Source organism: Cupressus sempervirens, chromosome 9, assembly GCF_028749045.1.
Source record: "Cupressus sempervirens isolate cs-2001-9-10 chromosome 9, ASM2874904v1, whole genome shotgun sequence".
Classification (NCBI taxonomy): domain Eukaryota; kingdom Viridiplantae; phylum Streptophyta; class Pinopsida; order Cupressales; family Cupressaceae; genus Cupressus; species Cupressus sempervirens.
In genome coordinates, this window is record NC_143126.1 from 256,586,100 (window position 1) to 256,658,188 (window position 72,089).

Here is a 72,089-nt window from a genome sequence, read left to right on the forward strand (position 1 = left end):
GAAGACTGGGTGTATTATAGTTGGAACCTAAGGAGTTTGGGTATGGATATTTAGCTACCTAATCCAAGGGATAATGCCAGATGGGACTATCCTCTGATGAATTGGTTCAAGATAAACTTTGATGGGGCCTTGAAAGGGAACCCATGCAAAGCAAGGTGTGGAGTTATTATTAGAAAATCTAATGGTGACAATGTGGGATGCATGGCTATTCCAATTGGGGATCAAACCAATCATGTGGTAGAAGCTTGTGCTGCTCTTCATGGTCTTCTCTATGCTAAGAGTATGAATTTGAGGAAGATATGGGTTGAAGGTGACTCCCTCAACATTATTAATTGTCTATATAAAATTACTAAACCATCATGGAAAATTAGGAATATTATCCTCAAGGCTATTCACCTTATAAATTCTTTTGAAACGTGCATTATTACTCATAATTTTAGAGAAGTCAATTGTACCACTGATTGGGCTGTGAATGTGGCCTACTTTAGTGATCATAAAATCATTTGGGATTTTTATGAGTCTTTACCTTTGGATGGTTACCAATTTATTGATTATGATAAATGGAGGCCTATGCAAATTTTTTTTAAATATGATGGTGTCAGTAATTTGTAATTATGTGGTGAACTCTTTCAGAGTGTGTTGGGTAATGATTTTTAAAAAGTCGAGTATTTATTCACATGGATTTTGGGTAGTTTTGACCATTTTTCTCTTCAAATGTGGTGTTGACTTCTATTATAGAGAAAATTGGGGGTTATAGAGAAAGAAAACCAGCAATATTGGTGAAGGGAATATGGGAGGAAAAAGGAAAAGGGTGGAGCCAACAAGCTGCTCGGAGTGGATGAACAAGATAGAGGTCTAGGATATCTTAAGGCGCAAAAAATTTATAGGGTACATGGAAAGGCTTAAAGGTAACAATCCTACCATTATGCATCAATTTATTAAATCTTGGAAGGATGGCTTTGTTGTGGTTGGTAACCAACGAATGGAAGTTACTGAAGAAGTGATTGCAGAGGCCACAGGGTTGGAAATGGACAGGATTAACTTTTATAGGGATAGGAAGCTGTCAAATGGGGCCATAGATGATTTTTTGGAGTTAGAGCATGAGAAAAGCCTCTTGGTGCAAATAGGTAATTCTTACATCAACTTGGCCTCTATTTCTTGACCATGGTGATTTGTGCTTTTTGGTATAATGGAATACCTCACTTTAGAGGGCAGATTCACTAAGTTGTATGGGTACCATTTCATGTTGTCCAATCACTTCAGGCATGATGTTAGGATTAATTTTCCTTTTTATTTAAGGAAGTCTCTTAGCACTTCCATTTAGGCTATTTAGAAAGACCCAAATGGTGAGCATGTTTGTCATGAGGGTCTTATGGTCCTTATAATGAATGTGTTAAAATCTAAGAAGATTGTGAAACACAGGGGTAGTTTGAAAGGGGTAGACTATGATATGGAAGGGAGTCTCCTAGAAAAGGGTTATGATTCGAATACCCAAGGTGAAGCTGAGGGGGGTTTGGGGAGTTTAAAAAAGAGCTCTGGTTGTAGCTCTAGAAAGAAGAAAAAGATGGTTGTTGATTGTGATTCTGATAGGGAAAGTGATTTTATGGAGGAATTGGTGAGAGATCACTATAAAAAGAGGAGTGGGGGTAAAGGAAAGGGTATTAAGGGTTTTCAAGATGATTGGGCCTCTTCCCCTTCTAAAAATGAGCCTTTGGCTCACCGGTTGGAAAGGAAGAGAAAATATTAAGGTGATAGGAGGAGAAGTTATAGACTAAGAAGAATGAGGATTTATAAAATGAGGATGATGGGGAATAGGGGCATCTTCCAAATTTTGATGATAATTCTGATCATGGGCCTGGGTCATCCAAAGGTCTATTTGGTAACCCTGGTATAATCATGAAGGAGATTAGCTTCCTAAAGCAAAAAATGTTGGTGTTTGGCAAGGAAGTGGAGCAGGTTAGTAAAATTGCCAGAGGTGAGAGTACACTTGGCCAACACATAGATAGGCTTTTGGAGGTTATTAGTAATGCAAAAAAAGTTAAAAACCTTATGCATAAGATACCACAGCTCAAGGCCAAACACAAGGTGCTAGATAAAGTGATTAGTGCTAATCAGGGGAAGGTGTTTAAAATGGAAGCTAAGCTAGGTAATCTAGAAAAGTTTTTCAAACAAATGGTTGATATTGTGGGTAACATCTTGAAGTTGCTTGAGCATGAAAAAGGGCAGGACTCCCCTTCAGTGGTTGAGAATCAGGGTCTTGACAAATGCATCCAAGCTCATTCTAAGAAGAATGAGGAAGTGAGTAAAATGGACGAGGTGAAGGCCGTTGCTAAAAATATGCAGATTCTGGCAAATCAGGCTATTGACCTGATAAAGATTTCTTAGTTGGTCAGTTGCTTTTTTTTTGCTATTGTTTTGCTATCTTTTCTAGCTTTGTCTCTGGTGACCTCAAGGCTGTTCTTTTTGGAGGTCTATCTCATGTTGTACTATGCTACTTTTCTATGCTATTTACTTCTCTTGTTTCTTGCTAGACTTCTAATTTTATGTAAAAGGTTTTGGGTCCTTTAAAACCTATTTTTACTTAATCAAAACAACAAGGGATTTTGAACTAATACAACTCACCACTTAACTTGTAGATTTTAGATCTCAGTTTAACTCTTCAATTTTCCTAGCTTTTAGTCTTTGCAGCACTGACAACTTGTCCTCCTTTCAAGCTTTGTCTCCTTGACTCTCCATGCTCAATGTACCAATGCAATCTCCTATATGGCCACTTATCAAAGTAGAGTCTCTATACTCTATTCCTTCCTCCTCGATGCCTTTTCCTTGACACCCTTAAACAAATTCTACATAGTAACTCTTGCTTCTTGGCATGTGACTCCTTAAATAGAAGTTTGGAATACTTTTCCCTCTCAAATCTTTCCACTTTTAAATTTTAGTTCGAAAGGATTAGGTAGGATTCAATGAATCCAACCCATATCTTGTTCCTTCTAGAAACATCATGAAGAATCCTCCTAAATTCAACAAAAAATGGTTTATCTAAAATTTTGTGCCACCAACTCATCATCCTTATCCTCCATCTAGTTCACAAAATTTAAGGTAAAAAACTTGTCAGCTTAGATCTAGAAAATCTTTGACTTTTCAAATAATGAAGCAACTTGGCACTATTAAAATTTTGGTGCTTGGCACATACTATGTTACTTAGCACCAACTATGTTTTATCGATGCTCGGCACCTACTGTTGATTCACTTGGTATCCACTAAGTTTTTTGATGCTCGACACCTATTACTTTGCTTGGCATCTTCTGTATCACTTGGCACATACTAGATTTTGCATTTGCTCGACACTAACTGAAAATCTTCTTGGCATTAACTAGCTTGCTCGGCCCACTAATGAACTTAGTCGAGCTTTGTAGACAAATTTTTTACTTATCCTTCTAGAGTTTCTAAGTGTAGCCAACATCTGTATCTCCAAGTATACTATCAATACATCATTTTATCATTGTCTTAACTGATCCTTGTACTTCATTACAAAACCATAACTCAACCTTTCCCTTAGGTGCTTTTGTTACATCTTGTTGATTAAATCCTCTTCATCAATCAACTAAGTGATAGGACTTGGATCTTATAAGTAATTGTCATTCCAGAAAATAGCAGGTTTGACATTAGTGACAAAATAATTATTGAAAACAATCTTTAGATCAACAATCTCCCTCTTTGCAACAATCTCTCTTCTTCAATAATGATCTTTTAAATAAAATTACCAACATTTTCATCTTGGTTTAGAATGGAAATGGATGTTTTCAACACTATAAGATGGAAAACTTAGCACAAGAAGAAAAATGCCAATGAAGATGGAACATAGGAATAGTTTCAAATTCAATAATGCTAGAAAGGGGACATTCAATTTAGATTGATAGAAAGTTATATAAAAAGATAATACTTGAATCTAGTTCATTGTAAGAGGAAGATGATATTTGAATCTTATTTACTTAAATTGGAGAAAAATTAAAACCTCTTACCTGATTTGAATCCATGGAATTATGCTCATTCCATACAGAAACTATAGGTTGAACCGAGGTAGTCAAATGGGAAACTTTCTCAGTGAGACTATGTAAGAAATCCATTATATATTGTAGCCCTTCACTTGTGTTGACATGACTTGAAGAGGCTCTTACTAGGCATTGAACTGATGGTTGTGAAATCTCTATTGATGAACTAGCTTTCCACTTGTTATTGCTACTAGATTTAGTAGGATCTAGTGCTGTCATATAGTTTACAACGTCTTCAAAATCTATTTCTTTATTAGTGTTCTCCACCTAATAGAGAATGTCAATGTCAAAAAATATCTAATTCATAAAAAAAAAGAAAAAAAGCTAAATGTAAATTTAAAAAAAATTACACATACTCCAATTTATCCATTTTAGTCTGCAACCCACCTCTACCATATGTATATTCAGCCCTCACAATATCTCTTTCTCTCTTGCCTCTATTACTCTTAGTCAATTATTCCTCACAACACATACTTTCTTTTAATTCTTCCCACTTCTTTAGAGATAGAGTGGAGTCTAACTTCTCTTTTCCCTCTATGATTAGTTTTTGGCAATGGTATCTAAAATTGTTCATGAGAAGTCTCATCTTGTTCTTGAAGTGTCTCCTAGAGATTTTTCTACCAATTATGTCAAAGGCATTTTCCATTTTCTATATTAAAAAATTTCACATTTCGTGGATCTTTCTTTGTAAAGTTTGATTTGCAAATATCTAAATGAGCTCTACATCTTATGCCCAGCTTAGTAGCCCATCTTGCAACATTATACCCAATATGTTCACCATCTCTTGATACCTCAACCACAAATGACTTCTTACCTTCTAATAATCTTTATTTTTCTTTCTTCTCTATAGATCTACATAGAGTTTGGCTCAATATTTTTCTTTTAATAGTGGTAGGAACATCTTATTTTGAACCATCGTCAATACTTTTTGTTGATCCACCAATTTCATCCAAAACTATAGGTGCAACAAATGTAGTATGAGGTGGCACAATAGATTCAAGTGGATTCTCTTTGTGATGTTCATCAGGTTGCTCATCAGGATGTCCTATATCAGGAAACACATCTATAGGTGTTACATCAATCTTTGCATTATCATCTATTGTAGTCATTTGCACATTATCATGTGCTATATCCATCTCCTCATTAGCATTTTCTATATCAACAAACTCTTGGCTTCTAAAAACTAGAAACATTGTATGTTTTTGTTCATTTGTTTTTTAATCTATATTTTTTTGTGCTTTTCGACTTGCTTGTAATACAAAAATAGATGGATCAAATTAAATTAATAGTGATTTTATGTTTCTTGACATCTACAAAGAAAATTTACTATCAAGTCACGGAAAAAGACAATTCATTGAATAAAAAAATGGCTAAGGAGATTTGAAATATGTATTAGAAACACACACACACAAAAATAAGAAGTTGGCACACATAATCCTGTAGGCGTGTGAGAATAGTCAAGATTGATAGAAGATGAAGATTAATACAAACTATGACATCATATATTAAAACTCAAGAAAAACTTACTCATCAACAAAGCTCCAACATATGATGTAAACTCCTCAAATATTGCAATGACATAAATATAATACCAAAACTTTTATAGTCATAGGACTTCAACCTTTTAAGAAGTTGTACATTTTTTTTAGATTGTATGGCAAAAAATTGAACTATGATATCCTTGAAAAGAACCTCAAATAAGTAATGAAGCTAAAGATAAATTTTATTAATTTTTAAAAATTAACCACCTAAAGGTCAATGGGACTGAAGATAGAACTTCTTTAATGTGTGTAGTAATCCAAAACATATGGGTAAATCAAAAAATAAAGGTTTAGCTGGTACCAACAATAGTATGATAGGAAAAATGAAATAGTCTGGCTAGCAAGGTTATGGCCAACACAACAATATTAAATGATTTACCTCTAAGCGTCAATATTTTATCACATTTTCAATACATAGTACATATACATACTAAACATTCTAATTCAATCTAATAATTTCCAATCAAATTATAATGCATGAGGGTCGCTATGGAGCTCTGACATCAACCAATTGTGTAAGTGAAGGATATTTACTATTATTTGATATTTAGTGATGGTGGCTACATATTTTATGTTTGTCAAGAACTCACCCAAAAGGGCTTATTCCAAAAAATTATAATAATATATTACCAAAGTCCATATCATTACCCTATTATACACAATGCAAGTGCCAAGAAATAACAATTAAATAAAATTATTTTCACTTTTGGAAAAGTGCCAATATAATGTTTAATCTAGTTGGGAAGAGGTCAAAATGATGTCTATGAGCATGGAAAGACATTTATTACCTTGTGTTGTAAAGAGACATGAGGAATTATGTCTAAGGGTTGTGATATGACAGTAATTCATCAAGAATTTATTACTAGTGGCCCATGTTTAAATCTTGAGGTTGCTTGAATGATGTGATCCTCCAAGTCACACAACGCCCTAGATTTTTAAAGCATCAAAAGGAGAGATTATCTTAGTAGTAAAAATGAGGTTTGACAAACTAATAAATTATGGTGAGACATTTTGAGCCTACACTTCAAAAATCAATAGGTGGAATCACAGAAATCATCTAGCAGTAACTAGCACACAAGTAATAACAAAATGATGTTGAGCATCAAAGAAGATTGTTTCCAGGACATTTAGTCAACTATATAGAATTCCCTTTGAGCACAAAGTGCATCCACCTTGTAATGTTGAAGTTAATAAAAATGCATCATTGGTGCTCAAGTAGGCTTTCACACTCACTAACTCAACAACTCTAGTTTTTCTGCATTGTATTTGGTTTCCAAATGTGGAAGAACAATCAAACAATAGAATAGTCAACACATACATAGGATTTCACTAGAAGGAGACACATACTGAGAACATGGGAAAAGACTATTGATTGGCAACTAGACACCTAGACATCTGAGGAATAGTTTTAGACTGGCGAGGGAATATAAGGCACCCTAATAATAGGACATAGCTATCTCCCAAATTGATAGCATTATCAATCATAAACAGATTTCTTCACCTCTCATCACATGAGAATATTAGGGATAGGAAGATGTAATAAAAACTAAGTCTTTCACCAGTAGTCCATTAATAGTGGGAAGGATTATTGGTTAGATTCCAAGATACAAACACTTCACAAAACAAATATTTGTAGAATGAAAGTCATTCCTCCTATATTCATGAGTTAATGATTATTTTGTATGAAGCATTGTAGATACATCTATATGTTGTTAATTAAAGAGAATATGATTCAAGATTACTTATTTGGGAAGTCACAATATATCATATTTTTCATCCTCATCATTCAAAAGGGCCCTGATGGAATCAAACATATCTACAGTGAATACTCAAGGTATCTATGCAAAGATATAAATTCAACATAACTATCAATGACATATCAAAAGATATCAATATTATACAAGGTAGAAAATACAACAAAAAATTACTTATCATTTGAAAATTATAGAGAATTGGTCCTTCTTTGAAAAGAATTGATGATATCCATTACAATATCCAGACTACTTTGGGAGACAACCTTATATAGGAAATCATTTATAGAAATATCGATAATAATGGATGCATATAATGGTATTCAGAAGTTCTAGATTTACAAATGTACATAGACTCATCAAGTGAAAAAAAAGGTATGATATCCAATGATAGCTTGGAATGGAATAACAATGTCAATGCCAATAGTTCATGATTTGAAGTATATAAAGAGGAAAAGAACCACACCACAGAAACTAGGAACTAACTATTTTAGGCTTAGCTAGAACATGAACCCATATGAATAAAGGGAGATTGAAAAAGTGGAAAGAAAAGTATATAAAAAGACAATCAATTGTAAGATATTTTAGTAGCAACACCACATTTTGGAAGCTTGTGAGCAACACACATTTGATACATTAAAACTGTGATAATCTCGATAGAAGCAATATCAAAAATGAAATAGTAGTCGTGATTGGTATTGGAAGCTTACATCAAGAATATCATTAATAATCAATGTTAAAACATTAAGATCAATTAATAAATACAATGAAATAGAGATAGTGCTATATATTATATGTTGTGAATAATTGGATGTATTCTACACCAAAATGATACATTGCAACCATATCCCATATTTGTACCAAAATTAAGATGTATTGAAACAACTAGGTGATGTCTTATTATATGAGTCACTTGATAAGAAAAATATCTCATAGTGTTAAGAGAACTAAATTCATATCTTTGAAGGCTTAATGGGGAAAAGTATCTTTCACTTTGAAGTTCAGAGAACATTGTCTCTATATTTCAAGCAATCTGACAAGGGACATTACATTGCTATATGACATGGTTGTTAGTTTTGAGTGTTTTCGAGTGTAAGAACTAAAACTAAAATTTTTTAAACCTTAAATATGGCTTTCCCACTATTCCTAAAGTTTTGGGATCATTTGGTAACAATTAGGAGCATAAATGTAAAAGGTTTACATATTTGGCAACAAATGGTAAAATTGCTAAATGTAACTTTTTGAAAAGTTTTCATGAAAAGTCAATTTAACTTCCCAACATTCATAACCATCAAGAGTTGGTTTGAATAGGTTGGTTCAAGGTATTTAAGAGATAATACATCTTTCCCGTATTAGATCATCAAGTTGTACAGATGGTAACAACATTTTATGAAGAAAAAACCCTATTTTCTAGAACAATTTTATTTTGTACAATTCTGTATAGATTGGTGGGAACAAATAATGCATGTGTAAATTTAGTTCTTTGAGTTAGCTTTCATTTTCACTTGGTTTGGTTGAATTTGATTAAGTTTGAAAGGTGTTACAACATTTTTACTAAGTATAGGTCTGAAACCCTCAATTTAAGGGTTTGGAGCAAAGAAATAGCCCTGACTTACAATTTCACCATTGGAAATTGATGCCATTTAGTGAAATGGAAGTTAATATGTTTTATTTTATGATTTCAAAAGCTCAGGATAGGAAAAGCCAATTTTCTATTTTCAATTTGATGCCCTAGGCTAAATATAACCATGTATTTAGCCTTAAAAAGTGCTATTTGAGCATGTGATCAGCAAACGAAGGTTGTGGGTCAATTTTTTTTAATGAAGTAGTTCAAAATCTATCTATACGAGGTTAAAAAATCAATGGATTGGTTTCATGCACCCAACTGAGGCAATTCTATTAAGCCCTAACCTAACTTTATCAATTAGGTTAAAGTGTTTTTTGTAGTTGTTTTGAGTTGAAGGAATGGAATTGATAATTGGTGTTTGGGGGAGTGAAAGGGTTGTGTTTGAGCCTATTGAATCCATTCCAAGAAGTCCTAAATCTATATCCTTAACCTCATTTTAAGGGAAAGTTGTCAAGAGGGGCCTAGTTTACAAGAAGGTCAAAAAGCCACAAAATCACAATATAGGTAATCGATTCTTTTGTGAGATGTTTGGTGGTTGGAACTAAGAATAAAATCCATCATTTGAACTAGTGTATGATACTCTAGGAATTGGATCAGCATATTGAATTTTGTAGTTCCTTTTTAAGGAAGTTGGATCTTGGGAGTGAAGTGGGAACCTAGGAAAGGGAGAGTAAAAGTTTGGATAAATATTACATTAGAATATTGGTCCATATTGAAGGATTAGGTTAGAGAGAAGTTAAAGTTATACAATCTGCATCAAGGGTCTTGTATACAAAATTCAATACAAGTGGCTTACATATAACCACATTAGTGGCTAACAGGAGTGGTAGAAGGCAAGGCTAGTTAGTAGTAGTGGTAGTAGTAGTAATAGTACTAACTAACTATACCATATTATACTGTGTAGAGATAGATTATACTATAATCATAAATAATAACTATGCCTAGGCATGTTCATGCCTATCATATGATCATGCAACTTGTAATCAATTGATAAAGTTAGTAGTTTACTATTCAGTATTAAATTGCTAATCAATTGACAATATTGAATCAAAGTCAAACTAATTATATATTAAATTAAGCTTGATAAACAACAAGTTGTAATGCAAACAAAAAATAATGACTAAAATAGAAATCCAATAGTGAAAACATCTAATCAAATTAAAATTCTTAACTATAGCAATTGACATGAAGTGATGGATTAAAAACTACCACTTGACAGACTTTAAAGATGTCAAATAGAAAAAGAGACTAAAGAGTAGAACATTGAGTCAAATATCATTTACCTAGAACTTCTATTTGGTGATCAACTTTTTCCAAATTAAATCATGCTAGTATAATATAGAGTAGATTTGAAACTTACCTATTTTTCAAGCCAAGACGTGACAACAAGTCATTATTCTTTCCCAATTGTTCTTCATGAAGACACTCATAATTTGTTATTGGAATTGTATGATTTTGGTCACTATCATCTAGTGTATGCCTTGTATTCTTTTTCCTCATTTTTGATGAGGAAAAACATATTAATTTATAGATTAGAAACATGATAAAAAGACAATCCTCATGATAGAAATGGAGCAAGTATCATGAAAATTAGGGAAAAAATAGTTATAAAATAATATTTTTCACACATATGAAATTTAGCAAATAGTTATAGAAAATTTTCTTACTTTATGCTAAAGGTATTATATGATTGATCTGCAATTTTTTATTGACCAAGGAATATTAAAAATGGTAAGGTGTAAACATCTTTGCAAGGGAAAGAATATATATAATATAATTCAACCAAAAAATTTAGATGGTGCAGAAGCATTAATTATGTGTTATAAATGATCAAACAAATCAAGAAGATGAAGATTCCAAGATAATTTCAAATGCCACTAATATAGGGAAAGATTTGAAAATATTTTCAAATACCACCAAAATATTAAATAAACATAATTTTTTCTATTTTATTACATTTATATTCCACAATAGTTTAAGATGAAAGTCAACATGAATTTTTTTGACTCATAACATGTGAAACATTAATGCCATATATCTATATAAAAATCATTTAAATTATAAAGATATGTAACCTCAAAATATAGCAGGCATTAGACAACATAAAGGATTCACATAGAACAATCATAAAAAGTGGGGATTTTCAATATTCATTAGCATTTCCAAGAAGACCAAATAACCCATTACTCATGTCTATATCTTCTTGATTTTCTTCATCATCCTCATCTATGACATGTAGTACATTCTCTCTCCCAATTTTTTCATTGGTAATCAAAATATCTTCTTCAATAACTCTCTCATCATCTCCATCCACTTCTTCAATGTTTCTTGTAAATTAACATATTTCCCATCAAGCAATACATTGGAAGCTTCCATGAATTTTTCTTTTCAATGAGACTCTATTTGAATGACATATGACCAACCTGGGCTTCTGCAATCATGAATCAAGAAAGATTGGTTAATTTTAAGAGGGGAAACATATGGCTTATTTGTCTTTGATAAAATTGTCGTGTATGTGCACGTACAAATCCATACTCATCAAATTGTATTGAGGATGGTCGAATCCACTTAAATTTTAATAATATTGGGCTATTTTCACCAAAATCAACTTGAATAATATCTTGAATGAATCTGACATAAAATTTCTTCTAATTATTGTGAAAAAAATCAGCACTAACAACACAATCACAATTTATCTTCCCTTTGTCTTTTTCTTCAACTCTTAAATGATTGTCATAGGCCCACATTCCACCAACATGCATAGCCCATATATTGTCACTTTCCTCTATTGTTATATCTTCACCTTCTTCTTTTGTATCATTGATTGCATTAGCAATCCATTCTTCAAAGTTTGGAAAAGAATCACCTCTAATCAAAGTATGACATTTGCACTTTTGAGGTCAATATTGCATCCAAATTTCATGATCTTCTTCATATTTTCTACATAGAATATGTAATGAAAATAGTAAGATAAATAACATAAATATGTAAATACAATTGAGAAAATAAATTATTGTTAATTTTTTTCTACCTGCACCACTTATCGATCGAAGATGTGTTCTGAAGAACAAAGGCATGCATTGCACTTCTTTCTTGATATGATAACTTGAAGTGAAATCCATTGCCTTCTAATACTTCACCTACAACTCTCTCATCTTCATCATCATCCCATACATGTCAATTGACATTTTTAAAATTCTTCAAATATTTTGTACAAAATCCCATGGCCTCTTGCATTGAATATCCCTCAGACATGTTGTCTTCTAGTTTTTCCCTAGTATGATTTTTTTTTCCAAAAATTTCATATATAGTTCTATAGGATACATCCATATCATTCTTATTGGGCCACTATAATCTAGTTCATATTCTAGATGTATCAAAAGATGAATAGAAATGTAAAAGATTGTTGGTGGAAATTCTTGTTCCAATAGATAAAGAACTTCAACAACCTCCTCCCTCAAACTATCAAAGTTTGAAGAATATAATACATGTGAACTCATTTTCTTTAGTATAAGCCCTAACCTTATAATTTCCAATCTTGGTCCCTTTTCCATTCTTGATATAATTACCACAATAGGTAAAATATTTTCAATTATGACATGATAGTCATGAGTTTTGAGGCCTCTAAAGCTATTAATGTCATTTTGAATTTTGATGCTACTACTTACATATCCTATAGGAAATTGAATCTCAGACATTAACTATAAAAATTCTACACATTGTTCCCTTGTCCAGACATAAGGTGCATTGGGCTTTCTATATTTTTCATTATCATATTTCTCAACCCAAAGATTTTGATGAATCTTTATTTCTCAAAAGTCTTCACATGATGAAATAGTATCAAGAGCACCAAAAAGAGTCTCTATAATAACATAAACTATATTTTTCTCGGTATGCATAAATTCAACAGTGTGCCTAATAGATATGTCCTTGAAGTATGGTAACTTGTACAATATGCACAATCATTTTACACCACTTTCATTACATGGATCATACATGCTGCCAATAATCCCATCATTCTCAATAAATGACATTCTTTTTTGTCCATTCTCAATAATATAATCACTTGTTATTGATAATGGTGCTCTGTGATTCTCTTCTTGACCATTGAAACATATTTTTTTACGGTATGGATGGTTCATTTTAAGGTAAGCATGATGTCCACAATAAATACACTTGCACAAACTTCTTGAGTGCCTCAAAAAATCCTTAAAATTACAAGCTAGACATTTATGGTATCCATGAATAGAGAGACCAAATAATGAGCCATATGTTGGAAGGTCATGAATTGTAAATAATAAGGAAGCTCTTAAAGTGAATTTAATTGAGTGACCATCTACTAAAGATTTAATTGCTTCAATTCCTTTCCACAATTCCAATAGCTCATCATATAGTGGCTCTAAATAAGCATCTATTATTTCTAAAATCATGCTTTTCTTTCCTGGTATAATTAATGTTAACATTAAGAAAAATTGCTTGGTTGTTAACCATGGATGCAAGCTATAATTTATTAGAAACATTGGCCAAGTTGACCATTTAGTACTTTGATTTGAAAATGGGTTCACCACATCTAGAGCCAAATGCAACCTTATATTACAAGGATCTTAAGAAAAATTAGGCCACCTATTATCAAATTACATCCAAGTCTTAGAATCGAGCGCATGTCATTGTTTTCCATTAGTGCTCTTATTTTTATCATGTCATTGCATAAGTTTAGCTATGTCTTTGCACCTATACATTCTAAGTAATCGTGGTATTATTGGGAAGTGTTGAAGAACCTTTCTAGGAACCATAGCTAATTTCAACCCTTGTCTATACCTGGCTTCATGACATCTTGGAAACTCACTCTCATTTTCAAGAGTTTTGTGAAATAATACACAACCATTCACACATGTGTGGATGTTCTTGTATGCCAAGCCAAGCTTGCTGATTTTATTTTTACATTGACTTCATTTTTTTGGCAATGTAGAGTCATTTAGTAGTAATGACCTTACTAATGCCAATAATTGATCTACACTCTCATTTGTCCAACCATGCACCACTTGGAACTTAATAATTTGAAGGATTTTTGTCACATGACTTAACCCACAATTAGCATACATAGGCTTTAAAATATCCTCCATTGACTTAGCCCAATCATCATTTAGACTCTCTTTGAAAATTCTAGCCACTTCAATCCCTTTGTCAAATATTTATTTCTCTTCATCTATGTTTGTTACCTCTTCATCTATGTTTTGTGCCACTTTTTCTATGTTTGTTACATCTTTATCTCTCATTGGCTACAGATCTATCATATCTTCATAGTAATTATCAATACAAGGGCTTATACCACCATACCCATACCTAATCATATGATTGTAAATCACTGTCATTTTTTCACCTTTCCACCAAGACATATTTTGCATGGACATGAATATTTGTCCATGTTCCCCTTATTGGCTATTCTTTCATCATATGCATGATATTGACCTATAATCAACCTTTGATGCTGATCCATCTGTAATGTTATGAATTCCAGAGTTAATTTAGTTTTTGATTTAAAGAAAAGATAGATGAATCTTAGAATAAAGCTGCAAAATTATTGTTGAAAGTGCTCGATTTTAGAAGAGACCATAATAAAAAGAAGAAAAAATTATGATTTTTCCTAAAGATACATCTTACATTTATTTGACATTAACCTAATTAGAATGAAATATCCATGGTTTGGATTTCAAATCACCTCTGATTTTTCTGCAGAGGGCCTGACTGAATTCAAATTCTTTACAACACACTATGAATTCTTTGCCTGCCTTTTCAAAAATCTCCAAATCCTATCCAAAAAGGATTTATCACCCATACAATTACTTCAATAATTATCCATAAGAATAAAAAATGTTAATAACTATGATGAGGGTAAGAAGACCAAGCATTTAGAAGAAAATAATGTGTAATTTACAATAGCACTAGAAACAAATTTATTATAATATTATCAAAACTAGTAACAAGATAGTCATCAAAAGTTCTCATTGTTGGTTTTGGGAAGAGTTCGGTTTAAGGTTGTTAAGATTATTAAGGTGTCTCTTTTATCATTGTGATTATCTAAGTGGTTTGTAAATAGACATAAAGAAGTTTGCTGTAAATTTCCCTTTCAATCTCTATTCGTAAGAGAATAGTAGAGTAAAGAACAAACATCCACTGATCCATTGGCATCAACAAAAGATCCAACATGAAATAATACTATTAGAATTCATAGGTTCCCAATGGAAGTAAATTTACACACAATAAAGATGACAAAGGAAATAACAATTAATCAAGTACCAAACTGGAAGAAATGAACACTACAAAAAAAAATGCTGGTAACTTTTACCAAGAGAATAAAAACCCAAAAAAATAATTAAACAAGGGAATGACAATATAATATCTATGAAGAAAAATTCTCCTCAAGAAATGCAATTGTCAACAACCAGACTATTTAATCATCTATCATAACCAAAAAGGATCTGTGTAGGGAATAAGAACTTGAATCATCTCCCAAAATAGTTTGTAACTCTGCATTATAAAGAACACTATTGTGATCACTAGTGGTTGGGATGATAAAAACCTAGGAAACTAGTTCTTGAAGTAAAAGAGTACTCATTGTTTTCCTTGAATTTAGGATTAGAAGCCTCTTGGAAGAGGTATTTATTGCTATAGGAACTGGAATCAGGACATAGGTGTCCAACTGTCAACCTCTTCCAGTTAAGTATTTTGATGGTGCAAGTTGGTCCTTGATTAGAACAAACGAAATTGATAGGTACTAGAATGTTTTTTTTCATGTGCTAAGGGAGGTTGTGCAATGCTCTAGACAACTATGAAATAGGAATTGAATAGATGAAGAAATAAACTAGTAGGCTAGGCCAAGAAGAATCTTCTTGTACTAGTGTCAATGGGATCAGCTGCACTAATAGTATTCTTGCTTGCCAAGTCCTTAAATGCTTATTATTCTTCACAATATAGAGATCTTGTTTGTTGCAATTAACATGCTACTTGAAAAAAATTATAAAAGTAGCTTGCAACTCCCTTCACCTATAAAAGATATTTTTCAATGTTTAAAATATGATTTATCACTATATAGTGTAAAGAGTGTCAAATTAATAGGATGGGTCATTATCAACAATTAGATATAAGGAGAAAACTCATGTCTTGGCCAACTTCAAATTGGACATGGTGGACCTCACTATTAACAAGGGCACTGAGAATCTCATTGACACCTCCCCTATGTCTACCACCTCTCCCTTGTATAGACTTCTAAAGACACCTCCACCTCATCCCCCAATAACCCCACTATTGAAGGAAAAAATACCTTGAAGACCTCCCTAGTCCCCCATTTGTGTAGGAGGTTCCCACTAGTAGGGATACTATCAATTGTGAGAGTTGCGGTCAACTTGAGGAAGATTTGAAGGGCCTTAGGAAGGATGTTGAAAAAATGAATGGCATGATCTTAGAGCTAGATGAGAAATTCACCACTCTCATAGACTTCTTTGCCAAGTTGGTACATCTGGAAGCCATAGCCATTCATCTCTTGTAGTAGGAGAAGGAGAAAGGCATAAATAATGGAGACGAGGGAAACTCCAAGCATCTTTACAAATTCCTTTCTAATAATTGGTTGTGGATGATGTTATCAAATTTTCTGATCTTGTTTTTTTGTTATGTTATGTTATGATGATCTATTGGCCTTGTGTGGCCTTTAAAAAAAATTTAAATATTTTTATTATGATAAATACTAATATTAGTAGTTTTCAAACTTTAAGTAGTTTGCTGAACATTAGGACTTTTTGGTTCCACTGGTCTTTTATGTTTATTAGCTCTATTTGGCTAGGTATGATCTTTTGGCTGATTTTTTTTAATGTTGAAGAAGGGTATAGGCTAATGTGTTGGTTCTTCTTGCTCTTAATCCAATGACAAAGGCTCTACCTCTTTATATTTCTTAGGCTAGATACCCTATTTTTGGTTGCTTTTAATAAAAATAATAATTGGATATAAAAAAATTATGAGAAGAAATCTCACGGGATAGTTTAATTTGATGTAATAAATATCTGAACTTCCAAAAATTATGCTTTTTAATGTTAAAATTTTTAATTTAAACTCTCTAGAATGCCTCTTAGTAAAACTATACCTAGTTTGTACTTGGTCTATCTTAGTCTTCCCTGGTTTGACCTAGAGGAACTAGCTTGCTAGGTATGTAACCTAGGTGGAACCCATTTGCAAACCAAGACTAGGGCCAAGGACTACTTTGAAATTAGCGTAGTTTGGAAGGTTAGGGGGAGAACTAGGTAACTTAAATTTGGATGAAGTATCCTAGAAATAGAATTCAAAATATTGGAGTGAAATATTACTCAAGATGCATATTTGTTTTGGAGGGCTAGGGGAAGAACTAGGTAACTTACATTTGGATGAAGTATCCTAGAAATAGAATTCAAAGTACTAGAGTGCAAGATTACTCAAGATGCATATTTGTTACATAACTAAGAAATCGCCTTCAACATGAACATAAGGGTCAATCAAACTACAACCTAAAAGCTCTAGCAACATCAACTGGATCCTACCAAAGGATTAAGTGAACCTTATGAAGCATCTATAGATCAACTAAATACTATTTAAGGTGAAACATCAATTGTAAAAAACTACAATCATGAAAACTAGAGGACCACTTCTAAAAAGTTGATAGCTAATAGCTAGTAATATGATATTATCATACCATGTTGTACATAAAATGGAGAGTGACCATCATCAATATGTGGAATACATATGCAAAAATTGACCTAAGGAACTATTCAATTTCATTAATGCATAAGCAAAAAAGCTGAATTGTATGACACCAGTATGTATATAAATCTGATGAAGGTTTTTTGAAGAAAATAATTCATACTAGAGCATTTTATAGTAGTAACTTAAAATAGAAGACATAAATATCTTACAACACAATCATGATAACTATCTTTGTAAGTTATAACCCTAATTAGATGGAAAATTTTAAAGGATAAAATACACAATATGTAGAGTTGAAACACTTCAAGATACTTATTGATAATAATTAGAAATTCCATCAAAGTTATAGTGACATAAAACAATCTTATTAGATCCAATTAAACATTACATTGAAACTAGCCACATGATTAGAAATTCCATCAAAACTATGGTGATGTAAAAAAAACATTATCAAATTTACTCCAAAATGGCATTAGAATTTGACCACACACTAGCTTTTCTAGTGGCCCCCTTATTTCCTTTTTGAGACTAGAGTCAACATCCTTATGGAGCCAGTTGTTATAAAAGTGTCTTTTTCTTGAAGTCTGTATATTGATGTGGAAACTTGTCAAATTTTCATATAAAGAGTATTTCCTTCCTTTGGGTATTGCCTAAAGGCCAAAAATACAACCTAACACTTATGTTTTTGTTTTGTGCACTAGAAATAAGATTCAAGGTCATATAAGATACTACTTGTTGTAGTGATTTTTTAATATTTTACATGTTTTTGGTATGCCAAGTTTTTCTGAGAATATTTCATTTGCTAATTGATTTTCCCTTAGGCTTCCATAGACATTTTAGACTTCAACTAATCTAGCCTTGTGACATATGAACTAATTCTATTATGTGTAATAGATGAAAATTCATAACTCTATAATTTTTTGATGTATGGATGGTGGACATATGTTTAGATATCAAGAAATAAAAATAGGTATCTAATTTATTAGTACTCTATATATAAATATGTTTCTTCTATCAAAATGTTTCAGTCAATTTCCCATTTCTTGTTTTTGCCATAGAGCAAAGGCATGTATATTGCCTTTGGTGAAAACCTAGGTCATCCAATGAACTTTTTGTCTTCTAGCTCTATAATAAATTTGCTAATTTATCTCTAATTGGGGACAACATGACTTTTGCAGTCATCCTATCTATACTAGGGCTTTATAAGGGTGTAAAGAGAAGGTTTCACTTCCTCTAATGAGAAGGGCTCCATGAACATCAAGTTTTCTTCAGGGAAGTTCTCAATGGTAACATTTCCTATCTCTTTCTCTGTTAGTCTCCATTAGCCTTCCCCATATTTAATTGCAGTGATTTTGTTGGAAGATCTCCAAGCTTTGGTTCAAGCATGAAAGAGTTTTGCATTAGAGTCCACATTTGTAATTCACATTTCTCTATATTTGTCTCTCCAATATAGTTCCTCCCTTTTCAAGATTTCCAACTTTTAGAGAGTTCTCTTTGGAAAATTCTTTGTGTGTCATACTGAACAACATCACTTTTTGCATTAATGGACTCCAAATCTTCTTCTAGACTAAGTTTCATGTGAAGATATTTTTGAAAGATTTCTTATTCCAAACATTGATTTTTCTTTTCAGATAGTGAATATTTTTATGAATGTGAAACTAGGAGATCTAGAAAATTTTCTTTCCTCCCACCAAGTTTTGAATAGTCTAGTGAAATCAAGATCTCTACACTACATGCTCAAAAAATTGAAGTAGTTTTTACAGATTGAAAGTTCCTACTTCAAGTTGAGAAGAATATGAAGATGACCTAAAACCACCTATAGAATAATGGTAGATGTTAAAGATAAAAGACTAGTCGTCTAGTGTTCACCCACAAAGCCTCTATCCAGTCTCTCTAAAATCTCTGAGATGTTTAATCTTATGTTTGTCCAGGTAAATTGTCTATATTTTGGAATAACATCTACTGCTCCATTAGAAGGGATGAATTCTTTGAAATCCTCCATGATTTTAGAGCTTTTTTTGGCCACCCACTTTCTTGTCAATATCCAGAAGAGCATTTGAGTCTCCCCCAAAAAAATTCTCTATTTATTGAAGCAATATGATCCATGATCTCTTTCCAAGCCCTTTCTTTATCATCAGTCTTTGTAGGCCCATACACATTGAAAAGTCATAAATCTAATTAAGTGCCCAAAATTGTAATATGGCAAGCCATCTAATGATCATTCGAAGCTATTGGGTGAATTTCTATAGTGTTAGGATTCCATGAGACTCTTGAAGAACCTCTTGCATCCTAAAAGACTCCTTCCAATATGGAGAAAAATTTAATGAGTCTAATGCTCTGTAGCTACAAAGCTTGGTCTCTTGGAATAAAATAATGTCAAGTGAGAGTTTACCAATAACCCTTTTAACCAAGTGTCTTTTGTCTCTTAACATTCCGAGAAAGAATCTTCATTGCTTCCTAAGGGAGAAGCCACATCCCTTAGTCTTCTTGAGGAAATCCATAACACTAACAATGCCTTTTTTTGTGGCTCTTTCTTCCCTAACTTGTTTATTGCTACTTTTATCTCTAGTTCCTTTTGCTCTTCCTAGCAGGCTATTAGTAGATTGGCTGATGCATCTTGGATCCAAATTATCTAATATCTCTCCTTTCCCATCTATATCAACTGAACCATATTGAAACTATCATCAACATCCAAGGAGGCTTTTCCTTCCTCTTCTAACGATGTGGCATTACAATCCACCATTACACTAGACTCTATCATCTCTACTCCTTGTACAGATTGTGTTATTGGATTTCCATTATTTTGGAGGAGGGGGTACATTAACATTTTATACTTTCTCTTTGATAGAGGGTAGACAGAGAAGATTGGTGGAAGCCTTTTCCTTTGACGCCCATTTTGAGGGAGTTTTCTAAAGGATTTTCCTTGCACTCTTCTAACAAATATTTTGCAATTAGGACAAGAATGAAGTTTTCTTCCACATCTTTGATAGTGCATAATTTCCCTTTCGACCTTGATCTGTTGCCTCCATTTGCTATTTGAAGTGATGAGTAGAATGTGCTCTGGACCTTAGTTCACTACCACAATTTTGATCCTTGCAAAGGAGTAAGTGTTTTTTTTTGATGATTTCTTCAACAATTTCTAGCCCAGTACCTAGCATTCTACCAATTTTTTCAAGACAATTGTCTTCGTAGTATTCAATAGGTAGATTGTACAATTTGATCCAAATCAATCTATCACTTTTAGAGAAAATGACAATGAAGAAGCCCTTTGGAAAGAATTTTGCAACCAAGTTAATCCCCCAATTCTTTGTAATCCAAGCTTTTATTTGGCATCTCAACATTCTTGGACCAACAACTCAATTGATGAGAGCATGCTCTTCCCAAAGGGATCTTTCTTCTTTTATATCACTTGTAAGGTCAATTTTTGCATCCACCAATCTTTCTATCATCGAGATGTGTTACACATACCTCCTTGCTATTTTGTTGGCTATTAATGCCTAACTGATTTTGCAAAGGACATTTTCCCTTTTTTATATAAATTCATTCTTTTATGCTATGGTTTATGTGTTGGAAGTCATTTGATAATCCTTTTGATGATTGATGAATCATGAACTACATTTTGTAATTGTAATGATTTTCTGATTTTCATTGGAATAGTGAACATCTACATATATATCATATATGATAAATGAATGTCTTGAATATTTGCAAAACTGTTAGTTAGCATTTATGATTTAAAATTTATCTTTGGAATTTTCCACTGACCAATGATAAAGTATCATACAAACAAATGATCTAATTATGTACATTTTTAAATCTTTATTTACAATTTTTAATCTTTATTTATTTTTCATATATATACATATATATAGATATGTATATGTATATATGTGTATATATATATTTGTGTATGTATGTACATATGTGTGTGTGTGGGTGTATACACAAACATTTATAATATATATTTCTCAATACATATACCAAAATGCATCCAAAACCTCCACAAAAAAATCATGTATCTATGTACTAGGTTCTCGTATCTGCATCCATGTTCAAATTCAAATTGGTAACTTAGCATAAATAGAAAACTATCTTGTAATTCTTTCTTGAAATTAATAGTTATAGGGAATAGAGATAAGTAGGCACCCTACATATTAACAATTATAAGAAGTGGAGATAAGTAGGCTATGGAAATTAACCTACATATTATTTAGAGGGCCCATATTCACCCTATATTGATAAAGTAACAGACTATGCATATATGTATATATAGAAATATTAATGTAACTAGTAATATGTCCAATATCCATTAGACCGAGATGATTCTATGTCAACCTCATCATTGAAATTTGATCTTTATGGAGCATCACATTCATAACAAATTTTTCAAAGAATTTAATCTTTGATTTGGGCACTTTCATGTGAAAATTTGTGGACCACTCAAAGAACTCAACTGCCAATAACACACCCCACTTCTGATCATCTATAATTTATGTACTTCAAATTCTCATAATAATGAATATATTTTTCTGGTCATGAACAAGATTATAGGCCCTAGTAACAACTATCTTTAATTATAAAAATATCAATGTTATTTAATACATGCTATCTCCTTGTTAATTATGACTTTACTTCCATGGTAGATACTAGTCTCTTGTATGTGTTTTAGTTACCTACATTAAACCTAATTATAATATTTATTTTTATCTTATATTTATATTGTGTCTTGATCTCATTCATTGCAACAAATAAAGATTAATTTTTCTTGTGAATTAATTCACTCACCTCACATGATACATGTGTTTAAGGTGTTATGTCAATTGTACATTTGAGGTGCCAAGTAGGCATGTGGTAGCATAAAATGCCAAAATGCAAAAAAAAGTTGTAAATTGTTGCTATGTTGTGAAAAATGTTGCTAAAAACATTTTGGCACATGAAATTATTTAGAAGATGGAAGGTCAACCATCTTGGATGAACTTTTTGAGCTAGTCAACCAACTCTAAATAAGGGTGGGGCTACAACTTGCCAAAATTATCCATGCTTAACCAACAATTATTAGTAGATACATTGATGAAAATGTATATATTCAATGCAGTAGCTAAAGTTTTAACCTATAGCCAAAAAACTAAACTCATAGAGTGCCGAATTGTATGTAACTTAGGATCTTACTAGGTTGATGATAAGCATTAATATTGACAAGACTGGCATAAATTTGCACAACACGCTCATAGAGGCCAATTAAAGCTCCAATTGATTGAGGAGTTTCTTCTTCCACAATTACTATAAGAGATTCTAGGTTCTTTTCATAAATAGAAGATGTTGTCCCCTAGTGAAAAGGAAAGTATCATATTAACATCACCTAGAAGAATGTTAAAAACAAATAGAGAAAGGAATAATTACAAAAATACCCAAAGAAACAATTTTCTAATACTCCAATTAACTCTATGAAGTGTGGAATATTTCTTTAAAGTTCAATCTACTTTTAAGCTATAATGGAAAGAAGTTAAAAAATACATAGAATGGTATCCATGTTGCTTATGAATATATTGATATAAAAAGGTGTTGAATGCCTTGTGGAATCTTTCCTTAAAATTCAATCTTCTTGTAAGCTTTAAGGAGAACTAGACTTGATATATAGTAAAAGTTATTGAGATCTTAAAATTTTAGAAGATTAATTATAAATAATCTAGTATTATAAGGGAAAATTGGAATATGTATTTACATCAGCCTATGATCATTTGAAGGTTTTAATTAGAATATTAACCATGTGAGTGTACATCTATATATGTATACACACATAAATATATACATAGATAAACACACACATATACTCTATTACCGATTTGGAGGAGTCTCACTCTTACGCAGTCTAGTTCACTATTGGTGTAGTGTCCGTAGACAGAGATCTAAATTTACATATTAACAATATATAGAAATACAAAAACACATATATATATACTCTATTGCTATTTTTTAAAGTTTATGTGTTGGATTCAGGTCCTACTCTAACTTGATCTAATTTTTTGGGGATGTAGGCATGAAACCTACAGAGCTAGATACAACCAGTAGCTATCAAGAGCCACTTTTTTTTACTTCTATTAGATGTGATCTTTGTCAAACAAAACCATCATAGTTTGGAAGCTATGGAAAATGTGGTGGAAGGACATAAATTCCATCTACTATCTACATATGTCTAGATCAGTTTCATTGACCATATTTAGATTTGTCATCATATTTGAAATGTCAATAAAAGCCATTACAATGAGATTTCATAGGAGTTTATTCTCTTAACACACTTGATGAAATGTCACTATTGGTAGCTCAATCATGCATTCATGTAGCTCAAGCAGCTCAAATAAATAACCAAGCAGCTCAAGCATGCAACAAGAAGCTCAAATAGCTCAATTAGACAACCATGTAGCTCAACAAAACAAGCAAGCATCTAATGAAGATTTAATGAATAATCAGCAGATTGATAACCATTTCATTCCAATTTACAATTTCTTTGAGTAATCCCTCAATTTTTAACTTTATACAACCTTAATAATCAACCTTTGATACCAATGACAAAATATTCAACAAGTGTTTGTGTGTTTTTCTATCTATCTATATAATGGGACGCAATTTATTAGGCACCTACATACATAAAACCTAACAAAAATAATTATTTCCCCATTATCCACCATCAAGAGAGTGTGAAGGAGAACATACAAATATTCATAGTTTCACTACAAAAAAATGTATCCTTTAGCTATAACCCATTACTCGATAGGAAAAGATGTAACATATATGGGAAGAAATTTGAAGTATCTCCATCATGAAAATGAATAAAATTAATCCAAGTGAAAAAATATTATAAAATAAATCATAACATTGAATGAAACTTTGATATGCAAATATATTTATAAAAATAAATAGCCTATTGTGATCATAGCAGACAAAACGAGCAAAAATGAACAATTGATCATTTACCTTTCCCACAGGGCCAAATTGGGAAGTAAATTTGAGAGGAAATAATAATTTTGTAAAGATGTAAGTTGTTCTAGTCATAGAGAGACAATATCCAAGGGGAAAATGATGAAAAACCATACTATGCAATGAACTTTGTGAATCTAATACATTGTAACTTGAAATTGGACTATGCAAGAACAATTGATCAAACAACAATTCTCCAAACACATTGTATCTTAGCAATTGGGTTCAAGTCAAACATATAAGTTTACAACACTAGAATTTTCCCCTTGTTAAGAAGCTAGAGGTCATTGCATCTCACAAAATTTCATGTGAACTGAAACATACTTATTCACAATCTACTACAACTATAAACCTCATTTTGAGCATGGTCATTTTGAAGCAATCCAACATTTGATTCAAAGAAATTTGGATTTCAATTTAGGGCTCAAACACAACCAAATCCATACACATAGACGAGGCAACATGCATGGTAGAAATTTTTTTGGTGCTTGGTGTAGGAAATGACATTGTGGAATTATAATTTTTTGTTGGGAGAGGCTAGCAAGTAGCAGGTCAGTTTTGGACAAACAAGATCAACTCCTGAAAATCGCAAAATAATTCTCCTTTAGGTTTTATTTGTTAGTGGTTTTTTTATGTTTTATAGGTAATTTTTAGTTAGATTTGAGTTTCTTATTATTATTATTATTAAGGTATTTTGATCACTTCATTTATATAAGTATTATCTAAAAGAAAGAGATCTAAGTGTTCTATTAAATTTTTTAAGATATGGGTTTATATGAAATAATATGCATGAATTATTGGCTAATAAGTTTGAATTAAAAAAAACTACATAGTTGAATTTTAAAAGAAATATCACAACAAAAGTTAAAATAACATTTTGTTCTTCTGCAACAATCACAATGTTGGAGTTGTCACAACACTTCCCTTGCAATTTTCTCTTTATTAGAAATAGAAACATGGAAGATTCAAGATTTCATATTTTTAAATCAATTATGAATTCTCAATTCACAAAATAAACCAAATAAAATAAACATCATATATATATAGTGGCACGTCCACCTTTGCCTAAAAAAAATAAAAATTACTAGTATAGATATCTTAAATATATCTATCTAGAGAATTGTAGATAGCTATTGAAATGTCCCTTTTCTAATTTTATATGATATTTCCAACCTCTAATCAGATCTTTAAGATCAAACAACTAATATCACAAAGATCCTCCAAATTTCTCAAGAAACCCCAAATCGGGTATGCTGAAAATAATGCCAAAAGCTTCACAACTTCACAAATTATTAATAAATTTGAAAATGGAAATTTTTACAGAAATTTCAGCAGCATAAAAGCATACAAAATTAAATTTTCAGATCCGTATAGCCTTTACACAACAGTTCACAAATGTAGGACAAAAACTATGCTCATCGGGCCCCCGAAATTAACACAAAAATGCCCGAAAACACCACAAAAACACTAATAATCTATATAAGAAGTTTAATCACGTCCCAATACATATATTCAGCTCTATTTTAACACCTAAAAGTCTTAAATACAGCAGCAACCCAAACTGATATGAAATACTCAACTGTAAACACCAAACTCATACAAAAAACACACCCAAAAACCCACAAATCTGCACTGTTTAGCACAAAGGCAAACTCTGTATGAGCATGCACATGGAATGGCTTCAAAATATTGTCCTTAGCCTTCTTGGAAACCTGCAAACTCCCATTCTTGGGTCTCCCTGGAAACCTGCAAACTCCCGTTCTTGGGTCTCCTTCTCCACAGGTTTGGCAGCCTCTGAAAAATAACAAAGAATGAGCAAAAATCAAGTTCTGGAATCTGCCCAAAATGCCTCCAAACCCATTAAAAGAGGGCATAACCATAACTCACGTCCAAGAGAGGTTAATGAAACATATTTTAATAATAATTTTCATTTATTAGTCCAACGGTTTCCAAAGATTAAGCCCCTTTTTCCGAAACTTCACTTTCTTGGGCCTGCCTGCCTTAGCAAAGATTTTTTTTTTTTTAATTATTTGAAAAGGGGACATGACAGCTATCCATTATAAAGTGATCAAAATTTGATTTACCAAAGAAACACGCATTTTTTTTGAGTAAAATATTATAGAAAATGCACATGACAAAGGAAGACAATAATTAAACCACTTAAAAAATAAGATCATCTAGAAGTAATTAATATATAGTGACTCCTTTCATAATTTCCAAATGAGGTTACATCTCCTAAAATGGTGAATATAATCTCTCAAGCCATTCAACAAAGTGTGATGTAGCCTAGTAGATTCAAAGTGAAACCACAATGAGTATCAGAAAGAGAAGATCCAAGGGCCATGAATGAATTATGGAAAATAAAATCAACCTAATCCATTGATAAATAAACCATAGAAAAAATGAAGAGAGGAATTAAATTAAATGACTAATTATCTAATCACTTATTTAGTCATTTATTTGTTAGTTTATTTAGTAGTTTGTGCTTAGGTGACTAATAATCTAGTCACTTATTTAGTTAATTATTTAGTAGTCTATTTAGTCATTCTATTTAATTGATCTTGTGATTTTACTTGTTCATCAAATTAGTCACATATAGCTGTAAATTGCAATGAAATAGTAGAATGTGACTAGTTTTAGTCACATGAATAAAGGTTTTAGTGGTGTGACTAAACGTTTTTGCCATATAGTCACATATTTGCTAAAATATACTAGTTTTAGTCATTTCTTGTGCTTGATTGTTAAAATGAATTCTTGCATGTACTCCATCCACTTCAAGTGCCTATTACTCAACTTTTCTTGAGTGTTGATGTAGCTTAGGGCTTGATTATTTGTAAATACAAAAAATTCTTTGGGCAATAGATAATGCCTCCACTTCCTAAGGGACTGAACCAGGGCATAGAGTTGAAGGTCATAGGAAGAATATTTCTTTTTGGCCTCATTAATTTTTTCACTAAAGAAGGCTACTAGCTTACCTTATTGACTCAACACTTCCCCTATTGCTAGGCCACTTGCATCACATTCTAGGGTGAAGAGCTTTCCAAAGCTAGATAGTTGCAATAGTTGGGTAGCTACTTTCTTCTTGAGTATTTAAAATGACTTTTCAACTTCTGAGGTCCACCTAAACTTGGACTTGATCCCATCCTTTATGGTCTCTAGCAAAGGTGCACATCTGCCACCACATTTTCTAATAAACTTCATATAGAATTGAGAAAGACCATGAAAAATCCTTACCTTAGTTGAAGTAGTAGGTGGTGTCTAGTTGAGGATTGCAACAACCTTGTCTTGGTCCATATTCAAGGTTACCTTAGACACCACAAAGCCTAGGTACACCAAATCTTTCTTGAAGAAGTCACACTTTTCAAGATTGATGGTAAGCTTCTCTTCATGCAACCTTTGTACTACTGCTTCCACATGCTTGATGTGCTCCTCCTTAGGCTTCCAGAAGACGAGTATATTAGCTAGATGCACAACTAAAAATCTACTTGTGAAGTCTTTAAGCACTTTATTCATGAGATTCTTGAATATGCTAGGAGCATTAGAGAGATCAAATGGCATCACTAGCCATTCATATAGCCCATCTGTGGTTTTGAATGTTATTTTCTGTTCACCTCCCTCCTTAATCCTAATTTAGTGGTATCCACTCTTCAAATCCAGTTTGGTGAAATACTTAGCTCCTCCAAGGAAATCCATAAGGTCCTAAATCCTAGGTATGGGAAACCTGTATTTGATTGTGATCCTATTTATGGCTCTTGAGTCTCTACACAATCTCCATTTCCCTCCTTTTTTGGATGCCAATACCATAGGGACTGCACATGAGCTTATGCTTTTTTCAATCAAACCTTGGTCCATTAATTCTTATACCTATCTTGACACTTCCAAGTTTTGGTCTAAAGTGAGCTTTTATGCTTCCTTGTTATGTAGGGATGCACCAAGATCAAAGTCAAATTGGTGACTTTTGACCATTCTAGGAGGTAATGTAGCAAGAGTACCATCACTTACTACATCCTTGTATTTCTCAAGCAACTGACTATATTCTCTTCTCCTTTAGACTTCAATACTACTGCATAATTTTGGCTCTACTACATAACTTTGGTTCTCCTCATCATTTAGGTCCTTTACAAATTCTTTACCATTGTAAAATAATACACTAGGTAACTTGGACTGTGATGCATCTTCTTCCAATAGGGATTGGATCTTTAAGGTTCTACCACCCTTCTTAAATGAGATGGAATTTAACTTTCCATCATATACTACTTCTCTATCAAATTTCCAAGGTCTTCCTAACAATAGATGGAAAGCATCCATGAGTAGGATATCACACAAAAATATGTCCTTATACCCTGCTATATAAAAATCCACCCATGTCTTCTCATTTACCAATATGCTTTGATCCTTATTGAGCCAAGTAACTTTATATGGATTCACATGAGGTATCTTAGTAAACATGAGCTTATTGAATACCTCTTCTGATATTATTTTACTAGTAGATCTAGAATCTACTGCTACTTTGCACACCTTCCTTAGGATCTTATATCTGATCCTAAATAGAGCTCTCATATGCTTAGGCTCATTAGGAGTAGGTTGTTTCATCAACACCCTTCTAAACATAAGATTCTCTCCCATTTTTGATTCCATATGGTCCACTTTAGAATCCTTGTTGTAGTTGTCCTCTTGAACATATGATATCCTCTTGTTAGGGTTAGAAGAAGAAGGCTTATCAAGGCATCTATATGCTGGATGGCCTAGTTTTCCACAATTATAGCATTTCATAGTTGCAAAATAAGAACTACTCCTACCTAATCCTCTACCTCTATTTGAGCTTCCTTGGTTTCACCTACCTCTTTCATAACCTTCTCTAGAAGTTTCTTCATTGGTTTTCTTAGTGAGTTTAGTCTCCCCTTGGTTCCTTTGTTCACTTCCTCTAACTTGGTGACATAGTCTTTGTCCTCTTTGGTTTCTACCCTTACCTCTATCCTTGAAGTTAGAGTCTCCTTTCTTCCTATTCTTCTCCTCCACCTTGAAGGCTAACACCTTTGAACTATGGTAGGTGCCCATAAACTAAGTTCCTCTTGGATGTTCCACTTCAAACCACCCAAATACCTAGCCACCTTTACTAGCTCCCGTTCTCAATTTTTGGAACTAAGAAACAATCTCTAAAAATCCTCTATATAAGAGGCCACATCCAAATATTTTTTCTTTAGTCCTTTCCTTCTTTTGTGGAGTTTGATTTCAAAGTCTTCTGGTAGGAAATTCTCCCTTAAGTTGGTAACCATGGAATTCCAATTGGCTATAGGTTTCTTTCCCACACTAATCCTCTCATCTTGGACATACTTCCACCATGTCAATGTTGATCCTCTAAGCCTTGACTTTGCCACTTTGACCTTTTGTGCCTCTGACACCCCTTCACATTCAAAATGGTTCTCCGTCCCATCTATCTAATCCATCAGTACATCTATATCCAACTTTCCACTGAATAGTGGCACACCTTCCAAATATTTTCCTCCTAGGGATTTGATAGCCTTCAAGAAGGGCTCTTCATTGAAGATAGGGTTAGGCTCAAGAACAATATCCTCCTCTATTACCACTTTACCTTTCTCATTTTTGTCTTCTTCATTCCTCTTAGTTACATCAACAACTACATCCAACTTTACCTTCACTTCTACTAGGGCCTCTTCAAGGAATCTATTTTTCTCCCTTTTCTCATCAACTTATTTGGATAACTTTGCATTAGTCACCATACTAGACTCTCCCACTAACTCTCTAGTTGCTACAGATATACACCACTTACCAAGTCTTTAACTTGCTCTGGTACTACTCTAATGTGACAACCAATCTTACTTCTCTCCCCAAGATCTCTTAGGGTCTCCTTAGGTCATATACTTGACCAAATAGGTATTCTACTCATCCTATGCTCCTTAGAACTCTATTGAATAGATCCTAAACCATTCAATTGGTGTACATCAAATAGGTAGAACAAATTGGCTTGCTAATTCACCATCAACACAAATAACACAAAATCTTCATTTGACCTCCCAAATGGATGGATAGACATCTATAAGTGTATTGGGACTTCCTTCAAGGTTCTCAATCAAAATAAATATTGGAACCCTATTCAAGTCTCAACTACAAAGCAAAAATGCACTTAAATGATAGAAATAGGGTTACAAGCATTATCCCTCCAAATGCAGTCAAACCCAAATATCTTGAAAAAATTCTTAAAAAGGGACCAAAAAAACCACCATTCCAAATACTATTTTAGAGACCTTAAGGATTTTGGGGGTTTGGGTTTCCCAATTTGTTTGTATTGTATGAGCACAATTTTAGCCTTAAAACAAGGGTTTCAAGGCTTTGGCATGTTGTTTGAGGGAAAGAGTGATTTTTCTTCCTTAAGACTTCCACTGAGGCTTGTTCTAATGTAATCCAATCTTAGGTTGAAGTATCAAACATGTTCAACCACTCCCATTCCACTTGCTCTACTCTGTGATCCCTAACCAAGTTACTAGGACTTGACTAGGGCACCACTACATTAATAGCTCCTTGGCATTCCAGGGACCCATATCCACTATACATAATGTACATGGATTCATGTTCCAAATCCCAAAATATCATACAAAACCTATGGTGAGAAGTAGCCCTATGATTCCATTTGCACAAACAACTTGATTCAGAACAATAGATTGGTAGAAAACAAAATATTTATTTTAAGCACTCTAAACCTTTCAAAATGAAAAAATAAAGTTGTATAGAATCTTAAATCTATCCACTCTCATACCTTCAAAACACAAAGTTCCAAAACTAATCCATCTACATGCCAAATCAACTCAAAAGCTTAAAACTATTAAAGGAAACTTTTTGCTCAGTCCATACAATGCAAATACCAACTTCACCAACCCCTTGAACAGGTTGAGAATGACCTTATATAGGCTTTCCATTTGCACTTGTTATTGTTTCATATTGTTATATTAATTCTAGACAAAGTTTCTTGAAATACAAGAAAAGTTGTCAATGTTGTCATTAACAACAGTTGAGTAACTTTTACATCTTGTGGAGTTAAGCCCTAAAACTTGCTCCAAAAGCTATGAAACCTTGCATAATTTTAAATAGGACTTAAAAGACCTAAATATGGCCTTAGAATATCTATTTTATCATTCTACCCTTCTAGGCCCCAAAAAACCTAGTTTGGCCTAGTGACAAATCATCTTATAGGCAACTAGGAGAACTACATAGTACAATGATCACACTAAAAAATTTGAAGAAGTAATGAGAGACCCTTCCTCACTCAACTAGAGAAAAGTAAAAGGAAATCTTTTAAAACCTATGAAGATTATGGCACAAATAAATTTCCATCATGTGGGGAGCAAGAAATAATGACCATACATCTATTCAATCTACACTCTTCCCATTGTAATTGATGACAAAAAGGGGGAGGAGTTATATAAGAAAAACAAAATAAAAGGGGAGAAGACAAAAAAATACATACAAAAAGGGAGTATATACCTCAAGGGGAGCATGAAAAAACACCTAAGAAAAATAGATAGTTCCTTATATACCTCATCACACTTTGATAGTTCCTTGTATATGTATGAAGATTAGTTCATTAGATTTCAAGTTTTTAATAGGTCTTAAGATGTGAAAGATGAAGATGAATAAAACTTAGAGAAAACCCTCCCATAGCCACCATGTCATTCTCTCGAATTTGTATGGAATGGACAATTAAATTCCATCCCAATTATAGGCTAATAAAATAATTGAGAGAATATGCTTGATAACCCTAGTAGGAGCATATAAGACTTAGGGGTTATAATAGAAGTTGGTTAACACTAGGTCTCCTAGGTCATTCCTAAAGTCGCAAGATTTCTGATACAAATGTACTAGATCAAAGTATGGTACAAAGAAAATATAATAAAATAAATAATAAAAGTAAGTTTAACATATTAATAGACAAATAAATAAAACTCAAAACAAAGGCACCCACCATGTAAAAGGGATAAACCAAGTTTTAAAAAAAAACAAAAGAATTAATTTTACAAACTTTGGAATGAGGTAGTGGTCCCCACAACATCTCCCCTTGAAAACTTTTGTTTGAAAAACATGTAATTATGCTTTGATCCAACCAATGTTAGACCTCCCCCTTCTTGGGCACCACCTTTGTATCAAGGAAGAATCAAGCCCTTTTTAATCATGGTTGATGCTCCCCTTCTACCAATCACCATCCGCATTGGGAATTACTTTTGAGTGTATGTTGAAAAGATTTGAAGTTGACCCCTTGTTTGACATAAGTTAGAATTCCCATCTTTGGTGCCTATCCCTTGGAAAGGGTGAAAAAGTTATTTTAAAATACATTAAAGCCCCCCCCCCCCCCCCACTCATCCTATCAACCATCTCATGCATTGAGGAAGTAAGTGGCTGCTTGGGATATGGGCCATGTCATAAGTCACCTCCACCTTGGAAGAAGAGATATGCTTCCCTCTAGGTGACTTGGTGCCTTGGAAAAAGGAAAGCCAAAGTTGTGTATGGGTAAATGGTTTAGGTACTTGATTTAGTGCTAAGGATAGATGGACTTAGTAGATGAAAGTAGTTAGGATTTTTCTTGAGGGGAGTATTGTTGATTAAATAGAATAATTAGTAAATATGTTAGGGGAAATAGAACTTGTTAAAAATAAGCATAGGGTTTGCACATAGAGGTAGGGTGTCTAGTAATGTTAGTTCATAATATGATAATTTACTAATGTGATTGATTATTAGACATATGTAATTACATATTAAGGGTAAAGTGTTAGAAATCAGGGGTGAGGAAGTGGGTTATAGGTGACATAGTTAGGTTATGTTTAGGTTAGACTAGCATTTATTTAAATCATGTTTTTGGGTAAATGATGAGAGGTTGATTATTATATGAGTCAAGTAAAGATATGAACACTTTATTTGTTTAGGATTATTGGGGTGATAGACCTTAGTAAATTGATGATAGGTTCCAATGGATAATTAATTACAAATAGTTTGAAAATAAAATAGAAATTAAGAATAAAAGTAGTAATAAACAATAAATCAAAATAAATAAAAGTGTAATATGTATAAAAAACATTTTTGGTAACTAATACTCAAAAAAGTAATTTGTATAATGTCCTCATTACATATATGAATATAAAATATGCAAGGATGTTAATTATAAAGTATAGATGAATTGGTATGTAGAGCTTTAGTAATGACAAGATTGGTTGGGGATATAGAAAATAAAATGTTAAATAAATATAGGATTTAAATTATTATGTAAAATTTTTTATTTATCTTTATAAGAGAGTGGTAAGGTCACATGTAAGGAGTAAATTAAAAATCAATCTTGTAATTTAATCTTTTATTTAAAGCTCTTATAATTTCCTCATTTATTTAAATCCATTAATTGATAGTTAGGATATAGGTCTAATGTATTGATTCTTGTATAATTTGACGTGGGTGTCAATTGACACTAGTTGGTGATAACCAATAACAAGATCTTAGAAAATATTAAAATAACAATAATAACAAATAGTATGTATATAAATATGTGGTTAATAGTCGAATTAATGGTGCAGGAGTAGTTATGAACTTAATGATCAAATTCTCATAATCTGATTTAGATGTTAATCGACACTTAAAAGTGTTATTTAATAATAGGGGTTTTAGAGGTAGTAGAGTTAAAATGAATAGTACATATGCTTTCAAAGCCAAGTAACGGTATAGGGTTAAGTTAATAAATTAGGAGTTACTAAAATGACCATGTGCAAGATGATCATCCAATTTGGTATACCTAAATAAAAGAAGATGATAAAAAAATAAAAAATAAATAAATAATAGAATAAAATGAAATGAGATTTGAAAACATCATAGAAATTGGAAAATGCATAAATGATAAGCGATTTAAAATACTTAGTGGTGAAACATCTAGTTGATTGGAGAGGTTAAAGGACATAATGCAAAATCTTAATCAAAATAGCCCTACCATAACAATTCAGGGTCAAAATGGGACATAGAAAGAAATGAGCAAAGGTCATTTTCATAGGGAAATTATCAAACATCTTCACCAAAAGTGACTATAGGACCATTATAACAATATCGATGTAGAAGTGGTGTTCATATTTACATAGGTCTCACTTTGAGGGTAGGAGGTGAATTCTAATATGATAACTATTAGAAGTAGTAATCTTTCCTTGGTTGTATTTATTTATTAAATGGGATAAACCAAGGTATCCCTTATGTATTTTATCCTTTAGTACACATGTGAAGGATGTATTATTTTCTTTTCCTCTAGTCCACATGTGAGGATAACTCTTTTTTGTAATTCCTTTATTAAGGAATGTAGTTTATTCCTCCTTAAGAGGATATTGACACTTTGCACACACTTATTATGAATGGTGGCATTCATAGAAATGGGAGTTACACATGCAACTCCTTTCTCATATATATAAAAGAGATGCCTCTCTCATTCTTCAACAACTTCTTCTTTACATCTTCGTGATGTTATTGTAATGAGCTAATTTGCTCCACAATCCTTCTTCCTCCCCTCTTCTTCCTTAGGCTTCTTTGCCACATTCGTAATATTACACAAGGGGTTTTCTTTGTTCTCCCCTTTCAAAATCTCTTGTCTCCATTCTTATTGATCCATTGCGAAATTCATTTGGTTTATGGTAATATTCTTCACATTAAGCTCTCTTGGATTATTTTATTAGTTTTCATTTTGCTCGATTTCTTACATGGTATCAGAGCTTTCTAATCCTTGTTTTGAATTTTTGTGAAGGTTACCATATTGGAAAAACTTTGTTGAGAGGAGAAGTGAAGAAAAAATTCATTTCTATTTCCTTTGTTAAGTTTTTTATTCAATCTCAAGTTTTTTTTTCTAACCCTCTTTGGAAGGCTTTCTGTCAAAGGGTATTTATTTATTTATTTTTAAATCAATTTTTTTAATGAGTAGCATTAAATAAATTATTTGATTAATAGTTCTCTTTAAAATAATTTTTTTAGATTAATCTTTTTAATAGTTCTTTCTCATAATATTCAAATTAAATTTTTTATTTCCCTATTATTTTATTAAAGGGAACACTTCAATAATACTAAGTTTGATTATATTTTCTTATTCTACATATACTTATTAGTCAAATATATTTCTTTTCTCTTTAAAAAAAAAAAAAATTTAATCTAATTTCTCTCATCTATGACCTTAAATATTTAATCTTTAATATTATTATTTAAAAAAAAACAAATAGCATGCCTTTCTATTCTTTCAATCTGCTCTCCATTTTTAAAAAATAGATCTTTCATTCTTTTCTGCTCATTACATGAGCCTTCCTCACTTTTGTGTGCCTCCTTGTATACGCTTCTTGCCTCCCTACCTTACTTGTGTGAGGTTTCATTATGTGGACCGTCTAACCTATTTTTTGCTTTTTAGTTCTCCCTTTTTGTAGTGCTGACGTCCCTCCTTACTATGAACTGCCATCCTTCATTTTTGCCTATTGCGGCCTCCTCCTTCTATCTCCTTGTGTCTTGTCTCTCCTATTCTCCTCCTGTGTGCTGGTCTTACTAAGCCACCTTCTTCCTTGTTGTACTACCTCCCTTTCTCCCTTCTCATGTTCTCTCTCTTTGCTGGCTGTAGCCCTTGTTTTTTTTTCAAGTCTATTGTGTCTCTTTCTGCCCTTGCATGAGCTGGTTGTCGTGCCCTTTCAAAGTTGTTGTCTATTGTGCCTTGCACATTGTTGTTTTCCCTATCTTCCTTCTAATATAGCTCCCTATCATTTCTTCCTTTCTTTGAAAACCTCTATACATTTTAAAGTTTTTAAAGCATTTCTCATCGCACATAGACTCCTTCTAAAACTCAAATAGATGCTTTCCTTTCACTGCCTCTATCTCGTATTGCCCACTCTCCTTGTTTAAGTTTTTTTTTCTCAACATTCCTTTTTTTGGCTTGAACTTGGTGCTCATTCCTTTTCAAAACCCTATCTTTTTCTCAATTAGAAACATTTCTAAATTCTTTGTCAGAAATTCTCTTTTCTCTGATTATTCTGCCACTAGATGATTACTGTTGTTCTTTGTATTCCGCCATACATTTTTCTATCATAGTCTTCATTACTAAATAATTTTCTTTTGGTTTATGAGACTCATTATCTTTTAATAGATTAATATCAGCATTCAAATAATTCATAAACATTTAAAGGAAAAGTACGTGAATTAATTTTGCACAAAATAGAAGATAGATGCATTTGTTTAAAGTATATTAAACTTTAAGAAAGTTTGACTTCCTATTAATAACCCTTATCTAGACATTCTTTCTTAAGGAAAGTTTCTTATTTTTTATGAATTATTAAAAAAGTTTTTTTAAAACTTTTCCATATTCAATATTCATGGTAATTTAATTTTTTTAAAAATAATTTTTTTTCGAAAGATTTAAATAAAAGTATCCTTTTTTGTTTTTTTTTAAAAACTTTTTCTTTGTTAAAGAGTTTTTTTTATAAATATATATAAAATCAAGTTTTTTTTAAAATAGTTTTTTTATTTGTTTTTATTTTAAGGTTTAGTATATAAGTATTTTTTGATAATAAAGTTGTATCTTTTTATAAATAAAAAAAATTTAAATACTCTATATTTTTAAGACTCTAATTTTTTTGTTTATTTTTCCTCATTTAATCAGGTAATATTTTTTTTCATAATCATGTCGACTTTAATTCTAGAAATTAAGTTAAATAATTCGAACTATCATGCTTGGAAAACACATCTTTCCTTTATTTTTTGATTTAAGCATATTTTAGATGTTGCTACTGACCCTTCTATAGTTCCTGGTACCTCAGCTACACAAGATGAAAAAAATGCATGGAATACTAAAAATGAGGAAGCCCTTGGCCTCATTGGTATATCTCTTAACCCAAATTTATATGTTCTAATTGCTCATTGCACTGCTGCCCATGAAGCTTGGGATATTTTAAAGCAAACGTATGATGGACCATCTGAATCACACAAGATTCAATTGCAAGATAGTTTGGAAGACTTGAGATATATTGATTTCAAATCTATGGATGAATTTTTACTTAAATTTGATTATATTAAAAGTTAACTAATTGGATTAGGTGTTACTCTCACTGATATTAGATTAATTACCATTATTTTAAAGAAATGTCTTTCTAGACAATTTCAACAATTTATCACTAATGTTCATTCTCAACTTTCTATTCCTACTTTGTCTAATCAATTAACATATAGTATTTTTCAAAATTTATTGCATCAAGAGGAAGCTAAGTTATTGCAATTTGGTACTCTTAGATCTAATGAACATGCATTGGTGTCTAAAAATCAAAATCAAAATCTTAGATCGTCTAATCATACTCCCAATAATAATAATAATCAAAATTTTAATAGTCACAATTTCAATAATAATCATAACAATCATAACTTTAATAATTGTCACAATAATAGCAACCTATTTAATTCTAGACCTTCTTTTAACAACAATAATAATAAAAATACAAATCATAATAATAACCATCCTAATCAATATAGTAGTCCTAATAAGAAACCTCATTGTACTTATTGTGGGAAAGATGGTCATTTGACTAACAATTATTTTAAAAAGAAAAATGATATGCAACCTATCAATAACAATAATAAAAAATTTCATGATAATCAATCTCGTCATGCTTTTACTATTAGTTACAATGCCTCTAAATTATTAGAATGGATAGTTGATAGTGGTGCTTCTCAACATGTTACATCTCATAAAGAAGTGTTTGATTCTTTGCAGCCCGATCCTTTGAATACTCCAATTCAATTAGCTAATAATCATAGTTGCAAAGTTGAAGGATTTGGTGATGTTAATGTTCCAAATGGAAAGTTACATGATGTTCTTTATGTTCCTGACTTGAAAACCAATCTCCTTTTAGTTGCTAAATTATGTCAAGATTATAAACTTGAATTTCATAATGACATGTGTTCTATTATTGATCCTAGCACTAATGCCATTGTTGCTAATTCTAAGTTGGGTAATGATAACTTATTCAAGTTTTATGAGTTTACCTCTTCAAGGTACTCTTTGCAAGAAAATATTGATTTCAATGTGTGGCATGAAAGGCTTGGTCATTTGAATATTGATTATATATCATTGATGCTAAAATCTCATATGGTTAAAGGATTACCTCATATTGTTCCATCTAAAATTACATGCATTGGGTGCATGAGTTGCAAAATGCATCGGGAGCCCTTTCCCCATGGTTCATCATGGATGGCATCTCATAAGTTACAATTGATTCATAGTGATCTTTTAGGACCTATGGAAAATATCTCCATTCAAGGTTCAAGGTATGCTCTTACTCTCATTGATGATTTTACTAGAAGAATTTGGATATATTTCTTACATAATAAAGATCAAGTACTTGATACATTTTTTGAATTTCATATGTTAGTGGAAAGGCAATCTGATTCTAAAATAAAGATTCTTCAAACTGATAATGGTACTAAATATGTTAATAATGCCTTTCATTCTTACTTAAGATCATTTGGTATTAAACATCAACTTACTATTCCTTATACACCACAACAAAATGGTGTAGCAGAAAGGAAGAATAGAACTATTGTGGAAATGCTAGATGCATGTTACATGCAAAAAATATGGATTATAAGTTTTGGGCTAAAGCTATGTCTTTTGCTACTTATATTCTTAATAGAACTCCTACTAAGGCTTTGAGGGATATAACTCCTGAAGAAGCTTGGTCAGGTAGAAAGCCTAATTTACAACACTTAAGGATATTTGGATTTGTTTCTTATGTTCATACACCCAAACAAAAAAGGTATAAATTAGATGCTAAATATTCTCCATTTATATTTGTTGGATATGATGAAAATAATAAAGGTTATAGAGTCTATAATCCTCTTACTAACAAAGTTCAAATTGCAAGAGATATTTGTATTGTAGAAAATGAAGCACACGATTGTTCCAAGGTTCAAGATGATGAATTTATTGGAAGTAAGATTGTAGTAGTGGAGGACCAACCTCCTTCTCTAAACCCTACACCTTCTCTAAACCCTACTCCTCAAGTATCTTCTTGTATTCCTCCTATTTCTTCTAATTCTAGTAATGATGTTGATACTAATGATGCATTTATAGATCATGACTCTTCTTCTAGTGATGAATCTATTACTACTAAGAGAAGACCTAAACGGGTTCAAGGTTTACTTAATGAAAGTGATGATTATCTTACTAGATTTGGTAGACTTAAACCTAGGAGAATTAATTATTGTAATTATAGTTTGATGACTTATCTCATGAACTCTAATGATCCTTAAACTTTTGAACAAGCTAAGATTCAACCTCATTGGCAAAAAGATATGCAAGAGGAATATGATACTTTAATCTCTAATGAAACTTGGGATTTAGTTTCTTTGCCTCATGATAAGAATTTAGTTTCATGCAAGTGGTTATATAAAACCAAACTCAATGCAAATAATGAGATTAGCAAGTTTAAAGCTAGACTAGTAGCTAGGGGATTTTCCCAAATTGAAGGTTTAGATTACAATGAAACTTTTGCACCTGTTGCTAAAATGCCTACTATAAAGATTGTGCTTTCATTAGCTTCAAAAATGAATTGGCCTATTCATCAAATGGATGTTAAAAGTGCCTTTGTAAATGGTGATTTACATGAAGAAATTTATATGGCTCAACCACTGGGTTTTATCAAAGAAGGTAGTGAGCATTTAGTATGTAAACTAAAGAAATCTATTTATGGTTTAAAGCAATCTCCAAGAGAGTGGTATTCCAAAATTAATGCCTTTTTTATTTCTCAAGGTTTTGATAGAAGTAGAAATGATCCTAACTTATACATTAAATATATTCAAGATGATATTATCATTATTATTATATATGTTGATGATTTGATTCTTACTTCAAGTTCTAACGCTTTGATTTCTGATATTAAGTTTCAACTCAATCAAAAATTTCAAATGACTGATTTAGAAATTTTACATTACTTTTTAAGAATGCAAATATGGAAAACACCTAAGGGCATTTTTCTTTCTCAAAGAAAGTATGCTCAAGATCTTTTGGACAAGTTTCAAATGAATGATTCTAACCATGTTTCTATTCCATGTGAATTAGGAACTAAGTTAATGGTTGATACAAACACTCCTTTTGTTGATGCTACCTCTTATAGACAACTTGTAGGAAGTTTAAATTATCTCACCCTTACTAGACCCGATATTGCATATAGTGTTGGTTTAGTTTCAAGATTTATGTCCAAACCTCAACAAACACACTTTAAAGTAGCTAAAAGAATATTAAGATATATCAAAGGAACTCTTAATCTAGGTTTATTTTATGATGCAAGTTCTACTTTTACTTTACAAGGATTTATTGATTCTTATTTAGGTGGAGATCCCAATGATGGGAAATCTACTTGTGGTTATTGTTTCTTTCTTGGTTTAGGTGTTGTATCTTGAAAAAGTAAGAAAGACACCTCTCTATTTCTCTATATTATAATGAAGCTGAATATAAAAGTTGTACTTATGCATCTAAAGAAGCTCTATGGCTTAGAATAATTATTGAAGATTTGGGTCTACCTCAACAAGAACCTACACCTTTGTATTGTGACAATCAAAGTGCAATAGCCTTGGCAAAGCATCCTATCTACCATGCAAAGTCAAAGCATATTTCTCTCCACCACCACTTCATTAGAGAACACATTTAAGAAAAGAAAGTGTCCCTCATCTATTGCAAGGGTGAAGACCAAGTTGCTGATATTTTGACAAAACCTCTTTCTAGAGAGAAATTTGAATTTCATTGTAAGAACTTGGGTTTGATACCCTTTGATGCAATGTCCCCAAGTAAAGATTAAAAGGTGGTGTTAGAAGTAGTAATCTTTCCTTGGTTTTATTTATTTATTAAATGGGATAAACCAAGGTATCCCTTATGTATTTTATCCTTTAGTAAACATGTGAAGGACATATTATTTTCTTGTCCTCTAGTCCACATGTGAGGATAACTTTTTTTTGTAATTCCTTTATTAAGTAAAGTAGTTTATTCCTCCTTAAGAGGATATTAACACTTTTCACACACTTATTATGAATGGTGGCATTCATAGAAATAGGAGTTACACATGCAACTCCTTTCTCTCTCATTTTTCAAAAACTTCTTCTTTACATATTCTTGATGTTATTGTAATAAGCTAATTTTCTCCACAATCCTTCTTCCTCCCCTCTTCTTCCTTAGGCTTATTTGCCACATTCTTAATATTATACAAGGGGTTTTCTTTTTTTTTCCCTTTCAAAATCTCTTGTCTCCATTCTTGTTGATCCATTGGGAAATTCATTTGGTTTATGGTAATATTCTTCACATTAAGCTCTCTTGGATTGTTTTATTAGTTTTCATTTTTTTTGATTTCTTAAAATAACATTGCTTAACTAGTATGGTATACCTAGTTATTCAATTAATGATCGGATTGGTATTTTCTAACATGAGTCGATGTCATAACACTCCATAGTTCATTAGAATCTTCATAAAAAGAATAGATCTATGCATATTATCGTAGTTCATCTTTTAAAAAAAATTGTTGATTATGTTTTACCCTGTTAAATTTTGGGCATGACATTATGGTATCAAAGCAATTGGTTATAGCACTAGAGCATAACCCATTATTCTTAACTCACTAAAATTGTAACTTATGTGTAGGATTCTTGCCATTACCTATAATGGTCAATGAAGGGCTAGAGGCCCTAGAGTTGCATGTGTAGCACAAATTGAGGAAGAGAAAGAGAATCAAACACCTTTACCAATGAAGCCCCATAATCTTAACCAAGACCTTCTTAATGCCATCCAAAACCTTATTAAGATAATATGATAAATATTTCCATCTATAGCACTATAGCCAGAACAACAAGGTTACCAGGTCTCTAGGCCCAAACAAAGTAAGTCACAAGGCCATAGGAAAGATTAGAGGACATGAGTCCCTCATGCACACCCAATTAGGGTTCAATAATACTTTGGGAGTGGACTTATAAAATCTAGTAGGATTGGAGGTCAACAATAGGCTAGACTACAAGGAATTCAGATTTTGACTCATAGACCGTGTTATACTTGTGGTGCTATGGGTCATATAGCAAGAGAGTACCCATAAAGAAAAAGAATAGGTAACCAGCATGGGGTCCTAATGAGGAATATGGGTAGGCACCATGGAGTACTTGTAGTAGTTGATAACAACTAGGCAGAGCACTAGGCCACAATTGTTGGGGCCATAGGTGGAGTTAGACTAGTTGTTGGCATTGAAAACCCTCCTCATTTAAGCCTAACAGAACCTCACACTATGGATTAGAGAATTGGACCAAATTTGGTGGGACTTATTGGACAAGGTGATTGCTTCAAGGGAGTATGCAACACATAGGAGGACATAGTAACCATACCTTTTTGATGAAATTTAGGAGGAGGTTCATGCCTAGTGGGGGAGGATGTGATGCCTCACCTGATCTGTCATAGTATAGATGGCATATTTGCATTATGATACTTCTAATTTGATGTTTTGATATACTTTCAAGACTATAGGGTTATGTTATTTTAATATCTACATTTTGATGATCCACAATTATGTCAACACATTAAGACCTAAATGATATAATTAATGATTGTGCTCATGTACTAACCTTTTTCAATTGCTCAGATGGAAGCTGAAATGTAGAAATGCTTGTAATTTAATGTTTAAGTGGGAGTATGTTCCTTTCTTTTTGATATTTAGAATTTGGATAATTTGACATTATTCAAGACTTAGTAGGATACTAGCTTATTTTATCTATTGGTTTTGACATTTATAGTAGTGTTTTGCATCTATGATATGTACTATGAACCTAATATTGTGAATGGAATGATCGAACACATGAGGATGCAACTTTATGACATGATAGAATTAGATTATGATACAATGGTTATGATGATTTATGATTTAATGTGATATGCAGATGAATGTTGACTTGATAATGATGATTTATGATATGCAAACCTTGGTATTTTAACATTGTGAATGATTTATTTGAAATTATTAGGAAAGGAAATTTAATTGAATTATGTTAATAAGATTTTGTAACATTTGAAAATTATATGCATTTATGATATATATTTATATGACCTCCTTGGACTATTGATGTTTGAGTTTATGTGTAGGAATTGGAACCATGGAAATTTTGGTGTAAACAAGTTCGAAATCTATGTGATTATAGTTTAACCAAGGTGAATTTTTAGAAGATTCAAAAAGCCTCATTGTGACGTATTATATTTTGTAAAAGTAAGTTCTCTTTTATGTGGAAAATCTTAATCATAGATATGCATTATGAACATGTTGGGGTGATGTGGAGTGTGCTTTTATGTGTCACTTGACACTTGTGGATTTTCTGTGTAATGACATGTCATTTAGGGTTTTTGGTCATGGTGGCATTTTATCCTAAACCTAATTACCTTGTTAATGAGTAAGTAAGCACACTTGCCAAGGGGTGGGATGGGTCACAACCAAAGAAAATTTGAATTTAGACTTGACTAGGGTTTTGAGGGGTCATTAGGTGGTCCCAGAGTGACTTTTATTTGAAATGAGCTACCCATGTGGTAGTATAACATGTTAGGGACCTAATTTTGGCCACGATAGTGACTAGATAGCCTATGGGGCCCCTTTACCCATGCATTCTCCCACCAATTCGAAATTTGAGTTGTCACATGTGTTCCCTTCCATGTTCCCACTAAGAGAAATATACAAAGTTTAGAGGAGACAAGTTTGTAAGAGGGAGTGGCTTAGTGTCTTTACTAAAATAGGTAGTGGGAAGACCTTATTAGAGAGTCTTGGAAAAATTAGTGGGGTGTTCACCTACTCTCTAAGTTTAGAGACAATTAGCATTTGGAGAAGGACTAAGGGAGCTCTACAAAAAATATTATTGCCTTAGCTTGGACCAAGGTTGGTATTTCAAACCATGTGCATTTTTTTTCTTTTAGTATTGCATAGTAAATCTGTAAGCATGGAACATTTGTTATGGGATCTTGCATTGTATTTTGAATCTTTGGATGGTAGATTTTGGTATTGTGTTGTGCCATTGTGAATCTTTGTATTGTGTTGTGGTGGTATGAATGTGCATTGTGTTTCATGAAATTTCATGGTTTCTTTCTTTCTTGATCTCTTTTGGTTTTGATTTGAATGTCAAGTGTTGTTATGGGTGTGAGGGCTTCACTCATCCTAAGGGAAGAGAAGTCTAGGGTGAAGGGCTTAGTTGGGCTTGAAATATAGTTTAGAACCTTGGAGTATGGGCTCCATTGTATGCCATATTCATTAATATCTTGCTTTGGAGTTGATAAGGGAAATTGTGGTGTAGAAAGGAAGATCATGGATTATGGGTATTCAAGGATGCTATGGTTAATGGTAATATGTTGGAGGATTTTTGTGTAAGCCCTAAAAAAGCATGAAAATTACTTATTATAGATATGTGATGATATGGAAAGTATCCTTTTGAAAGCATACCTTCATCCTATGTTCAATGGTTCTAATGGTGAATCAATGTGGAAGCCATGGGAGGAATTGTTTTCTGTTATGTGATATGTTTTATGCATTGGCAAGTGTTGCGTGTGTGTATCCCATTTGGACTTGTTTCCCCTACTTGGTGGGTGGCTTCATAGAAGCCTAGGATGGTAGGTGAGCCTCCATGGTTCCAAGGTTTGTGTTGTGTTGCAAGTTTTGTGAAGATGGATTCCATGGAGATATTAGGGTTTATTCTTGGCAATGTTGGAAACCAAGTGTGTGTAGAGATACAAATCTTCCATGTCATTGTAAATGTGATTGGATGTTAAATCTCCATGGTTGTTTCATTGTGAGGTAAAGAGGGATTTTTTCTATCATTGTATAGTGTTGAAATTGTGGAAGATCTTTAAAGTTTGGGGATTTTTTATATAGTTTACTTGTAATGAAAAAAATCATTGTAAATTTTCACATTTTGTGATTTAATGTAATATGGAATAGTTATGAAACAAGAATCTTCTTATGATGACCTATAAATTTATTGGTAGAAATATTTCATTGATGATGTGTGGAAATTTTTTATTGATATAGAAAATTCAAATTGAAGCATAGGTGATTGCATTGTAAATGTTGACATATCTATCAAGTTTTTTATTAGTGACACACACTTATGCAGATTTTGTATAGCTACTAAGCTTATTGAATAGTTTACAATTTTTTCTATGTAATTTAGTAGCTAGTAACCTTCTATAGTTGCTATCAATTCCTTTGGACAATTTCCAGTGGTTACCAAGCAGATTCAATTAATGTGAAGTTTAAGAATGCAAACTAAGCAATTCAGTGTATGCCAAGTTTATTAGTGGTTATTGAGCATTGTAGTGTCTACCGAGTTCTTAGTTCATGCGATGTGAAGGCAATGTTGACTGAGTCACTCCATGGTAACCAAGTAATTCATTGTTTGTGAAGTTGCACAATATCTACTGAGTCACTAGTACAGATCGAGTTCAAGACTACTTGAAAGTGATTAGTATGGACTGAGCTTCTACATTCACCAAGAGCATGATGATGCCAAGTATTAGAACCTCACCAAGTCAATCTTTAGAACCTAATTATCTTCATATTGACCAACTTTTTCATATTTGTGTTAACTTGTGCCTTGACTGACTTTGTAATTTTGTAAATTAGTTTGATATACATACATACATATATATATATATATATATATATATATATATATATATATATGTATATATGTATGTATGTATGTATGTATGTATGTATGTATGTATGTATGATGTATTATATCATATCAAATGTAGAATGAAATGTAATGTGTATGTAACGCAAGTGAAATAATGTGAATGTAAGAAATAGATAAAGATTTATGAAGGCCATATCAGCATAAGGAGCAACAGTGACAAATCTACCATAAAAAGATGATTAGTACATCAAGGAATCTCTATCAGTAGAATTAGTAGCAAATTTAGAGATCTACTACTTCATCCTAATAGGTGAACCAGTCAAAATCATTTAACAAGGTAGACCTAACAATCTTTTCTAAATCTCTTTACTGAGTGCATACTTCATTGTATGTTTGTAAATCCTCTCACAAGGTGAACCTACAGTCCTTTTTTCTCCTAATAGGGTAGATCATCAGAAGTGATCAATGTAAGCCTTAATGGGCCAAATTTATACTGTAGTAGTAAAGTTTGTGGGTTTCATCCCCACTCCAATTTTACTTTCTATTTGGAAGGTTTATGGGTCACCAAATCATTATGTTCAAGTGTTGAGGATGTTTTATATTTCCATTTTCTCATGCATGCAATTAGATCAGATGTGATGAATTAAATGGTTTATTAAAATTGGTAGAACTTTTAGAAGTTATTGATTCACCCCTCCCCCCTTAGTAACTTAGCATAGTCTTGAATATTTCCAACAATTGGTATCAAAGCTTTGTGGTTCTCAGGAGAAAGTTTAATAGCTTGAGCAAAAGATCAAGGATATGGAGATATTCAAACTTGATAAGACAATTGACAATGAAAAGTTGGATCTAGAAATGGCCATTGCACAACTCAAGAAAGCTAAGGAGCAACTCTCTCAATCCCTAAAAAGAAGAAAGGAACTTGCAAATCAAATGAATGACCATCTCTACATTGAAGAGAGAATTGAATACTTTTTCCTTTCAAGTACTTTAGATGAAGTAAATGATGCGATCAAAGAATTCCTAGAGAAGAATGGTTTCCTGCAAGAAGAAGTAAGAAAGCTGAAAACAGAACAAGAAATTTAGTCAGTAAGGTTGTGTGAAATCTTGAAATAGAGGAACAAGATAAAAGAAGAAATGGATGGAAGGAACAATGACATCCAGAACCAACCCCTTCAACATGTAGACCTTATGGATCAAATCTCCAAAACAAATGAGGAAATCATGAGCCAAATATAGATCAATGAAAGATTAAGGAATGATCTAAATTTAGAAAGACAAATCAAGAAAGAATAAGAAATGAGTTGAGATCTAAAAAGAAAATTAGTGAAAGATTGAAAAATGACCTAAACACTGAGAAGCAAATCAATGAAAGAATGATGAAATCTCAAGAAGACATGGTTCAACTAAATGAGAAAAACCTCTATAGGAAAAAAGGAAAAGCATGAATTGGATACAAAGAAGAAGGTGAAAACTCCAAACAAAGTGCTCAAAGGAATCAAAGACCTACTTGCAATCACTATGGTAAGATAGGTCATACATCTAAAAAATGTTGGAGTAATGGAAAACGAAAATTCTATGGAAAATGCTACAACTACAATCAGCATGGTCACAAGGCTAATGAATGCAAAGAGAAACCAAAATTTGAAGGCAACTATCATAAATGCAAGAAATGTGGACACAAGGCATTAGAATGCAAAACAAAGACATTGAATCCTATAGAGAAAATTGTGAAAGCGATATTTGGTTGGGATTACAATACCTGGTGTAGATGTCATTACTGTGGAGAATATGGACACATTGGTATGAATTGTGTTAAACATCATATGAGAAAAAAGGATACCACTATGAAATGTTACATTTGTACAAAAATTGGTCATATTGCCAAAAAATTATATGAATACTAGCAAGATTGAAGATGAGAAGAAGGCAAAAGATGATAACATTCAAAAGCAGATGAGATAGCAATGGATTCCTAAGTCTTCCAAGGATACTAGTCTGAGTAATGATGATCAAGTCACTCAAGAACTGGGTGACTCTACCACTTCTAATTAAGTTCTTAAGGAAGAACTAGAACCAAGCTATCAAAGAAAACATCATAAATAGTTCTAGTTGAAAGATGACAAAGATCCAAATTTGTATGCAAGATACAAAATGGATCACTAAGAAAGATCCATATCAATTATTACCAAGTTACCTTCTCTATTGAGTGAGGTAAGGTCATAGACTCTACTGAGCAAGGTCATGAGTAACATAGGCACTTATAGTTATCGAATCATGAAGACTTTGCCGAGTGATCAAGATAGACTAGTGGGTGATAGCCTATCAAGAATTATGTTAACTTAGCTACCATTGTACCAAGCATTAATGGAAATTTTTTAATAAAAGGCATGAAAGTAAATTCATTTTTTCACCATGAATTTTTGAAAAGCGATTTCAAAGTGCTATTTTCTGTGCGATCAAGTGACTTGAGTGAATTTCCTACAATCATTTTCAAAGTTATCTGAAGCTACCAAGTGAAAATGATATCCAATAGTAGTAGCAAGGCAAAGAAAGGTTCTGATATGTTGGTTTGAGGTGTTGACTAGAAGGCACTGGACTTCAAGCTCATGCCCATAGTTGTAGAAACCCTAGACCCCAGCAAAGCTCAATCACAAATCACTCCTAAAGTACTTCTTGTAAATGACATTGGAACTCACTTTAAATGTGAAATTCAAGAAATTGGTACTCTTGAGATGGATGATGCTCTAGCTCAGTTGTGTGTTGATGGAACCCTTAAACCTGAGCATCAGCATTTGGAAACAAAAGGTTTAACCCACATTCCCCATATGCTCTAAGAGTTTCAAGTTAAATGGATTAGGTATATTCTTAGTCAGTTCACATTGGTCAATTATAGTTGGAGTAGCCACTATTGATAACCAAAAATATAATTTATTGAAGCACTGGTCTTCCCATGCTTACCAAAGCTAAAACAACCAAAACCCTAGTTGAGTGGAATGATAGAGGCATGAAAATTAGTAGTTTCATAGATGCAAAAATCAAGCTTGGTATACATGTTATAGCTCATAAGATATATAGTTTAAGCCATCTCAATAGTGTATCCTGTGAAGCTATGGACTTGGCTTACAAAGTGGTGAAAAATAACTTGTCTTATGACCTTGTCGAGTTGTTGTTGAGGCAATTCAACAAAAATATGGAAAGCATTAGAACCTCCAAGCATAATCCTTGTAAATTTGATTCAGTGTTAACATGTTTGTTTTATGTGCAAAAGTTTTTCCCTTGTAAAGGCACTGTGATCTAGAGAAAGGATGTGCTAGTTTTGTACCAAATAAATGAATACATTGTAGAAATGGGAGAAAACTATGGTTGCATCATGGACAACTACTTCGATGTATTTAAAGGAAAAATGAACAATAGGTTCAGGATACCTAAGAAGTTAGTTGACGATTACAAAGATGATGTGTTTTTTATGGTTGATTATGACAAAGTACACATCTAGGCAGTCAAGCCTATAACTATATGAGTAAAGCCTCTTGGCTATGAAGTAAACATACATGAGACCAAGGATATCATCAAAGCCCTTCTCAATGAACCTATGGATCCCAAGGCCCCTTACTTCAGTACCTATGATGAAGCAAAGGCAAGAATAGAGCTTGAAATAAAGCTACCTTAGGTGGTTAACAAAGGAAAGAGGAGGATAGCCAAACTAAAATCTAGTGTAACTCTTATGTTAATCGAGGGCAATGGTGAATATGATGAGCAAGTAGAAGAAGAAGAAGAACCTTTGAATAAAAAGGGCAAGGTGATCATCACCAAGCCTCCAAAGGAATCCACTACAGTCTTCACAAGGAGGTCCAGGAAGAAAGAAAGTGATATTGTCCTTGGTAGACCTCCTCCCACCTTTCAAAAAATATTGAAACAAATGGAAGGAGGTGTTGGTATAACAAATTTCAAATCTTTGAAGTATAAGAAAAAGAAAGAGGTTGAGTAGAAATAGGTCAAAGAACTAGTGTTGACCAAAATGGGCAAATGGAAGTATTCACTAGACTAGATTGCCTCTCAAATCTCTAATGAATTGTTAGAGAAAATAAAGCCAACATGGGACTTTTCAATGCAAAATAAAAAAGAAATATATGCACAGACCCTAAGGTAGTTACTACCGATCATGATAGATGCTAAGGTGCAATAATCTTTAAAGAAAAATGAAGATAAAATGACTCTTAGGTTTAATACGTGTTTAATTTTGATCAAAGATATAGAGCATGTAGTTAAGAATGCTACAAACATGTGGAAGAACATTTATCATCTACATAAACCAAGTGACTTCCTAATAGATGTAAAGGATGATGAAGAAGAAGAAGGTGAAGATGAAGAGGATGATGAAGGAACAACTCATTATGTTACTATTGATTATGAAGAATATAAGGAGAAATTAGCTAAAGAAAAGGAAGAAGAAGAGAAGCAAGGAGTAGAAGCTACCAATGAAGATAAGGAAGATGATGAGGAGACTGACCCAATAAAGATAGAAGTTGTAGTCATTGCCTCACTTCCTCACTCCTTGAGCAAACCCTTGACAACATCAAGTATGGAGGTAGCTTTAGCAAGTGTGGTTGTGACTACATCAGATACATCAAATGTTCAATCATTATTTTCACCAACACAACTTAGCATATCAATGACAAAAGTAACTTCCACTTCATCAACCAAGCTATAGGTTACTCCTTCTGTCAAGTTGAGTTCTTCATCCATCTCCTCTCCAATTTTGACTTCTTCAATTTTGAGTTGATCCATGGTAAGAACTCCAATTTTGTCTACTTCAATTTTGGCTTCATCAATTTTGGATTCTTCTAGCATCTCTATCAGTACTCCACCAGTCAGTGCTATAACTACTTTTACTACAAGCTTGAGTATGTCTACCATTGTTTCCATTATGGGTACTAAGGAAATAAGTACAAGGATAGTTGAACCTAAGTTTCAACCAAGTACAAAGTTTTCAAAAGGAAAGAAAATAGAAGATATAGATCTAGATGAGGAAATAGAAATTCCCAAATGGGATTTCTTCAATCTTTCTACATATCAAATGCAAATGCTTGGTGAACTTCTTCAGAAAAAGGGTAAGAAACAAAAATTGAGAGAAGAAAGGGATAGAGAATATAAGATATTAGATGATGCTACTAACATTTTGACTGGGGCTATTATAGTTGAGGTTGATTCTTCTCAACCAATTTTGTTCTAGCTTGAAAAGGCAGTTCAAAAGTTTAAAGAGGACATCAAGGGACAAGAGATATTGATTGAAAATGTAGAAAAGAAGTTACTTAAGTTGAATTATCAACAATTTTGGTCAATCTAGAGGCATCATGTTCTAATGTGTCATCACTTTTTGCTAAGCTATGTGATGTCACCAATTATACTAAAGAAGTTAAGGACAAATTGTCCAAAATTGATACTGATCTTAAGGCAAGTGCTCAAAAATTGCAACTTGACCCTAGTTCAAGCTCTGCACATTTTAAGAAGATCAGATTTTTGTCAGATATGCAAGCATAACTATTAAGAGAAGAAGCAAGGATCCATTCCACACTAATTGATATCCAAAATATGATCCTTCTTGTCATAGATTCCATGTAGAAACACATTGTTTATGCAAAGACCTTGATCGAGGATAATAAATTCTCTTTTTCTAATCACATGATTGAACTTTCAACAGAAGTACAAATTTCCATTCAGACATGTAAGGTCTTATAGGAAAACTATGACAAAACATTGGCAATTACCCTCAAGGTACACTCTGAATTCTTATCTCATTTTTTTGTCTCTGTGTAAATATGTTGAATAAACCTTTGGCATTACTATCAAAAAGGGGAAGAAGAGTAGAGTTAAAGGAAGAGATGAGATATGGGAGAAAAGTTAAAAAAGAAGAAGAGAAGAGAAAAGTTATAGGGGGAGATATGTATATAAGAGAAAAGTTTCATGTACATAATAGATTACATAGTATGAGGAGATATATGCTATGATGCAAATATACTCTATATATATCTTACAAAGATCAATTTTGAAAAATCTCAAAAATAGACCAAGCGAGTATCACATGATGATGAATACAAGGTATTTAGTTTTGAAAAAATAAGTGTTTTTGTCACTAATGCCAAAGGGGGAGATTGTTGACATATTAGTCAAGTTTGTTATTAGTGACACACACTTATTTAGATTTTGTATAGCTACTGAGCTCATTGAAAAATTTATAGTGTTTTCCATGTAATTCAGTAGCCACTGAGCTTCTATAGTTACTACCAAGTCCTTTGGACTATTTCCATTGGTTAGCGAGCAAATTTAGTTAATGTGAAATTCAACAATGCAAACTGAGAAATTTAGTGTATACAAATTTTATCAGTGGTTACTGAGTTTGCAATTCATGTGATGTGAAGCTAGTGGTTACCGAGCATTGCAATGTCTATTGAGTTCTTAGTTCATGGGATGTGAAGGCAGTGTTGACTGAGCCACTCCATGGTAACCAAGTAATTCAGTGTTTTCCAAGTTGCACAATATCTATCAAGTCACCAGTACAAACCTAGTTCAAGAATACTTGAAAGTGATTAGTATGGACTAAGCTTCTACATTCACCAAGAGCATGATGATCCAAAGCAGTGATAGTGGATGTCAAGTATCAGAACCTCACAGAGTTAGTCTTCAAAACCTGAGTATCTTCATATTGTCTATCTTTGAAATTTTGCAAATTAGTTTGATATATGTGTGTGTGTGTGTGTGTGTGTGATGTATTCTATCATATCAAATGTAGAATGGAATGTAATGTGTATGTAATGCAAGTGAAAGAATGTGAATGTAAGTAGCAGATAAAGATTTATGAAGGCCATATCAACATAAGGAGCAATAGTGACAAATCTATCATAGAAAGGTGATTAGTACATCAAGGAATCTCTATCAAAAAACTCTGTTGCAAATTTAGAGATCTACTGCTTCATCCTAATAGGTGAACTAGTCAAAATACTTTAACAAGGTAAACCTAATAGTCTTTTCTAAATCTCTTTATTGAGTGCATACTTCATTGTATGTTGGTAAATCCTCTCACAAGGTGGACCTAGTAGTCCTATTTTCTCCTAAAAAGGTAGATCATTAGAAGTGATCAATGTAAGCCTTAATAGGCCAACTTTATACTACAGTAGTAAAGTTTGTGGGTTTTATCCCCACCCCAATTTTAATTTCTATTTGGAAGGTTTCTCGATCACTAAATCATTGTGTTCAAGTGTTGTGGATGTTTTATATTTCTAGTTTCTCATGCATGCAATTAGATCAGATGTGATAAATTAAATGGTTTATTAAAATTGGTAGAAGTTTAAGAAGTTAGTGACTCACCCCTCCCCTCTTAGTAACTTAGCATAGTCTTGAATATTTCCAACATGTAAAATCATATGTTATGTATTTGACACAATTGATGAACCTTATCACACTTTTATAGTTCCTTGTATATGTATGAAGATTAGTTCATTAGATTTCAAGTTTTTAATAGGTCCTAAGATATGAAAGATGAAGATGAAGATGAATAAAACTTAGAGTAAACCCTCCCATAGCCACCATTTCATTCTCTCGAATTTGTATGGAATGGACAATTAAATTCCATCCCAATTATAGGCTAATAAAATAATTGAGAGAATATGCTTGATAACCCTAGTAGGAGCATATAAGACTTAGGGGTTATAATAGAAGTTAGTTAACACTAGGTTTCCTAGGTCATTCCTAAAGTCACAAGATTTCTGATACAAATGTACTAGATCAAAGTATGGTACAAAGAAAATATAATAAAATAAATAATAAAAGTAAGTTTAAAATATTAATAGACAAATAAAGAAAACTCAAAACAAGGGCACCCAACTTGTAAAAAGGATGAACCGAGTTAAAAAAAAGAAAAAAGAAGAAGAAAAGAAGTAATTTTACAAACTTTGGAATGGGGTAGTGGTCCCCACAACATCTCCCCTTGAAAATTTTTGTTTGAAAAGCATGTAATTATGCTTTGATCTGACCAATGTCAAACCTCCCCTTTCTTGGGTGCCACCTTTCTAGCAAGGAAGAATCATGTCCTTTTCAATAATGGTTGATGCTCCCCTTCCACCAATTGCCATCTGCATTGGGAAGTACTTTTGAGTGTATGTTGAAAAGATTTGAAGTTGACCCCTTGTCTGACATAAGTTAGAATTCCCATCTTTGGTGCCTATCCCTTGGAGAAAATTTTGTTTTAAAATACATTAAATTCCCCCCACTCATCCTATCAACCATCTCACACATTGGGGAAGGAAATGGGCACTTGGGATATGGCCCATGTTAGATTATGACCTTGTCATAAGTCACCTCCACCTTGGAAGAAGAGATATGCTTCTCTCTAGGTGACTTGGCACCTTGGAAAAAGGTAAGCTAGAGTTGGGTAGGGGTAAAGGGTTTAGGCACTTGATTTGGTGCTAAGGATAGATGGACTTGGCAAATGAAAGTAGTTAGGATTTTTCTTGAGGGGAGGATTGTTGATTAAATAGAATAATTAGTAAATATGTTAGGGGAAACAAAACTAGTTAAAAATAAGCATAGGGTTTGCACATAGAGATAGGGTGTCTAGTAATGTTAGTTCATAAAATGATAAATTACTAATGTGATTGATTAGTAGACATATGTAATTTATTAGTAGACATATGTAATTACATATTAAGGGTAAAGTGTTAGAAATCAGGGGTAAAGAAGTGGGTTATAGGTGACATAGTTAGGTTATGTTTAGGTTAGACTAGCATTTATTTAAATCATGTTTGTGGGTAAATGATGAGAGGTTGATTATTATATGAGTCAAGTAAAGATATGAACACTTTATTTGTTTAGGATTATTGGGGTGATAGACCTTAGTAAATTGATGATAGGTTTCAATGGATAATTAATTACAAATATTTAGTAAGTAAAATAGAAATTAAGAATAACAATAATAATAAATCAAAATAAATAAAAGTGTAATATGTATAACAATTTTTTTTGGTAACTAATACTCAAAAAAATAAAATTTTATAACATCCTCATTACATATATGAATATAAAATATGAAAGAATGTTAATTATAAGGGATACATTAAGTGGTGAGTAGATCTATAGTAATGACAAGATTGGTTGGGGATATAGAAATTTGTATGTTAAATAAATATAGGATTTAAATTATTATGTAAGTTTTTTTATTTATCTTTATAAGAGAGCGGTAAGGTCACATGTAAGGAGTAAATTAGAAATCAATCTTGTAATTTAGTATTTTATTTGAAGCTCTTATAATTTCCTCATTTATTTAAATCCATTAATTGATAGTTAGGATACAGGTCTAATGTATTGATTCTCGTATAATTTGACATGTGTGTCAATTGACACTGGTCAGTGATAACCAATAACAAGATCTCAAAAAATATTAAAATAATAATAATAATAATAAAATAGTATGTATATAAATATGTGGTCAATAATCAAATTAAGGGTGTAGGAGTAGTTATGAACTTAAGGATCAAATTCTCATAATATGATTTAGATGTTAGTCAATGCTTAAAAGTGTTATTTAATAATAGGGGTTTTAGAGGTAATAGAGTTAAAATGAATAGTAAATATGCTCTTAGAGCCAAGTAATGGTATAAGGTTAGGTTAATAAATTAGGAGTTACTAAAATGACCATGTGCAAGATGATCATCCAATTTTGTATACCTAAATAAAAGAAGACGATAAAAAAATTAAATAATAGAATAAAATGAAATGGGATTGGAACACATCATAAAAATTGTAAAATGTATAAATGATAAGCAATTTAAAATACTTAGTGGTGAAACATCTAGTTGATTGGAGAGGTTAAAGGACATAATGAAAAATCTTCATCAAAATAACCCTACCATAATCATTCAGGGTCAAAATAGGACATAGAAAGAAATGAGTGAAGGTCATTTTCATAGGGCAATTATCAAACATCTTCACCAAAAGTGAGTATGGAACCATTATAACAATATTGATGCAGAACTGGTGTTCATATTTACATAGGTCTCACTTCGAGGGTAGGAGGTGAATTTTGATATGATAACATTGCCTAACTAGTATGGTATACCTAGTTATTCAATTTATGATTGGATTGGTATCTTCTAACATGAGTTGATGTCTTGACACTCCACAGTTTGTTAGAACATTCAAAACAAGAATATATATATACATATTATCATAGTTCACCTTTCAAAAAAAAATTCTTGGTTGTGTTTTGCCCTGTTAAATTTAGGGCATGACAACCCTTTTTCTTCCAAGGAAAGGCTAGTGGATACAATACTCCCATTGTGGTTTTCACCCTCACCCTAGGAGTTTCCATGTAAAAATATTCATGTCATTGATGTATGCTTCTATGTGGAATATTTTATGGTTTTACTACATGACATTTATCATTTTCTTGATAGTTAAAGTAGTAATTACATAGTGTTTGGTGAAGAACAATAGACTAACCAATAGATTTTGTAAAAGTGTGTATTGATTCACCCCCCTCTTAGTACCAGTTGGGACCAACATATAAATGACTTAATCAGACATAATTTATTTTTAAAGTCATTGATATTGTGGATAAGAGAAGAAGAGAATATAGAACACAAAGAATAGAAAGAAGCATACTAGCAGATGAAGCAGTTGTAGAGGAAGAAGAGACATTGAAAGGTTGTTGCAAAAAACCAAGGGGAGAGGTGAGATCAAAGAAATTGTCAAGTGAAAATGAAGATTAGTGCATCTTCAAGGATACAAAGTGGAGATCAACATGACAAGCTAGTACCACATCTAAGGTCTAAATACAATATTATGATTTCTTACCATTGCATCTATTTGTAGCTCTTAACATGGAAAGCTTCATTAGTGAGGTTATTTTAAAATACTCTAACAAGATCTCTCAGAAGGATATTTGTGAATCCTCTAACAAGGTAGCTTTCACAAGATTTTGTAACCTTGATAGGTTATAGGCATTCCTAATAGAATGCATTTCTAGAAAAAATATTTATAGCTCTTAATAAGGAAACCCTTTACATGCATTATAAGGGCTAGTGGGTGTATTATCCCCACTATGGTTTTTACCTTCTAACCAAGGGTTTTCATGCATAAAAATATCTATGTCAACTTGATGCTTTTGTGTGTGAACTTGCTTGCTTTAACCTTATTGCATTTATCTTGGTTTTATTTTTCAAGTGGCTTACATTAAACATAGTTAAAGTGGTTGGAAGAACAACTAGTTTTCAAGTATTTATTGATTCACCCCCTAGTTGGGACCATAAAATATATATTTTGATTAGGACCTAAATACTAATTAACACAAAACATTTATTGTGATCTATGATAATACCATGTTTGCATGATCATGATCTTCTTGTAAAATCTATCCTATTGATATTATATATTATGTTTGGATATAGATGAAGAATCCTGTGATTTGATTATTTTCAATGAAATGAATACCATCTATATCATATCCTATTGTTATTATAATTATAGAAAAACATATTAATTATTTGGTACATATGTTAATAATGATCAATTTATTTTATTAGTATATCTATTTTATTATGATTATAATATTTTGGTCTAACCCTTCTAGCCCATTATATCTTATATATTCTTCTTGACTTGTTTTTTGAATGAGGGGATGCACTCATAGTTACTTCTATGGGAAATCTACATGATTTCACACTCCTTCCTCCTTTTCTACTATTATTTTCCTATGTACACACACACACACACACACACACACACACACACACACACACACACACACACACACACACACACACACACACACACACACACACACACACACACACACACACACACACACACACACACACACACACACACACACACACACACACACACACACACACACACACACACACACACACACACACACATATTTTTTCTCATCTTGGTGTTGTAGGTTAATAACTATTAGGCATCAACTCCACCTAGCTTCATAGGTCTAAGCATGCCTTTAAAATCCTCAAAATTTCTTGTTGTAGAGGTAGTGCCAAGGTCCCTACAAGTAACTCCTTTTGGCATATATTTTCTTTTAGGTGGACCCGTTTAATTTCTTTGAATTTTTTTAAGTTTGTGATTTTACACTTCCATTATTTTGGTTGTATTATTTGTTTAGTTATTTTATTTATTTCTCCTCCTTTAGATGATTCCTAGATGATATTTTTTATGTTATGTTGCAAGATTTCATGCTTTGTTAGGAGCTTGACTTAACTTACCTTGTTGACTATAGATACCTTATTTAATCTTGTGCTTTTTCTCTATGTGTTTTATAGTTAAGTGTTATGGCATATTTGGATGATTAAATATATTTTGAGGAATTTGATTTTATTCTATTTGAATTTGTTACACACACACACACACACACGCGCGCGCGCGCGCGCGCGCGCGCACACACACACACACACACACACACACAATTGTGATTATATTTTCATGATATTGGATATTGGTTATAATTTGAATTTGGATCTAAGGTAAATTATAGTATTGTTCATAATTAAATATTACTTAATGCAAGATATGATATTTTTAATTACCAATTATTGGTAATATGAATAGGTTACATATTATTTATATCTTCTAACTTAAATATTATACATATGTGTATTAATGAATATAAAATGATTCTTTTATAGTTATATTTATGTAATATATAGTTGTGAGTTATACTTATGTTGAGTTACTTAATTATGCCCTTTAGTTGAGAGTTAGTTGGGGGTTGGTTAGCTTTGGGAAATCTATTTATAGGGATTCTTTTGTGATTTTTATGGGAAAGGTGGGGGGAGGTGGGGAGAGGGGGCTGAAATCTTGAAGAGAACTTGGTTGTAATTTTCATGGAGATATTTTGAGAAAAACTTATGATTTGTTAGGGAGGGATTTTTAGCATAACTCTTTAAGGATTTAAAAGTTTCTTTTTTTTGAAGGAGAGAGTCATATATAAGAGTTTAAAGGGATGATACAGGTATTGCTTCTTATGGAATTGGTTCTTCATCTTCCATGGAGGTTACTAAAATTTGAGAGAGAATGAATCATGCATCTCAAGTTGGATTTATCTTCCTTTCTTTGTTTCCTTCCTCCTTTGGCTAAATCTTCATAAGACTTGAGGTATGGATCAATTTTTTTGATTAAATTATTTGTATGATAAAATATTTATCTATTTATATATTTTCATGAGGTATGATATACATTCAATTCCTAGGATTATTTAATAGTTGAGTTCTTTCTTGTGAAAATTTCCATGTATATTTTTATAGTTTTTTTAGCAACCTATTTTTGGAGATCTATTATTTGAGTAGTATAAATTGAGTCTAGGGCTCTTATTGGTTTTAATTTTGGAAGGTAAATTCATATATATATATAATGTGTATCTCTCATATCTTCTTTTTAGGGTCAACTTAATGCCATATCATGTACATTTTGGTAGACTAAATTTATCCTTTTTGGGTTCCAATTTTTCAGTCAAGTTTTTATTAATGACAGTAAAAGTTTTGTACAAAAATATATTTGATATAAAATATGGTCCTCTTTGTTATCTTTTATTTTACACCAATTTTATGAATTTTGGTTATTTTTGTGGAAGTTACATCTATTTTAGTGAATGCGGGTTTGAATCCTTACTAGAGTTTTCTATTTTAGAACATAAGCCATAACATTGATTCCCACCATTGCATCTTCATAAAAATTTGAGGAAAATTATATAGGTATTTTTTACTTGTTATCTCTATTTTTATTGGAAAAATTATGTGATTTGTAAAAGATATGGGTTATTCAATATATATGCCTATTCTTGGTGTTTAAACATTGTTTGAAATAAACTAATATTGGAAGTTGTCAAGTATTAGAGGCTTGTAGGTTACCATAGGATTTAGGATCTTATTTTTTATTCACATTGTATTTTTCTTATTGAATATTATTTTTATATAATTTATTTTACTTTTGGATGCCTTTTGATGTGTTTAGATCAATTGACACCATGAAATCATAGGAGGGTATCTAGACTTGTATTTCAAGTATTTAAATTTGATTTAATTTGATTATGTTTCTCTTTATTATGAAATTGTGTGGATTATCTTTCTAAAATAAATTTATTGAGATATTCTTACTTTTTATGTCATCATTCTATATTTTATGATTAGGTTTTGTCCTAATGATGTAGATCATAGGAAAACACTTGAGAACCCAAGGGAGGGATGCATTGTTGTAGAGTCATGTATTTCTCTAGATAATTTTTTGAGTCAATAGGGTTCCTATGTGCTCTAGGTGGGTGGATCAATACATGATCTAGGAAGAGGAGGGCATAAGGATAGCCTTTGTGTGTCTTGTAAAAGAAAAACTTGTTGGTGTAAATATGTCATGCCCAAAATATGGGCAAAAACATACACAATTTTTTTTTAAAAAAAGTTAATAATAATTAAATTGAATAATTAATTTAAATAATCCAATTCCAATTTATTTAAGGATTTATCACATTGTTACTTTATACACTTTTTAAAAAAACATTAAAGAACAATACATTTAAATCGTTTGGATAACATCAATTAACAATCATCAATTAAGCAAAGTATTTAGTAACAATATAATTGGTTCATTCAGATAATTATAAGTCTAGTTATTTCAGGATATTTGAAAATAAAAAAACTTCTAATTATAACATTACAACCATAATTAAACTTTATTCTAATTACAACATTATTTAAATCTTTAATTCATTAGAAATTAAAACATTCCTAAAGTTAAAGTAAATAACTACTAAAATCAACGTCTATCAAAATTATAAATTAAGCTTTAAGAAAACTTTAATTTTTTTTTAAAACTAATTATATCTAAATTGATAATCCATCCTAATTAAGACATTTCCATAAATAATTAAAAAAATTACTAAAATAAAACTAAATAAAACTTAAATAATCTATACATACTTCTAATAAAATAATACTAACTACTAAATTTTTTAATTTTTAATTTTTTTATTATTAAACTAAATTCAAAAATCATTAACACTAATAACAAACTCTAACTAACCATTCCATAAATTATTTAATTTAAAACATACTAAAAAAAATTTAATTAAAACTAAAAAAATTATTAAACAAATTTCTAATCACTACTTTAATAATACTTAATAAAACTAATGCTAAAACTAAACTAAATTTAAACTAATATTAAATTACAACTAACTTAAATTTAAAAACTTTTAAATAAAAACAAAGTAAACTAAAATACTAACTACCCTCCCCTTATCCCTAACACCCTGTACACTACTTGCCACCCCTCACTTTCCTTAACACTAGCGCCAAGCAGGGGCAAGTGGGCTCAAGACAAGGCGGCTTCCAAACTGCCTTCCCCACGCTGACCAAGGTCAACATTATGAAGTGGCTGGGTCAGACTTCACGTGGGATGAAAATCAGATTATTTTTTTGTTTCATTTAAAACAAGTCACCCCCAAAATTAATACAAGCAACATTAATAAGTAGAAACATATTGCGTGGATTCTTGCAGCAGTGAAAGGAGGGACAAACGATAACTTCAACCTTTTCAAATCCAATTTTTAAAACAAAACAACTTGCCACTCTTTGCGTGACACGTGGGTCAATTTTGGGCCTACAAAATTATGTGAAAAGGTACATGGGGCTCATCATTAATATTTTGTCTTGGTTTAAAACCAAACCTGCCCCTTAGTCTAAGTCATCGCCTAGGATAGATAAAACTTAGAATAAGGGTCAAGGGTAATAAGTTTAAAAGTTTATTAGGTGGGGAGCTTAGGATATTTTAGGATATTATTTTAAAAAAACATTTTATATATTTACTTTCTTAGGTAACTTTTTTTTAAATTTAATTTTAAAATAAAGAATTAGAGAATATTCTCTATTGCAACCAAATCAATTTCTTTTTACTCTCATACATTTTCCAAATAGTTTTTACTCTCGGAACTATATATTTTTTTCGAAAGCCTTTTTTTCTCCTAAGTGTGAATTTTCAAATTTATTTATTAGACAAGGGGTAATATATAAATATAAATATAAATATAAATATAAATATAAATATATATATATATATATATATATATATATATATATATATATATATATATATATATATATATATATATATATATATATATATATATATATATATATATATATATATATATATATATATATATATATATATATATATATATATATATATATATTAAGGCCATTTTTTTTTTCTAAGTGTTTTTTTTATAATGCAAACAAATTCGTAACTAGAGTTGTATATTTTGCTTATCTAATTGGATCTACCATAATGCATAGTTAACTGGGGGGTTGAATAATTCGTTTCAACAACAATGCAAGATTGATTTTATTTCCTAATAATCATGAAAAAGAATCAAAGTTCCAAACATAACATAATCTTTTTTCTTTAACATATTTGAACTTGAAATTTTGCATAATTGAACATTATAATTTTATCTCTTTTTCAATACACATACATAAACTAAAAATACAAAAATTTCATAAGGAAGGATATTACTCAAACATTATTTTATTGACCACCTGATTCAAAGGCTCCATCGAGAAAGAACTAGGAAGAAAACCCAACATCATTGCCACTACAACAAAAAGTTTAAATACATTTTACATAGGATTTCAATCCCGAACATAATTGAATTTCAAGAATCAATTCAAATTTCCTTCATGGCCCTTAACAAGGGATCCATTTCATTTTCTGCAATACATCACTGAGATCATGGAGAGAATGAAAACTGACCAAGTGACAAACAAACATAACAAGGAGACAAAATTAGACATTCACTCCCATACCAAGTTTTCACAATAGGTTTGACATTGAACCAAAACTAGGGAGAAGGTGGATTTTTCCAATAGGAGATGTCAGACACAACACCAAAACAAGTGCCCTATCGAGGCTATAACTCAAGAACTTTTGTTCTTCCATTCTTACATGTGAAAACTCATACGTGGTTTGTGCTGACAGACAAGGGCCCATAACACCCTACCCTCTCTCCCTCTTCTCGTCCTAAGAAGAGACTCTAGACTATTGGAGTCCAACTCAAAACCTTTCCCCATACATGACCACTTCTGCCCTATCTGAGGGTGAGTAATGCCAATACACCCATACAATCCCTTTGAAACTTCAAAACACAACACAAAGGAAAGACATTTAAGAAAACATGTTTCCAATCCCTCCCAACATACTCAACACACATACAAACATACATAAGCAATAAAACCAAAACATGAAGCACAACATGAAACCAAAAAAGAGGTGAAGTATTCCTACCTTCAAAAATTAGGTTATGGAAAATGAACAAGTTTGAGATGAGCTTGCTTTCCTCTCCTTCTCCTTCAATTTTGAAAATCCCTCTAAAACTAGAGGTTGGGTGAACACCCAAAACCCTCTCAAAATTGCCTCTAAATAAGATCCTCAACTCAACCACCTCTAAAAGTAATAACTTCCCCCACTTGCCCAAAAGTTCTAGAGGCTTCCAACATAACTAGGCCTGAGGTTAACCTCAAGGTGGAGTTAAGGTCATCCAACTCATGATGAGATCAATCAATTTTCGCAACAAAGTAAAAGTTGGATTTTTGAGTGACCATAAAAGTCAACAAAAGGGGCTAGGGGGGTGGAAAATTCCCCCGACCCATACCCATACCCCTTAGGTATTAAGATTTCATGATTTTGGGCCTTAGGGATTAATTTGGGACCTAAAAAATGCTAGGAATTTTTACGACTATCTAACAACCTTCAAAAAGTAGATTAAACACTAATCCAGATTATAGGTAATTAATCTTGATTATAAACTAATTAGCAATAGGGTCACTAACCTAGTCTGACTTAGATCTTTGGGTTACTTAGTTAACCCTAATTATCATACTAGAATGCATATACAATTCACGAGTGTCAAGTGACACTAAAAAAAATACTGTTACAAACATTAACACTTACTGATTATAGAATGATACATTCATTCAATTCATGACACAAATAAAATATGAAAAATGGGTTTTCCACAATGGTACATAGGGTTCAGATTCATTTCTCTATTAGGTTTCTAGGCTAAAATATCTTGCATACTCATTGCACACATCAGTAGGTCAAGAAAATCATGTGCACATATGTATATAACATATCAAGAAAATCTCATAAATTAAAACATTCATCTTTCAAATAATTCAATTGTTTATCTCATTCTACTCATATTCTCAATCATTAAAATTGCATAATCAAAGTGTTAATTCTACATTCCCTTACTTTAGTATACATATTCATAAAGCATTAAATGACAAAATCAAATATCTGAAAGTAAAACATCACACAGCATGAAATAATATAATATGTTCAATGTATCCGATAGTGTCTCGACATATCAAGTCATGAGTATCAAAATAATAAAGTATCACTATGCTACGATGGGTCAGGGTAAGGCCTCACAAAATAAGTATTTACTATTTACACTTTACTTAAGTTTACTTAGGGTAATGCATATTCATATAAGTTGTCATGTAGACACCTAGGAGTTTGTATATTCATATGAGTTGTTATGTAGACAAAAAAGTTGTTTGCACTCTAATTGAGCACATGTTGTCTACTACATCTCTTTACAAGATAGACCTTTGCATTTTTATCCTCTCATTGTTGCATGTACATTCATGCACAATGGAGGATAATCCACTCTTGGTGGACATGTGCTTAGTTGTGATGATTATCTCTTTGTTGACTCCTAGTCATTCTAGTTGCCTTTATATATAGGAACTTTTAGTGTGTATTCATCTGATATCCATTATCATTTTGATCATTATTGAGATTCTCATTTGATCACTATTTGTCTCTCTTGTGCTATCTACTAAGCTTCTTGATCTTGGCATTGAATTATTGCCTTAGGAAAATTCTTAAAAAACTAACATAAATAAAATTGACAAGAATGGGTAAGGGACTAACAAAATTTATTAATAAGAGAAAATATTGGATTAATGGTCTACATAGGTCCCTTTGGAGTAACAGGGTCATTATAAGTACTAGGGAAAGTCATGAGGGTGCTAGGGTATACGACTTTTAGGGAGGATCCAAATGTGGAGGACTATGTGGTGACACTCACCTTCTAATGCCTTGCTAGGGAACCCAAGAGAAATTAAATTATAATATTACTAAGTTTGTTGAACACATTTTAAAAAAAAGTTTAAACAACATAAAGATAACAAAGTATAAGTAATAATTCAAATGCACATCACATACACTAAAGCAATACAATAACAGTTACATCTCTCAAGGGCTCCATAACATTGAATCACATACATAAGTTTTATTAAGTCAAGTTTGATAATTATACAAAGTCCATGACATAGATAAACCACATATACACAATCTCATGAAAGAAAAAATAAAATACATAGGATGCCACAAGGCATAACTAGAATGCATAATCATCCACTACACATACCAAGGGGTATGAAATACTTAAATAATATACAACATGATATGATACAACATCTCGTAGGATCTCAAAATAACCAAAGTAGAAAAAACTAGAATATATCCATAGAACATAAGAACAAGTCTCTATAAGATAAGAAAGAATAAAAAATCTACAACAAAATAAATCCAACAACAATGCTTGACTACCATATCTCAATGGAAAAATAATCACTACCACCTAACCTCGTGAAACCTAAGTATTCCAATCCCACCACACTAAGGAGATAATATCAAGTCCCAAATGGATAACAATCCACAAATCACAACATGGAATATAGGTAAAGGGTATCTTGATATCTCTATCTCAAAGGTACATAAGTACAAAAAAGTAAGCATCTCATCCTAGAGGAAACCAACAACATGTAGGAATCTAGTATGTATATGGGAGAGTGTTATCACATGAGCCAAATTGAAGCTTACTCTAATAGTATCTTTGGACTCCCTAGTGGATCTATGCAGTATTAGAAATCTTTTTATATAGAGAAGGACATTAACTATGCAAGGTTACTACCAAGCATCTTCTCCCATTCCCATCCTAGACTGAACTAGCACTCAAGCTATGTGTGAGGAACACTAAATCTTTTTAATTCCTTTTAATACCAATTAATGTAAATTTTTTGACTTGTTAAGATAAATTATAGTGAGTTACCTTGACAACCACCTTAGGGCTTTGACCCCATTGCAAGCCACTTACCAACATACACACCGATAACCTACTCTAAGTTCATAAATTAAGTGCAACTCATAAAGCCACAAAAGACGCATTCAAACTAATACAAGAAGCTGAAAATCACCATTGGTTCTTATACCAAATCACCATAATGATATATCAAGAAAACAAAAGACACGAGCTTCACATAAAGAATTGATTTTCATAACAGAAAACATGCATACTCAACATGACATAAAGTCTAAAAGTTAACAATCACATCCCCAACCTTTGGTGTACTTTTCTAATTGGACAACTACATGGATCTCCCAAACTGACATGAGATATAATATATGAAAAATAACAATCATTTAAAATATAAGTATCTTGTAGCCATGTAGTATTAAGTTTAACAATTCCCTAATGTTTAGTTTGAACATATGTTGGTATTTTCATTGATTTAGTTACAATCAAAGTATGGTTAAACATTTTTGAATTATTGTACAAGTAAATTCTTCCATACAAGTGTTAATTGATAGTACTTAGTTTCCTAGGTTATATAATTTTCAACTCTATAACTCTCACATTGACATTACAGTTAAATATTCATCTCATCCTTTGAACTATATATATATATATATATATATATATATATATATATATATATATATATATATATATATATATATATATATATATATATATATATATATATATATATATATATATATATATATATATATATATATATATATATATATATATATATATATATATATATATATATATATATATATATATATATATATATATATATATATATATATATATATATATATATATATATATATATATATATATATATATATATATATATATATATATATATATATATATATATATATATATATATATATATATATATATATATATATATACAATATAAAATATTTAAAGTAATTGTAATAAAAGAAAAAATTATATTGTAAAATATTAAAATATTTATAAATATATCGATCAATAATCTCAACTCAATAATATTGATCTTGTTATAGTGACTTTTTTTTGGATAGGTAATGGGTTGAAGCCTAGATTATTTATTAGTTATTTATGATTATTGTTAAGACTCATTATTATTATGTGTTAATCTCGAGTAGATTTGAACCCAAGACCTCCCCGATGAGAGGCTCACAATTTACCATTGCATTGTAGGCTCTTGCCTAACAGTGAAAAATATTATTATATTAATGATGAAATAATACTTTATTTAGTGATCAGGTAAGAGCCTATAACACAACGACAAATTGTTAGCCTCTCATATTGGAGCTCTTAGGTTTGAATATAGTCTTTATTAACACATAATAATAATTAATCTCAACAAATAATAATAATAAATAAACCAGACCTTTGTCGTTTCCCTATAAAAAAACAACAATTTTATTTAGTGATCTAAAATTCCTTTTTATAATAATTAAATTTAATACAAACTAAATGTAAAGAAACAAACTATTAAACTTTATTTTATTTAGTATTAATAAAAATTTTATTTAATAACAATCAAATTTAATAATAATAAATATCAATTAAATTTAATAAAATTAGCTATTAATTGAATTTATTAATATTAAATATTAATAAAATAAAATAAAATTTAAGTAATAATTAAAGCTTATTTTAATTTTTAATTTTTTTTTTAAAACCTCGCAAGGGGTGTTGTTGTGGTAGCCTTGACTACCTGAGACAACTTTGGTTGTGGTAGTCTTGGCTATCGTGGCTACTAAGACAACCAAGCTGCATTCAGAGTGAGGTAAGGAGGGTGGGGTGATGGACTCCGCCTCTAAAATAACATTTTTAAATTAATAACAAAATAAAGACAAAAAATAGTAATAAAATTTACCATTTTTTTAATTTAAAAAAATGGATTATATATAATAATTTGATAAGGAAAGTTTTGCCAATCAATTGAATTTTATTTTCTTTGAAAAAATTCCTTTCTTAACTAGTGAGGTTTGTAAATAGAGATCTAGTTTCAAAATCAAATGCATGAAAGGGAATAATTTGAAAATTTTAAATTGAGTTTTCTGATTGAATTTTCTTTCATTATTTTCCTTCAAACCCAATCTATTAAAATTATTTTCTATTTTCTAAATTTTCTATTATTGAATATGTTCTTATTCCTCAGTAGGAATATTAAAAATGTAGATCTATTATTTTCAAACTCTAGGGTTTTAATTCAACCAAGTTTTTAATTTCTCTTTTTGAAAAATATAAATCTATTTTTTTCTAGAATTTTAATCCATAGGTTGTCAACAATAATTCCAAACATGGCAGGCACAAAGAAGATAGATAACCAAAAAAGATTTCACCATGGTTTCACAAACCCTACTTTGATCTAATGCTAACAATCTAGAAAATCTTCTGTGCTTGCAAATTTGTGGTTTTCATAACTTTTAGTAATTTCTCTTTCTTCAATTTTGAAATTGCTCCTCCAAACACATGTAGAGAAATGAGCCAATATTCTCTAATAAAGAGCTCTAACCCTACTTAGGGTTTTTGTTTTCTAATTTACCAAAGCCTCCCACTTTACTAATTTTTAATTACTTTTATGTTATTTATCCTTTTATGCACACTTAGTGCCTCTTAAATTATAATAATATTTTATTTTATTATTCCTACTTCATTTAATTTAGCAAAATGCTTTTAGGAAACATAATTATTATTTTAATTAATAATAATATTTAAAGTCCATTATTACTAATTAATAATATATATTTAAAACCTATTATTTAAATGCAACTCCAAATTTATTATTATTAAATTAAATAATTTTAATTACACCATATTTAGCATTTGATATTTTTTTACTTTCAATTCTCAAGATTATACTTTTAAATAAAATCCTCTCATTTAATTAATTATACAACTAATTAAATATCATAAAATCATAAAATCTTATTTCTAAATTCTCATTTTTTAATTAATTAAATTAATTTCCTCAGTTGCATAAACATAAATAATACTATAAAACATACAAGATAAAATAACAATAATCCTAACTAAAAATCAAAGTACAAAATTATACTCAAGGGTTAAGTTCTTGAATTCATGTCACCGTGAAAAATTCAGTAGGGTAGAAAAATCAAATGCTTGTCCTTTATAGGCTTGGGGTTTATAGGCTTGAGTTTAGGATTTATATGTGAAAACTATCTCCCTTCTCTTACCATTGAGATTATATGATAGGGGACACTCATCCTAGAAATTAAGAGAAGTTGATGCCCAACACTTGCAACCTAAATAAAAGCATAAAACACACACACACACACACACACACACACACACACACACACACACACACACACACACACACACACACACACACACACACAAAAAGAAGAAGAAGAAGAAAAAAAGAAAAACATGTAATAGAGGGGAGTGGTGCATCATGTAGATCCTGACTTACAAGTGACTATCACTCTCTCTCTCTCTCTCTCTCTCTCTCTCTCTCTCTCTCTCTCTCTCTCAACCATATCAAATACGTCAAGCAAAGATAAAACATACATTTACACAATACACATGTGCAAGTATGGGGTAAGTAACCAAAAATCCATATAAATCATCCATATAACCATCATCATGAAAATAACTATAATCACTATGTAAAATTATATAAGACATCAACATTAAATGAATAACCATGATCCATAATAATGTATGAAATGTCTCAAGTGTGAAGTAGCTTGTGGGCATATGAATCGAGTTGTGGTGCCAAAAAGATGACAAGTTTTTTTTTTTCTAATTTTCAATAGCACGTATGCGCTATAGTGCGTACGTGCTATAGCGTGTACATGCTATTCTGATGCCAAAAAAGGTATATGATGGGCTACAAACCCACAGCCCATCATTTTCATCTTGTTTTTTGGCTCTCCAACAACGCGTACATGGGTTTGACATCAAAATTTCACCACCATTTTCCAAAATGCCTCCTCACCAACAAAATCCAAGACAACGAGCACACCCATGATGATGAGGTAAGTGATATAAACTTAAATTTGCATTGTTTAATATCTTTTCCATATTGTTTTATTGGTTTTTGATATTGTTTTGTAAGGTTTTTACAAATTTCATTTAGATTTGTTTATTTATTTGGATTTCAATTTATGTTTTATCAGGAAATGTCCATAATCAATCGAAAAATCCACAAAACGCTCAAGAACCTCAAAATCAAAACCCTCAAGAACCTCAAAATCAAAACCCTCCTCAAGAAGAACAACAAATTCCACAACCTGAACCAATTGCAAGACCTTCACCAAGAACACAAGAAAATATAATAAATGAAATAGAGAGAGGAAAAATTAAATTAAAAAGACTCATTGCTTGGTTGAAAGAATCTAGACAAACCAATCCAATGAGGGCTCAATTGGCATCATCCCTCGAATCCATTAACACTCAGATAGCCTCAGTTAGTGGTCAGTTAGATATTTGGTGGGCTAAGAGGGATGAACAAAAAAGATTTTATGCAAATAAATTGTCATATGAAGATGTTAAAAAAAAAAGAAATACCAAAAGGTAGTATATGTGCATTATTTAGAAAACCCGATGAGAAAAATACTGTTAGAGAGGGTACTAAACGATTCCCCATCCATTGGTGCATACATGACGCTATTAGAAATAATTTTTGGGATAGATGGTGGATGGTTTTTGATGCCCCTCCTTGCAACAATCACGAGGTCCCCATGTATTTTTTGAAGAAATTATATTGTGAGTTTGTCCTTGGGGAGATCCCTAATTATTTTGATATGTTAGACTCCCAGGGTAGAGGTGGGGGGTCATCATTTGAGAGGCCAGGAGCACATCGTGACCCTAATGTAGTTAGGAAACCTGTGGTCCATCCATAGCACGAGCATGTGATTATTCCTTCAGTTGTGAAGGAACATGTAGAGGCCAGCACTCTAGGGACCATTAATGCTTTGACACAAACCCTCATCCATTCCATGAGCCCATTAGTTGAGGGGGAGCCTTCTATGCATCGTGGTCACATGTGCACTTCATGCAGATCCCTATGTACATTTAGCACTCATGCCGAAGATGGTGCAGCTAATGGGCTTGTCATTGATCAGTTCCAGAACGAGACATTTGGCATTGACACATAGGTAAATTAATAATTTGATCACATTTCATATGTATAGTGAATGATTAATTAATTAGCATTTATTGACATTGTTCAAAATTTAGGGTCAAAGTGTTGTTGGGCCTAGCAGCAATCCTCCAAGCCCATTTTTTGTCCCTTTGATGAGTCCTGAGGTATGTATCAATTTAATCATTTTAATTAATACGTATATTTATTACATAATCATATTAAGTATTGACAAAAAAAATTATGCATGTGCATCAATTCTCCACAAGACCCTCAACCTTTACCACAGACGCAAAGCAGAGACATCATACGAGCTTCACACGGGTACAGTTGTTTCATGTTAATTTAATTCATTTGATTATATTTATTCCATGTTTCATGTTAGTTATAACGTGTATTGTATGACATGC